This window comes from Paroedura picta, chromosome 10 (genome assembly GCF_049243985.1).
Source record: "Paroedura picta isolate Pp20150507F chromosome 10, Ppicta_v3.0, whole genome shotgun sequence".
Classification (NCBI taxonomy): Eukaryota; Metazoa; Chordata; class Lepidosauria; order Squamata; family Gekkonidae; genus Paroedura; species Paroedura picta.
This window is the reverse complement of record NC_135378.1, coordinates 13,292,462-13,364,550: the sequence shown is the minus strand read 5'-3', so window position 1 is coordinate 13,364,550 and position 72,089 is coordinate 13,292,462. Positions and strand designations below refer to the sequence as shown.

Sequence of the window (72,089 nt, the reverse complement as noted above, 5' to 3'; positions counted from 1 at the left end):
TTGGCATCCCCAAACAGTTGTTGAGTGGGGGCCACATCTCTACCAGTTTACCATTTCTAATCCCTGTCTTGCATGGATAGTCAGTTGGAAGGGCACTAGGGGGCAGCAGAGATGCCCAGGAAGAGAGCTCATGTTCACAAGGAGGGCAGCCAGTGGGTGGGCACATGGGTCATATCAAATGCCATGAAGCCAAGCCAATTGGATCTGGTCAGGAAAGGTGTAGAGAGGACGGGAGACAGAGGAGTAGCCCAACAGGGAAAAGAGAAGTTGGGAAAGCTTGAACACTCCCAATCGGAGGCCCTCATAGGGGCTGAGGGCCCAGCAGGTCTCAAGCCCCTCCTCTACCCTTGGTACCTTGAGGGTTGGTGTCATCTTAACCAGCAGCAGCCAGGTGGCTCAGCATGGCCAACCCTTACGTGGACCTTCATCTGAGGAGCTCTGAGCTGTATACATGGTTCTTTCTTCCATTTTATCCTTATAGCAACCTCGTGAGGTAAATAAGGCGAAGAGAGAATGGCTCATAATGACCCAGTGAATTACATGGCCAAACAGTTATTCTTTCCCACATTTTATCAAGAAACATGTGACAGAACAAAGTTTGAGTTCAGTGGCACCTTTAAGACCATGCATACAAAAGCTGAGACTCTGCATTAAACCCTGTCGGTCCTAACTTTGTTTTATTGCCTCAGACCAACACATCTAATCCGGCACTCCAACCACTATACCATGTCAGCTGTTGAGAAATGGAGAATTTCTTCCCTCTGCTTGAAGGCCTCACAGTTAAACTTGTTCTTTGCATATTCCTGAGTATATGTAGGGTTGGGCTCTTTGGCGCACCTCAGCCAGTTTGGTGATCGGGGAAGCCTCAGGCGGCCAGAGCTTCCGCGTGTCAAGCGTTGCAAGAACTCACAACAAGCTTCTTTAATAAAGAAAGCGTTTATTGAGAAGTTACTTCATACACCTAAGCTAAGAAAGTCAAATCTGCCCGAGACCACATTTGCCTCCCCTTTTCAATAGTGTTCTCCCGCCCAAAACTTGAAAGTTCTCAGGGAAGGGGGAGAGGGGCACCAGGTGCCATAAACCATAGTGTTACTTCTCGCACGTCCTTGGTCGTCTCCAGACAAGATAAGATGTTATGGTTACAAAAGGCAGACCCAGCCGGCAGGTTCAAAAGACAAATAATTCACAGCTCCCTGAGATAGCAGGATGCAACAAAACAGTTTCGATTTCAGGCATGCAAGCATAATATATGGGCCCTGGGTTACAAAGCGGCCTCAGGAAAAGGAAAGGCAAAAGGCAAAGCAAACCAACATGGAGAAGCCCATGTCAACTTATGGCAGGAACAGGCACTGATCCTGACACCGCGATCACCAAAGTGGCCAAGGAGCGCCCAAGCACCCAACCCTAGTGCTCATACAGCGCTCATCCCTTCTGTGCATTTAATACATCAGATGTTTCTATATTCTCGCATTTCCATTACTCAGGATAAACACTGCTATAAAATGCCAATATTTTACAGACCGGTAGCCTGGTGTACTTGCTGTGCATGTATTTTCTTTACAACTGCAGTAAATATCATGTAGTATTAAGGAGGCAAATACAAGCAGCTGCAGCTTTAATCTGAATGTTTTAAAACGTCCTCTGCTGCGTAATAAAATGTCTTGGAATCAGCCACGCTGCTATTCTCCACGGATTGCCTCCACAGCAGAACACTGAGCTGCTGCCTTATGAGATTGTTGGCAAGCAGAGGGAGTTGAACTGAAAGGACCTTTAGAGAAAATGCACCATGAGAACTGAACTGGAGTGTGTTGAGCCCAGGGCTGGTTCTGCACTTCCTTCCCCCCCCCCCCACTGTAAATCTTGCCAAATTCTGGTCGATTTGAACCCATATCTACAGCCTTCCTTTTTCCTTTTAAACACGTCAACCATCTGCATTTGTATTGTCCCAATTTTCGGTCTCCTTCCCACTTGATGGGGGGGGGGGGTGAAGCTCCAGCTGGCATTGAAGGAGCACAAGGCTGGAGAGGGCTTTATTTCTTGCAGCCAGAACAAGCCAAGGGATGGGCAAGTAGAGCAGAGCTTGCTTGTTTATCTTTCTTTTCCTGCAGGAGTGGGGTGGGGGGAGTGAGGGGAGGCAGCCTCACAGAGAACGAGGAGGGGAAAGTAAATCCAAAAAGCAAATATATGCTCATAGAAGTGTGGGCTTTTAGAGAGCAGTCACTTTAAAACAGATCCCAAAATGAGGGCAAAAATAAGTCTTGCGAGGGAATGGCAACCAGGAATCAGGCAGTCTTTGAACTGATACCCTGACGAATCAGTGACAGACTGCTTCACTATGTCAGTGTTGGAAGCTCTGGGGAGGAAGTTAATCCGGCAAAATGCAGAGATCTACACTTACTACTGGAGCTTTTGGAAGAGTTTTCTCAAATGTAGTGAGTTATATCCACTCCTGGATATCATGCGGGAAAGGTAGGGTCACCGCAGATCAATCATTGCAGAGGGAAAATGTAAAGCACTAAATATCAGAATGGACATTGAATAACATGTAGACGACTTTCTTTAATTCGGGATCACCAGGAATAAAAAGCCCAGTGCAGATTCACCCCAGGTCTCCATGGCTTGCAATCCAGCCAGATCCGGAGGGCTGAGGCATGCCAAGGCGGGGGTTTTCTACAGGGCACCCCGTAGATGAGATGGATCCCTTCTTGTGAGTACTGTACTTCTGGCTAAGGCAAAGAAGGAGGCAGGTGGACTTGGCGTGCTCTTGGTCCCATGGTGGGACAAGATGCTGTTCAGATTTGCTCATCTTCCAGTCTGAGGCCTCATGAGTACAAGAGGTCTGCCAAGAGGTCACTGCCTCCTCTAGGCTCATCAATCAGAGGGTTGCTAGTCTGCAGGTAGGACTTGAGAATCTCCTGCAGCTGCAACTCATCTCCAGACTACAGAGATCAGTTCCTCAGGAGAAAGGAAGGGGAACTGTTTGTGGCAGGAGAAACTGTTTTGGATAGGGAGGCCAACCTGCAACCAGGAAGGCTAGGGGAAGACTAAAGTTTTAGTCCGGTTGTGCCCTTAGGACCAACAAAGTTTATTCTTGAATAAAAGTTTGTTGGTCTTAAAGGTGCCACTGCACTCAAACTGTTCTGCTGCTTCAGACCAACATGCCACCCCATCTGACTCTCTCTGATACCTCCAGAGGATATTAAAAAATAATGTATAGAAGATTTCCCTCTTTGCTACAGCAGAATTTGGTGTTTCTGGCTTCACATGGCATTCAAAAGGACAGCTTGTTTAAAAATCACACATCTTCTGAAATCATCCATTAGGTGGTAGAATGTTTTGTTTGCATTAGACTGGTGTATGTGAGTCTGTTTCATTTCTTTAGAAAATTAGTTTGAAATTGTTTCATTATTATTGGTTTGTATGATGGTTAAGTTCCTTTTGTTATCGTTGTTTCATTTCCATCATTCTCCTACATTATTATTTCCGATTGGGCTCAGTGGTGTATAAAATTATGTATGGAGTGGAGACAGTTGATAGAAAAAAATTTGTCCCTCTCCCAAAAAACTACAGCTCGAGGACATTCAAAGACATTTATAGTCCCCCCACTCAGCAACTTCCTAAACTCCTGTCTCAGGGATAGATAGTAACAGTAATGGGGGAGTAGCAGTTCCTTACACGTTTTACAAACACTAGAGAGCACTGTAAGCAGCAGATAAATGTTTGAGGTGACTTATGGTACTAAGTTTTTGGCCCCTACATGGATCCCCAAGCCTGAAAAGCCCCCCTGATCTGAAAGAATGGGAGGCCCAGATTCAAGCTGACTGACTGAATATTGTTAAATCCCTGGAACTGGCTAAAGCTGATAATAAGTGGCACACAGACAAGTGCTGCAGCACAGCCCCCCCCCCCCTTTGGAAGGAAGGGACAATGGTGTATTTGTCCACAAATCATTTATGCTGCCAGCAACCCTCGAGGAAACTGAGCCCACGTTTTGTGGGTCCTTTTAAAATTGTGAAGGTAGTAAACGAGGCAATGGTGGAACTGGCTTTGTCTAAGACTTATAAGAATGTTCACCCTTTTTTCCATTCCTGCTTGTTGCGGCAGGCTCCACCCCCAGATCACTGGCACCCCACTCCCACTGACCCTATCCTGGTGTTTGTGGCTGAGAACACCCATTATGAAGCACATTGCATCCTGGACTCCAGAATGCACAGGGGGAAGCTGATTGGAAAGAGTTTCCCATGGGGGATAATACATGGATGGAAACTAAGCATGTACGGGCTCCCAAATTGGTGCACGAGTTCTATGACTCCTACCCACACAAACCAGCTCCCCTGTCCCTAGTGGGGGGTTGATTTTAGGGAAGGCCCTGAAGGGGCTTAATGTCAGAATTAGGGATGTACAGTTTGGATTCAGAGATGTCCGAATCAGCCGAATCGTGGCAGATTCAGACGTTTCCAAATCAAAAACGGTCCGAATTGGGCCCCTGCTGCTTTTTTAATGGCCGAATCGCCTTGAATCAGGCAGCCGTATACAGCCTCCTGGGTGACACCATTCCCCATAGACTTTAATGGTGGGAAAAATAATTTCAGTGGGTTAATTGCCATTTCCTGGTTAATTAACCTGCTGAAATTATTTTTTCCCCACCATTAAAGTCTATGGGGAATGGTCACCCTCTTTGGGAGCCCCTAGGATTGGACCCCTTGGTCCAATCTTTTTGAAACTTGCAAAGGGGCTCAGGAGGGTCTTCCCTGAGTCCTCTGCAAGTTTAAAGAAGATTACACCGGTGGGCCCATCCTAGGGGCTTCCAAAGACCATTCCCCATGGAAGTCTATGAGGAATCAAGTTCAAACTAGAGATTTCTGAATCTCCATTATATCCAATGGAGCCGATTGAGGTTCCCTCTTTGGGAGCCCCTAGGATTGGACCCCAATCTTCTTGAAACTTGCAGGGGAGTCAGGGAAGACCCTCCCTGAGCTCCCCAAGAAGGTTGAGGGCTGCAACTTACACCCCCTCCCCCCCAGCCCCTGGGAAAGGCAGGGGAAGGATTTCCACTGCAAGTCAATGGTGCCATTGACTTGCATTGGCTCCAAATTGGTTCCAGCCAATCCAAATTGATTCAGCCAAACCCAAATCGGCTGAATTCAAACCCAAATTAGATTCAGCACTCAAATTATTCAAAGCCAAGGCAGTGTCACAACTACTATATGGCACACAGTTGGGCCCCTTCTCAAACTTGGCTCCTTTGGAGAGGGTTCAATCTGCTCTTCAAATGCCAAAATGTGTCTCCAATGCTACTCTGAGACTTGAGACAGGTTTTATGAAGATGAAGGCTAGAGTATGGCTGACTGCTTTAAATTACTGGCTTAGACTATCCTTTTTCCCTCGTGGCCCTTGCCCCACTAACAACTGAGGATGGTTACCAATCTTCATGTCAACGAAACGTCAGAGCTAAAATTACACTCTTGGATTCTCTCCTGATTTCCTACTGAGTATGGGATATGATCAGCCCAAAGAAGTTGTTGAGCAGAGATTGACTGACATAGAACGCCAACAGGACCTAGCTAATAACCCATCTTTCATTATCAGTGAACCCAATAGATACTCATCTTTCTCTATGACATACTTGGCCAAGCTTGAAGTACCTAGTCATAGGAAGGCCTTCAATTTGGCACGCTGTGATGCCTTCCCTTTGACTGTATTAGAAGGAAGATATAGGAAAATACCCTGTACCAAAAGGAAATGTACCTGTGGCTCTGGACATATAGAAACCATGAAACATGTTCTCCTTCAATGTCGGTTTTATAATGATATTTGAATTAGTCTAATTCTTCCACTGTTAGGCAGATTCCCAGGATGTTCAGGAGAAATTTTACATTTCTCTGCTGCTTACAGATAGAAAATAATACAACTTATAGAGATGCCAAGTTCTGCGCAGCAGCGATCAAAATTCGTAATAGAATGGTCTGTTTCAAGTGAACTGCACAGCTGTGTTTATGTACCTTATTATTATTATACTATTTTGTATTGTTATGTTTTAAGATGTTTTAATTCCTGGTTTTAATGGATGTTTTTGTATCATCTTTTGCTGGTCTATGACTGTAATAAAACTAACTGAACTGAACCCGAATCGATTCGAATCGGGTTCATCCGAACCCGAATCGAACCAAATCCCCCATGTACAACCCCAGTTCTTCTATGCTGCTTTTCTCTACCCGAAGGAGTCTCAAAGCGGCTTACATTAGCCTTCCCTTTCCTCTCCCCACCACAGACGCCCTGTGAGGTAGAAGAGTTGGTTCTTATATGCCACTTTTCTCTACCCGAAGGAGTCTCAAAGCAGCTTCCATTTGCCTTCCCTTTCCTCTCCCCACAACAGACACCCTGTGAGGTAGAAGAAGAGTTGGTTCTTACATACTGTTTTTCTCTACCCAAAGGGGTCTCAAAGCAGCTTACAGGGAGGTGAGGCTGAGAGAGTCCTAATACTACTGTTTGGTCAGAACTGCTTTATCAGTACTCTTGGAAGCCCAAGGTCATCCAGCTGGCTGCATGTGGGGGAATGCAGAATCAAACCAGGCATGCCAGATTAAAAGTCTATGCTCCTAACCACTACACCAGTGGTCCTCAACCTTTTAATCACCGGGGACCGGTCAACGCTTGACAATTTTACTGCGGCCCGGGGGGGTAGTCTTTTGCCGAGGGACATCGCTGCCACCTGGGCCCGTTCCCTTCCTTTCCCGCCGACGCCCTGGAGTTCTCGCCATCTGCTGGGAGGCGCTGCCAAGGGGGAGCCCCAGCCCCAGCCATGGTGGCTGCTGGAGAGCACCAAAGTTTAGCTGGCAGCAGAGTGGCAGGGCAGCCCCCGAGGCAGTAGCCAGGGAGGAGGACAAGGAGGAGCCGCAGCCCGGTACCAACTGATCTATGGACCGGTACCGGTCCCCGGACCGGGAGTTGGAGACCACTGCACTACACCACTGGCTCTCTTTATAAAATCAACTGCATTGCAGCATTATATGAAAACTTAGTTTATCTAATTATTTGGCAGTGCCGTCTACTGGTTAAAAGGACAGGCTAGGATGTAGGAAACTTGGGATTGGATCTGCCCTCTATCTCAGAAATTCACAGGATGGCATCAGGCTAGTCATTCTTTCAATGAAACCTACCTCACAAGGTTGTTGTTGTGAGGGTCTGGGAAGGCTTCCTTGGGTCTTCTTTGAGGAGCAAAGTGGGGTATAATTATGTTGAAATTAAGGACTGGCTTGCAGTTGGTCCATCGCTTACCATGTAGGCTTCTACTCAAATCCACTGACTGCTGTTTATTTTATCTCTGTATCCTTCACCAAAATCTCCCCCAGGAGAACAAAAGGAAAGAATGATTTCAAATGTGTGACTGAATGGTGGTTTCCCCTAGCAACAGACATTGCAACCCTTTTGAAAACTTTATCTGCTTATGATCAGAAAACTTTTTTAGTATTTCTTTCAGGATCATATCTCGTTGAGAGCTGTTGTAATATTTCAACCTAAGACTCGGAAAGAACCGAGCTATTGTTGTGTTATTTATTTATATTTTCCAACACAGGGGAATTATTTAGGCATTTTTTTAAGATGCCCGTAAACGCAGTATCTTGTCATTAGTGTTTTCACATTGAATTTTCTCCATGTAAAAGGAAAGGATGAGTTGCACAGAAAGCATTTTCTAAAAGGTCGCCCGTCAAGCTTATGTACTTCTCCAAACAGCGATGGAAAGCTGTTCTATCCAAACTCAGTTGTTCCGACTGTGGTTTGATTATTGTCAGATCTGCAGCATACCAAAAGAATACAACAAGGAAAATCCAAAGTAGGTGAAGTGAACAGCAGGTACGGGCCGACTTGTTGTTGTTATGTGCGAAGTCGTGTCCGACCCATCGCGACCCCATGGACAATGATCCTCCAGGCCTTCCTGTCCTCTACCATTCCCCGGAGTCCATTTAAGTTTGCACCGACTGCTTCAGTGACTCCATCCATCCACCTCATTCTCTGTCGTCCCCTTCTTCTTTTGCCCTCGATCTCTCCCAGCATTAGGCTCTTCTCCAGGGAGTCCTTCCTTCTCATGAGGTGGCCAAAATATTTGAGTTTCATCTTCAGGATCTGGCCTTCTAAAGAGCAGTCAGGGCTGATCTCCTCTAGGACTGACTGGTTTGTTCGCCTTGCAGTCCAAGGGACTCGCAAGAGTCTTCTCCAGCACCACAGTTCAAAAGCCTCAATTCTTTGACGCTCGGCCTTCCTTATGGTCCAACTTTCGCAGCCATACATTGCAACTGGGAAGACCATAGCCTTGACTAAACGCAGTTTTGTTGGCAGGGTGATGTCTCTGCTTTTTAGGATGCTGTCTAGATTTGCCATAGCTTTCCTCCCCAGGAGCAAGCGTCTTTTAATTTCTTTGCTGCAGTCCCCATCTGCAGTGATCTTGGAGCCCAGGAAAATAAAATCTGTCACTATCTCCATTTCTTCCCCTTCTATTTGCCAGGAATTGAGAGGGCCGGATGCCATGATCTTTGTTTTCTTGATGTTGAGTTTCAAGCCAACTTTGGCACTCTCCTCCTTCACCCGCATCAACAGGCTCTTTAGTTCCTCTTCACTTTCTGCCATTAGAGTGGTATCATCTGCATATCTGAGGTTGTTGATATTTCTCCCTGCAATCTTGATCCCAATTTGTGACTCCTCTAATCCCACATTTCTCATGATGTGCTCTGCATACAAGTTAAATAGGCAAGGCGACAGTATACAGCCTTGCCGAACTCCTTTCTCAATTTTGAACCAGTCAGTGATTCCATGTTCAGTTCTCACTGTTGCTTCTTGACCTGCATATAAATTTCTCAAGAGACAAATAAGATGCTCTGGTATTCCCATCTCTTTAAGAACTTGCCACAATTTGTTGTGCTCCACACAATCAAAGGCTTTAGCATAGTCAATGAAGCAGAAGTAGACGTTCTTCTGGTACTCCCTAGCTTTCTCCATGATCCAGCGTATGTTGGCAATTTGATCTCTAGTTCCTCTGCCTCTTCGAAATCCTGCCTGTACTTCTGGAAGTTCTCGGTCCACATATTGCTGGAGCCTAGCTTGTAGGATTTTGAGCATAACTTTGCTAGCATGAGAAATTAGTGCAATGGTGCGGTAGTTTGAACATTCTTTGGCATTGCCCTTCTTTGGGATTGGAATGTAAACTGACCTTTTCCAATCCTGTGGCCATTGTTGAGTTTTCCAAATTTGCTGGCATATTGAGTGTAGCACTTTTACTGCATTGTCCTTTAAGATTTTGAATAGTTCAACTGGAATGCTGTCACTACCACTAGCTTTATTGTTGCTCAGACTTCCTAAGGCCCATTTGACTTCACATTCCAGGATGTCTGGCTCCAGGTCAGTAACTACCCCATTGTGGTCATCAGGGATGTTAAGCTCGCTCTTGCCATCCCTTTATTATCCCCAAATGTCTCTCTGCATTGAGTTCTCCTTTTCCAGACTCCTGGGTTTAACTATGAATGACAATCACACAGAGCTGGAGGAGGCCGCAGAGGGCCATCCAGCCCCCCCCCCCCCCCGTCTTCCTGGGGACTTAGAAACCACACCCTCCTGACAGGTGCTCATCCAATCTCCTAAAAACTTCCAGTGAAGCAGACCCCACCACCATTCAAGGCAGCAGATTCCATCTACAAACAGAAAATGTTCAGAAAATATTTTCTAACTAGGGGCAAAGCCCGTTGTCTCCAAGAATACAACGGGCGCTAGAGCTTGGCAGTGGGAAGAGGAAGGGGAGGAGTTGTCCAGTCTGTAAGGGCATGGGGTTGAATGTTGAGGCCTACTGCACAGGGTTGTTGTGCAGATGAAACAGGAGACAAAAAAGCCAGTTTTCTTTGCAGAATAACACTGTGCAGTGGCCTCAAACCTGCAGAGAGTTGCAAAGAAGAAAGACACATGGCTTGGCTGTGTCTAACCCCCGGCCAGAGCAGTATTTTAAGTGAGAAGGGGCTTTTCTGTGGCCTCCCTGTCAGGCAACTGTTTGGCAGAAGGGGAAAGCCCCCCCCCCCTCAAAAGAAAGGCCCTCAGGCTCCCCTGCGTTGCTCTTGGAAAGGCCTCCTTCCCTCAGTCAGGGCCTGTCAGGGGCTCCTTCGCAGCAGGCCTGAAGGGAGGGAGGGGGAGCACTCTGCAGCCTCCTGCCAGCTCTGTCAGGGTTCTGAGGCAATTTGCAGTTGGACTTGACAGGACAGCTTTGGGGCAAAAAGGGCTGGTGCATCCTGTCCAAGCCTTTGTTCTCATCCCCCTTGGCAGCCCTACTGACCTCCTCTCCCTGCGGTGGTCAGGAGCAGACTGGCAGCCAGACTGGGCTGGGTGAATGGAATTTTGGTCTGTCCTGGTGAGGGGCCAATAGGAAGGCGCTTCACGTGCCTCCCCATTGGCTGGTTGGCCCTGGATGGACACTTGGAGAGCCCAATCAGGAGCTGCTTCGCGGCTCCTGATTGGGCCCTCTGAGTTTTTATCCTGGACAGGGCCCGCCCTAACTCCTCCCCAGGTGGCCTTACTCTTTTATTTAACCGCAGGAGCGGTTAAAGATATTAAAGTGGAATCTTCTGTCCCATAATTTGAACCCATTGCTCCTAATCCTTGATTCTAAAGCTGCAGTAAACAAATTGGCCTCTTCAACGTGTCTAACTTTGACGTAGTTCAACACAGCTATCCTATCACCCCTTGCCCGCCTCTTCTCCAAGCTACACAGACCCAGCTCTCTCCATTTCTCCTCATAAGGCACCAGTTCCAACCCCTCAACTATCCTCACCTCCTTCCTCTGAACACGCCCAACTAAACTTGCAGGCAGGTCGTAGGGCAGGAAGGAAGACATTAATAGACCCAAGTCATATGTCTTAAAATATGAAGTATAACATATAAGGTAGGGTGTTGAAAACTTTGACAGTATCCTTGATAAAACCAATTAAGAAATAAGTTCACTGATGAAGTGAAAAAGAAAACGAGGTTTTATATCTAGTAAATCCTTTGATTGTTCGAATATAATTTTTGCCATCGAAAGCTTGAAAATGTCTTCTTCTTCTTGTCTATTCCTCTTTGGCTGACGGGTCGTCTCTGCTTCTGCCACCGTATGAGGCAGGAACGAGGGGTAAAAATGTAGGAGCCCCAGGAACCCCTGGAGTTCTTGCTTGGACTGTAGGGTGTGTGCTTCTAGGAAGGCTCGCAACCTGTCTTAGGTAGGATGGATTCCACCTGCATTTCTCAGGAATCACAGGAATTCCACCCTGGGGACCCCAAATACACATCTTCACCTGCAATCCTGTCTTTTCAAGCCACCCCTAAACTTCTTTCCACCTTTCCACCAGGTGCGCTTCTCTTGCCTCATCACCAGGCCATCATCCAAGAAGGGCACTGCCCCCAGGATGCCCTTCAGGAGGGTTTCCATCAGCTGCAGGGAAATGCCAGGGTCCACATGGACTCCAACCACAACCAGAACACCAAAAGTCAAGCAATTAAAACAGATGTATTAACAAACAAGAACTAAAATTCACACTAACAATATACATATTAATATTATCCTAACATTATTGAAAAACTATGTTACAATTATTTACACAAATGATTTGCAAAGAATTATGTACAATCCGGGCTTCAATATTTGGGTTGGGCATTCCTTGTAGTTGGCCTCGAAGGGTCCGGACTTCCCTATAAAGAGCTCTGATGGCTTCTCTTTCCAGCTATTCAGGCCTCCATTGCTGATACTGCAGAGGCAAAGGAAAACAGAAATGCATCAGATCTTGCTGTGCCGATCACACTGCATCCTGGAACACAGAGAGCAGCACTGGGAGCCACTTACATCGGCTCATGACCCGCTGCTCCCAGGAGTTGAGAGCAGAGATGATCTGTGCAATGGAGTATTGGTTCTCTGTCTCCTCCTCAGCAACTGCAGGGAGTACACTGACATGTGGATACTTTGGATATCTGGGTGTTTGTCATGAGAGTGCTGAGACACTCACTTACTTGTGCCTTCAGCCTGCTCCTGAGGCCCTGGGGGCTCCTCTGTGGCCGGGACTGGAATCCCTGTGGTGGTCAAAAGTGGCCAGAGTGAATTAGACCACACCCACTCCACCGCAAAGAGTTTGGAGTGAGCAGTGAAGGGGCTAAATCTACGGATGATACCAAGCTGTTCAGAGCAGTGAGAACCAAGGAGGACTGTGAGGTGCTCCAGAGTGATCCCTCACAGGTGGGTGAGTGGCATCGATAACAAATGCGGTTCAAGGTGGGCAAGTGCAAAGTGATGCATCCTTTTGGCTCTTGGGCCAGTCTCCCACCTAGAGAGCGCACCTTTACTGGCTGGTTAACAGAGGCGAATGTGCCTCAGGGTACAAGAACACTCAGACTTCCTCCTCTCCTCTCCTCTCCTCTCCTCTCCTCTCCTCTCCTCTCCTCTCCTCTCCTCTCCTCTCCTCTCCTCTCCTCTCCTCTCCTCTCCTCTCCTCTCCTCTCCTCTCCTCTCCCCTTCCCTGAAGTTACAACCGATCATAAGGTATCTGTCTGCCTGATGTGCAAGGTGTTGGTTTACATTCTGGGTTTCCTTAGGGGCTGGCTTCCAAAAGTAATGTTGGAAAAGGAAGGTGAGTTCTTTGGAGGGTGGGCAGTGGTCATCCCTTCTTCATTGGCTGCATCTCTTACCAGCATCCTGACCTGCGGAGCCTCCCAGACTCCCCTTCGGGACCAGTTGTTCCTCCTCCTTTGCAGCCCCCATGCCCTGGCCGCTGCCCTCCATGCTGGGTGGCTGCGAAGAGAAGTGAAGAGGGTGAACTTTTCAGTGTGCCAAAACTCTTAGCACTGTAAGCACAAATGGGACCCTCGAGGTGAGGCGCCTGGTGAAACAAAATCCCACATAGCTCAAAGAGACCGCAGAGGGCCATCTGGACCAGTCCCCCACATTCTTGGGTAATTAAAAATGACACAAGCCAGTCTCCCCCTAAATAGGCTGCCACCTCCGAGGCAGCCCATTCCTGAATTTAAAGAACTCATCTGCACCTTATTCAATTCCCATTTTGATATTTAGAACTTAAATGTTTCCTCTGTAACGTTTATGATTGATCCGTGGTGACCCTATCTTTTCCCTGTGATATCCAGGAAAGGATAGAACTTGCTATATTTGATTAAAGCGCTCCAAAAACTCCAGTATTTCAAGTGTAAATGTCGGTGTTTTGCCGCATTAATTTCCTTCCTCTTCTGTCTGCCTCCATCGTTGACATAACATGGTAGTCTGGCAGTGATTGGTCAGGACATATTGGTTTTAAGGCTGCAGGATTGTCTTTCCCCCTTGTTCTCTCCCCCATCGTTCTATCAGGAGAAGAAAATTAAACAAGCAGCATCGTGTTCCAGTCCCAAATCCCCCTGACCAACTTGCTTTGGCTGTAGAGGAAACAAACGACAGGAAATAAATCCCTCTCCAGCCTTGTGCTCCTTCAATGCACACTGGAGCTTCTGAACACCGCTCCCCTCCACACTCTTAGCTTCCCCAATCAAGCAGGAAGGAGAGGGCAGCCGAACTACTAAATGTAGAATGCAATATCTGTTTCAATTTGGGAAAAACAAAGGCGGATGTCCTGCATTCAGATCAATCTGATCAACAACTGGGAGAAAATGTGAGTGAAGAACCAACTCTGCTCAAATCAGAGCTAGCTAGCCTGGGCACTCCAAGCCACACTTTGACCACCCTACTTAAAGAAAACACCAAGCTGCATTGACAGTTCTTACCTATGTTCTTGGTTCGATCCTGTTGCATTCTAAGGTGTTGCTTTGACCTGTCTTGCCTTGATGTAATACAGATGCTGTGGTTTGACACCCCAAGGTCATATCCTGCTGCTATGTTTATGACTCCCTATCTTCCCTCCACATTCCTCCCCCTCCCTTGTGTTTATCCCATAGTTTGCAGACCAGTATTCCAAATGGCAAATGGTTATCTCTCTGTTTTGACTCCTTTGAACTATGTCTGGTTTGAATTCCCATGGGAGGAGGGAACAAACCCCTATATTGCTTGCTCTGTGCTTTGTATCTCAGTCCTGACTATGTCTTTGTTGTAGATATTTTCATTTTCTTAAATAAAGAAACTTTCATTTCTATGAGGTTACTTATTTAGAAATTGAAATTATCACACATGGCTGGGTCATTTAGCTGATTTACTTGTCAAGCACAGAATCCCTTGCATTGTGTCCCTTCTTTGTGCTTGCACTGTCAGCTGCATCGGTTTTTAAAGTGGTTGCAAGTACTGAATGCAAGATTAGGTAGGTTCATCGGCAGATACATTGAGACACAGAAACATCTGAGTAGTAAGTCTGAACACAGCTAACCGATTTCTCCCTTTTAGCAAGGTTCCTTATAACAATTGAATATGGTGGCAGCAGCTGTGACAATACCATCTGACAGTGTTAATAATGCATCTGAATTCATTCAGAATCCATTCAAGCTGCAAAGCAAATGAACTCTGGCAACAACTGGGTGTGAGCTGAACAAACAAATGACTGAGCACCTCAGCTCCCAAACCACTACCTAAAGTGGCAGCTTCACAATCATGCTGCTTCTCCCACAGGGGGATGTCTGGGTTTGTCAGTGAACTTGAATTTTCATAGCAGGACTCCCTCTGCCTTATTAAAGAGATGATTTCAGCCTTTCGCATCAAGTTAGAAATAGATTGTGCTCTGAAGTTGTGGGGGTCATGCTGAAACAGAAGATTCTTTACATGATTTAAGGTGGGGCACCCTGAAGCCATAGTGTTCAAGACAGGGCAGGATTAGTTCTCTAGAAATGCAAAGAAATGCAAAGAAAATACACTTCGTAGTATTTTCATTTTCTCCCCGTTATGCTCCCTCATCCATTCTCCTTAACACTGGCAATTTCTGGCATTTCCCTTACAACCTTATGTATTAAAAGCATCAGTAGGTACTATTTTTCACATCAGGTGACACTTGGAATTTCTATTCCTGAATTCCACTTCATTGCCAGTTGTCCTTCTCAAGAGTATCAGGAGGCATGGATAAAATGGATGGTTTCTGCTGAAATCGGGGGAATGAAACTCTGAAGTAATCTAATACTATAATTTTCTCTTTCAGTTCATGCAGTGTTGAATACCAAAAGAAATATATATGTTTAAACTGCAATTGGGGTGGGGGGGGGGAGAAAAACAAAAGTGAACATTTCAACACCTCCTCAATTCAACTGTTTTTTTCTCCCTCCTATTTCGTGATATAACAAATTGCATGAGCAGCAGCATCACCTGAGGCATGCCATCAGCCTCCAGGGGACAGGGTGATTCCTTTGAAAAGTGGTGGTAGGGGAGAGATTTACAGTTGGTGTTGCCTGGGCATTATCAGCTAGGCCCCCTCTCCTCCCCAATAGTGGGTATCAGTCTTGGGCAGCGGGCTTGTGTTATTTATCACTGTGTATTTTTATATTGTATCGGTATATCCTTTTAATGGGAGTTTTAATAGGATTTTTAATGAGGACCTCGTGACACGCCATGAGCCATTGTATGGGAGTAGTGGGATATAAATCATGATAGATAGATAGATAGATAGATAGATAGATAGATAGATAGATAGATAGATAGATAGATAGATAGATAGATAGATAGATAGATAGATAGATAGATAGATAGATAGATAGATAGATAGATACTATGGACCAGCAAAAAGACAAAGTGGTCAAATGACACTTGAACTCTCCCTAGAAGAATGCCCAAATTTTGGTTACCTTATGAGAAGGGTCACTGGAAAAAACAATGATGCAAGGAACATCCACTCTAAAATGGAGTCATGAACACAAGACAGAAAAGCAGGTTGTTGTTTTAGCTTTTTCTTGTTTATTATTATTTAGAATCATAGAATAATCTTAACACAGCCCGCGGCGCCGTGGGCGCCGTGGATTAAGTAAAGCCGTAAGGGCTTAGTGGGAGGAGTTAGGGCGGGCTCTGTCCGGGATGAGGAAGGGTGCCGATTGGCCCCTTCCTCCGGACAGACCATCAAGTTAGAAATAGATTGTGCCTCTCGCCGCGTGAGGCCGTCGGCCAAGGGAGCCCCCGCCAGCCGTGCTGTGCGTGACTGCCGGGGGCTCCCTTACCTAGCGCCCGCTGTATTTTTCTTACAGCAGGCTTGATTACTAGTAGAATAATAGAGCTGGAAGGGACCTCGTGGGTCATCTAGTCCAACCCCCTGCACTATTTATTTATTTGATCTCTTAACCACCACTCCTGGGTCTAGCCAGCTTGTGGTGGTTTACAATAAAAGCCCCAATAAGACAATGCAAAACAATATCACAACCCTTTGGCAGCACAAACCCCTTTCAACCTCCCTCCCAATATGACCAGACCAGAATAACCCCCCCCCCCCGTCCAACACACATCACCTACAAAGCCTCAGAGAGAGCTCATGCATCTGGCCCTTGATGTTCCAGGCCTTCACAGAAGGGAAGCTCAAGGTTCCCATGTTTCATTCCATGTGCAAGTGTCACCTATTCAGTTCAAGCAACAATATCAAAAATAATTTCTTTTTATTGAAGAAGGGAGAGAGTTCATGTCTATGACAGTGTGATCCCACATTGTGACACTTGCATTTATGAAAATAGCTATAAATCAACCTCAAAAGATACCCCCAGGGGACAACTCCGCTGGCTAAGTTTTGGGCCGCCGCCCTAAAAATCCAATGCTCTAAAGTAGCATAGTTTTAAGTTCTATTTTACGATCTGCTTTAAATTGTATTATATTAAATAACCATATTCTTTTGGTCTCTTATGTAATGGCTCCCTATAACTTGGTCTGAACGACTGTAATAAAGTTTGATTGATTGATTGACTTCAAAAGATATATTTGGGACAATGATTAGACATATTCAGCCACCAAGAAGTAATCATCCAGGCCTGCGGTCTTTGGGAAGACGGGGGCCTCGGTCTCTCCGACTTCTGCCTAGGAAGTTCTTTGGAGAAGCACCAACTAGCCACTGGGTCCTGTGTTGGGAGGTCTTAGAATCACAGAATCACAGAGTTGGAAGGGGCCATGCAGACCATCTAGTCCAACCCCCTGCTCAACGCAGGATCAGCCCTAAGCATCCTAAAGCATCCAAGAAAAGTGTGTCTCCAACCTTTGTTTGAAGACTGCCAGTGAGGGGGAGCTCACCACCTCCTTAGGCAGCCTATTCCACTGCTGAACGACTCTGACTGTGAAAAACTTTTTCCTGATATCTAGCCTATATCGTTGTACTTGAAGTTTAAACCCATTACTGCGTGTCCTCTCCTCTACAGCCAGCAGAAACAGCATCCTGCCCTCCTCCAAGTGACAACCTTTCAAATACTTAAAGAGGGCTATCATGTCCCCTCTCAACCTCCTTTTCTCCAGGCTGAACATTGGCAGCACAAACTCTTCTGTTCTTCACGAACGTCTCCAGTATCTTTGCATTCGTAACATGAAAGGCATCGCAATGCAGGCAAAGGATTCTTTCCCTGAAGTGATATTATATAGAGATTTTTTTAATACCAAGGAGTGCTTCTGAGGGGAGAGGGCTTCTCCCTGCAGCCTTCAATCCCTCTGGGGAAACTGCACATAACATTCATTTCAAATCATCCCAGCAACAATCAAAATAAACTCAATCCCCCTTCCAGTAATTAGCATAACAACTTTTTCTACCCAAAATGTTAATATATATCTTTTTATATTCAAAGGAGTGCTTCTGAGGGGAGAGGGCTTCTCCCTGCAGCCTTCAACCCCTCTGAGGAAATTGCGCCTTTTCTTCCTTATAAGGAATACCCCAACTCTTTAACTCCCTCTGGTGCACTCAGGAGAGCCTCTTGTGGCGCAGGGTGGTAAGGCAGCAGACATGCAGTCTGAAAGCTTTGCCCATGAGGCTGGGAGTTCAATCCCAGCAGCCGGCTCAAGGTTGACTCAGCCTTCCATCCTTCCGAGGTCGGTAAAATGAGTACCCAGCTTGCTGGGGGGTAAACGGTGATGACTGGGGAAGGCACTGGCAAACCACCCCGTATTGAGTCTGCCAAGAAAACGCTAGAGGGCGTCACCCCAAGGGTCAGACACGACTTGGTGCTTGCACAGGGGATACCTTTACCTTTACCTTTTAGTGCACTCAGGGTGACACAAGCAGACTTTCTTGTATGAGTTCTTAGCAAGCTATACAGGATGGCTAAAACCAAATCAGAGTTGCTTGTTTGCTTGCTTCATTTACAAATAATCTAATTTATGTGCTGCCCTTCCCCGAGTGGAGGGCAAATAGATTTATTTAGTCAAATTATGTAAAGTCTGCCTTTCTTTTCAGACTGAGCAGATTATATAGGGTGCTTCTGAAGTCGGTCCCCTGCCTTGGACATTTATTTAAGTTCCCCTGTCAGTGGGTCAGAGCCTGAGGCAGGCTCACCCTCCAGCCTCCTTTTCGATGTTGGCCTAAGATGGGTCTCAGAAGCATGAATGGAGAAAGGTTCAGCTTCTCTCTCTATAGTTGCCCTTCTCCACTCCCTGCCAGGCCCAGGAGGCTCTTCCTCCCCGTCTCACCCTTTTCCACAATTTTTTAATGGGTGGCCTGTTTCTGCCTTGCCTATCTCAGGCCTTCTCTTCCTCCTCAGCTGCCTGGAGGATTCGCCTCTCCCCACCAGTGGCTGGATTGCTTCTGTATGGCCTCACTGGCCTGCTTTGTTGCTGCTGTTCAAAGGGACCCCGACCAACAAAGCAGGCAAAACATTCTTGCAAAACATTCTTGCATTGTTATTTTTGGAAATGTACTCCTGAATAAGGTAAGGGGATTATTCCATTTGTCTATGGAACAGTTTTGACTGGATTAATGAAGCAGCTGTTATATCAAATTGCCAAAAAATATTTTATCAGCAAGCAGGGAGGAGAAGTATTTTTTAAAACACACACACACACAATCATTTTAGTGGGTGGTTACAAACATTTCTCCTTATCTAGTTATTGAGCAGTGATGCTTCCAGGTGTCCATGGCTTAAAGCAGGGGTAGTCAAACTGCGGCCCTCCAGATGTCCATGGACTACAATTCCCAGGAGCCCCTGCCAGCATTCGCTGGCAGGGGCTCCTGGGAATTGTAGTCCATGGACATCTGGAGGGCCGCAGTTTGACTACCCCTGGCTTAAAGCATGTGGCTCTTCTGAGGCCCAAAGGCACATCCCAGCCATTATTTTCAGAACCGGATGAAAACTTGGGAACACGGCAGCACATTTGAGCATAAAGAATATTGCAATTATTGTTTAAATAACCTCATTAAATGTGCTGTGGCATGAAGCTCTATTGCACAGAGTCATGAAGAATATAACGGCTGGCCAAATGAGTATTCTGCAGAATAAATGTTCCTTTGCTTACAAACATAAGTCACAAGAATAAACTCTGACAACGCATGAAGAAGCACAGTTCAGTTGGCTACAGTAAACTTTCCTTCCTAGGCAGTAAAAAGAAGTGGCCATAAATTTTTGATCGGTGAAGTTAATTCTTCATTATCCGCTAACATCAATGCAATCAAAATGTCTCTAGAGGTCCTTGGGTGATTTAAATGATTCCTCTAAATGTCATTACTCATCACAAAGACTTCCTTGATGTGATTTGGGTTTTTTTGAAAAACTGTTCTCTTGCCACTAGAGAAAGTTATTCTGAAAGTTTCCACATCGTTGAAGATTTTTCCATTCGTTTTGCTAAGGAAAATAAAAGAAACACAGTATTAAAGAGGTAATTGGCATGTGGTTTTATCCCAACATCTAGCTACAGCCCTTAAAATTACCACCCCAAGATGTCACATTAAGGGGCAGTATATAAATCAAATGAATAAATTAGGAATCGGAGAGATTCCTTAATTCTAACATCCGTATCCTTTGTCGTTTCTCTTAATATTTGTGAAACAGCATGGGGGATGGAACGAGTCGGGGTGTCCGAGTTGGAATAGGGCCAAAGCAAAGCTGGCTACACCCTGATTGGCCCTGCCCCTACAGCTCCTGCCCTCCTTCCTTGGACGCTAGCCACTTTGCTCTCAGACGCCTGAGAGAGACACAGAGAGCCCTGCCAAACCGCAAATGAGCCCTGAATACTTCCTGTGGCTCCTGCTGTGAGAGAGATCTGCGCCTGCTGGTGTCCCCTGGGTACTAGCGCCCATTGCATTCCTGGTTGCAATGGGCTTTCTTGCTCGTGTTTAAAATAATGCCGCTTCTCTGAGTCATAGTGGCAGGAATCCAGTCTGACTGGCACCCTAATTCCAGATGTAGACAGGGTTATCCAGGATGATGGTGAGGGGCACAGTGGAAGATTCCTGGTGGGCCCCCCAGGTGGGCCCCCCATGGTCAGGATGCAATCGGTCAAGTAGGGTCCTGCGGGGCTCTTGCCGGTGGCTGATGATGATGTCACATACTGACAAGCCAGGAACTGTGTGAGGCGCTGTTGCCAATCCCCCTGTGTGAGTCAAGAGAACATGTCTTTGGTCCTATGGACCATGTACTTAGCCATTTGTAGAGGGGTGGACAGGCACGAAGGTGACCTGGCAAATCAAGTGCTCATCCAGGAAATCCTTGAATTCTGCAGATGTAAATTGTGCTCAGTTATCAGAGATGATGGTGTCTGGCAGCCTGTGGCTTGCGAACAGGCACTGCCGTGTCTTGATGACCACGTTGGAGATCATCACAGTGACAGGAGCCACTGTCAGAATCCAGGGTTTCTGCCATATGGTTTGTAATTCATTTCTGTGATTGATGTCTGAGGCAGTCTGATCTGCCCCACCTGTGATGTTTTCTACTTCCTGTTCCAGTTCACATCTCAAGGCCATATTCTCTAACTTGTGTTTTATGGCTTGAGCTTCCCACAACACAGCTGTGCTGAGATACCCTCCTCCCTTTGCCTCCCTGGGCCTAGCATCTAGATTATAGAAAATGTTTGGTCTTCCTTTGAAACCCAAGGGGGGGAAGGGGATGAGCCTGTGTTTTATGTATGTGAACCCTTGCTTGTACCCTCAGTTCTGCCGATGTTCCTGCATGGTGTCTTTGCTTGAGAATCAAGAAACTTTCCAAGGGTTTTCTGGCCTACAAGTCTAGATCTCTGACAGTCACCTCTAACCACTTTGAGTAAAAGTCAACTACTAGCAAAAATGTGTGGCCTTGGAAGGGACCAGCAAAGTCTATATGGATTCTGGACCATGGATTCTTGGCTGACTCCCAGGGCTGCACAGGGGCTTGCAGTATCTCAGGCCAGTGTTCTTGGTACAAAAGGCACTGGTGGACCCAAGCTTCCATCTCCTAGTCCAGTGGTCCCCAACCTTTTTATCACCGGGGACCACTCAATGCCGACTACCACTCACCGGGGACCACTCAACGCCTTTTACTGAGGCCCGGTGGGGGGGGGGTAGTTTACTCCTCTACTCTCAACCGCTGCCCTAACGCTCTCTGATCGCTATGGTAATGTTTAAACATCCCTTCAAAATAAGATACAGACACACCACAACAATGAAGTGTGTTGTAAAGGGCTGGGGGGATGAAGTAAAGGGCCGGGGGGAGGGAAGAAGGCGTCCTTCAGGGCCCACCTCCAATTAGTCAAACGACCACATGTGGTCCGCGGCCCACAGGTTGGGGATCGCTATCCTAGTCTATGACGGGCCACCACATGTAACTGCAGGCCAGGACCTCCATGTATACTATCCTTGGATGGCTAATAACAAGCACTGGATACGAGTGCTATTGTAGCATCCTATTCAGCATGCACTTGTAGTCCACACAGACACAAATGTCCCCATTAGACTTAATGGGGTAACAACCGAGGTCTCTCAATGCTCATTGGGTACTGGCTCGAGGACACACTGTGCAAAGTTTGTTGAGTTCCACAGCGATGTGAGGCTTCAGCATGAAAGGAACTCTCCTGACTGCTCTTAGCACAGAATCAGAATGGCCTTAGCAGTATGGCATTAGCAACAAAGGAAAGGTTGTGTGTTTGTTGTCCTGTGGAAGCACCACAAAGTATTGGCAATGGGTCAGCCATGTTTTTCGCTTGCAGCAACCTGTAAAGGTAAAGGTAAAGGTATCCCCTATGCAAGCACCGAGTCATGACTGACCCTTGGGGTGATGCCCTCTAGCATTTTCTTGGCAGACTCAATACAGGGTGCTTTGCCAGTGCCTTCCCCAGTCATTACCGTTTTACCCACCAACAGGCTGGGTACTCATTTTACCAACCTCGGAAGGATGGAAGGCTGAGTCAACCTTGAGCCAGCTGCTGGGATTTAACTCCCAGCCTCATGGTCAGAGCTTCAGACAGCATGTTGGCTGCCTTACCACCCTGCGCCACAAGAGGCTCTTGCAGCAAACTGTACCCCTATCCAATTAAGATCATGGCAGTCAAAAAACAGGGATGTTGGGGAAAAATCAATAAAACACATCACTGGGGTGCCCTTCCTTTCTTGTTTCAATGATGCAAACTCTAGAGCTTAGGATTCTGATTTGAAGAACAAGTTACTGGAATCTCCAGTGATATGAATCCAAAAGTGGAAAGTATTCTCTTTTGCCCAAAATAATCCGATAAACAGATGTTGTGATGTTTCTCTGCATGTTTCATGGTTGGCAGGTGACTGAATCTTTAATATGAAGATACTTCATTTGGCACCACTTAGACAATCCCTTGGCTGGCCGCCAGAGTATGTCTCCCCCCCAAAGCGCTTCTCTGCCAGCGCGTCCTTCCTTAGTGACTTTAGGGAGGAAGGAGGGCTGGCATGGGGCTTATAGGCTTTTGCAAGTTTGTTTTTATGATTAGCAGGATTACATTAAAATGGGCAAAAACAAGCCAAGTAAAGCAATTTAAGGCTGAAATTCTCTAAGTGGTACTTACTTAATATGTTCCATGCTGTGCTGGGCAGTATTATTTGTTCCTACATGGATGAGAAGGAAGGGGTAATGATCTGTAGGGTTGATGAGTCTGTCCAGCCATTCTGTCACATCCAGGTAGGCAACAGACCTCTCGAGACAATAAGTCTGGTCTATACACTTCGGACTCAACACCTCTTAGCAAGGAATCCCCAATTACCAGTACCCGTTTCTTCGTACCCTTGGGAGTAGAACTATTTCTTGTGGGGGACTGTGAAATGTTTGTGGGGGACTGTGAAGTGTGAGAGTGTGAGACGGGATTGGGATTCTGTTGTGTGGTGCCCATACCACTGCCCGGATATCTTTCTGCCTGACCTGGTGGAAGTGGTCTCAGAAGTGACATTGCAGACTCTTGGGGGACTTCCACATATATGACTGTAAGGATCAAAGGAATTCAAGTCACAGACAGTATCAGATGTGGCTTGGCATCTGCATTCAGTTTACTTCCCCCCAAACCCCTGGCAAATCAAGTGCTCAAACCCCCCCCCCCACCAAAAATACCCTTTTCTGGTAAAGGTAAAGGTAAAGGTAAAGGTAAAGGTATCCCCTGTGCAAGCACCAAGTCATGTCTGACCCTTTGGGTGACGCCCTCCAGCGTTTTCACGGCAGACTCAATACGGGGTGGTTTGCCAGTGCCTTCCCCAGTCATTACCGTTTACCCCCCAGCAAGCTGGGTACTCATTTTACCGACCTCAGAAGGATGGAAGGCTGAGTCAACCTTGAGCCGGCTGCTGGGATTGAACTCCCAGCCTCATGGGCAAAGCTTTCAGATGGCTGCCTTACCACTCTGCGCCACAAGAGGCTCTTATGAGGCCATTATCAGAGCTAGTTTGGTGTACTGGTTAGGAGTGCAGACTTCTAATCTGGCAAGCCGGGTTTGATTCTCTGCTCCACCACATGCAGCCAGCTGGGTGACTTTAGGCTCTCCACAGCACTGAGAAAGCTGTTCTGACCGAGCAGGAATCTCAGGGCTCTCTCAGCCTCACCTCCCTCACAGGTGTCTGTTGTGAGGAGAGGAAAGGGAATGCGAATGTAAGCCACTTTGAGACGCCTGGTATAAAAAAGGGGCATATAAGAACCATCTCTTCTTCTACCATCTGATGCTGCCGTGTGGGGCTCATTGTGATCTTTGCCTGTAGACGACATCTTTGTCGTTTTTTCCCCTCAGAAACTTAAAGGCAGCAGAATGCAGTTCATCATTAATAGATTTGATTTAATAAAATCTTTCTTTATTCCTTATTTCCACTGTACCAGAAACTACTTTTTATTAAAATTTCTATTAAAACTTTTGCTTTTAATATTGGTGTCATTAATTCTGGATCTCATTAGTTTTATCTCCCTAGCCTGCCTTTCGCTGTTCCTCCAGAGACATAGAAGTTGACTTGGTATCTTTAAAATTTTAGCAGAAATTGAATCAAATGTCAGTTCAAAGGCATTACATTCAGATTGTTAAATTGTGCAAAACCTGAAAGGATTGTGTGGTTAAAGAAATTTTATGGATGCCTTTTAAAGTCAGTGTGGATATAATATTAATAATAAGATAATATTAATGTAAGAAGCGGCACCTTTTCCCCCCCTTTTTTTTTACAGTACTTGATAAAGGAAAGTGGAAGTAGACTTTCTGGATGAAGGTGGGATAACTAGATCCCATTTGTCTGTCATTCGCCTGTCATTCGCCTGCTAGCACTATAGCGAGTTGATGCCATTAACTCTTGTATTTCTAGCTGTGAGGTTTCTTCAGGTTGCTCAAAAACAAAATTCCTTGACTGGGTGAAAAAGGCTGGGTTTATTGAGAGCAGGCAGGCTATCCCAACAATACCTTGTTGGAACTAAGGCATGGCACGTTGGATACAGCATACCACAGTCCAACCACCTCCCCGTCCTTTGAGAATCTATGAGATGCAGGAGGTCTTCAAAGGGCCAGATAGCCCAAGGCTGAGGCACCATATTCCAGAGACATGAGGAGATCGATTGGGAGGGGGAGGGAAGGTAGTGAGAAAGCGAAGGAAAACTAGCCATAGGCCAGTTTGTTTGTTTGCTTATAAGCCACCCTCCCCTTGCAGCTCAGGGCAGTTTATGTACAACACAGGAAACAAGAAAGTAAGTACATGATAATTCAGAGTAATATCAAATGAACAATAGTAACAGCAGTTGCATAACAATTAATAACTGATATAACATAGCTAACATAGCAATATTAACATATTAACTATAACCCCAAGAGTTGGTCAGATCGGGATTCAGTTCAGGAAGAGGAGGGTTTCTGGGGGCCCAAGTAGATGGTTGTTGGTTCAGTCAATCTCAGCCAAATGCCTGGCAGAAGAGCTCCATTTTGTCTTGTGGGTCTTGCCTCTGGGTGGAGTCAAGTTCCCTGTTAAACCCCTGATAGGTCTCAAGACGGCTCTGGGTCTTGAACGCGTGGGGAACATTCAGAATTGGTGGCAGGACTAACAAGCAGTGCTGCCTCACTTTGGTCCAGCTGGCCATGGAGGTCATCTGTTAGGGTAACCAGTGCTGCATCTGCCCCCTAGACAGGCTGGAAGCCTGACTGGGTTGGGTCTAGGATTCAAGTTTCATCCAGGAATGCTGATGATTGGTCTGCCCCAGCCCTTTCCACCATTTTCCCCAGAAATGCTAATTGTAAGATGGGTTGATAGCTGGCAGGCTCCAGAGGATCCAGAGATGGTTTTTTCATTAGCAGGCATACCACAGCCTCCTTCAGCCCCTCCGGAAATTCTCCTGTCAAGAAGGACAGGCTGAAGACAGAAACGATACAGGATTATATTGGCAAGCTGGAAAACTGGATTAAAATGAATAAAATGCATTTCAATAGTGGTAAATGTAAAGTTCTGAATTTAGGGAGGAAAAAATGCATTGTTATAGGATGTGGGAGACTTGTCTTAGCAGTAGTATATGAAAAAAGGATCTGGGGGTCTTAGTAGACCAAACACTGAATGTGAGTCAGTAGTGTGTTTCAGTGGCTAAGAAGGCAAATTAGATTGGTGTTGTATCAAAGAAATATAGTGTCCAAATCATGCAAGGCGATGGTTCTGCTCTGGTTAGATCTCACTTGGAGTATTGTGTTTTGGGGCAGCACAACTGGAAAAGGATGTGGACAAATTGGACGATGAAGATGGTAAGGGGATTAGAGACCACGTTGTATGAGGAAAGGTTGAAGGAGCTTGGTCTGTTTAGCCTGCAGTGAAGATGATTAAGATGTAATATGATAACGATCCTCAAATACTTGAAAGGCTGTCACATGGAGGATGGAGCAGACTTGTTTTCTGTCGCCCCAGAGGGTCAGACCAGAACCAATGAGTTGAAATTAATTTTTAAAAAATTGGCTAAACATTCAGAAGTTCCTGACAGAGTCCTCAGGGGAACAGGCTTCCTCGGGAGGTGGTGGATTCTCCTTCTTTGGAAGTCCTTAAGCAGAGGCTAGATAGCCATCTGACAGAAATGTTGATTATGTTAACTTAGTCAGATTGTGAGTGGGAGGGCTGGAAGGGATTGTGTCAGTGCTTGGGTCTTGTGCCCCTTTCATGCATGCCTAGGAAAATGCCGATCGCAACTGGTGTTGGAAGGTGAATTTCCTCCAGGTCAGACTGATCAGGGATTCTGATTTTGGGGGGTATCATCTGTGCATAGAATTGAGGTCACTGAATTTACTGCATTGTGCAGGGGGTTGGACTATTATTTATTTGTTTGTTTGTTTATTTATTTATTCGTATTTATATACCGCCCTCCCTGAAGGCTCAGAGCGGTTTACATATAACTGAAACTATACATGAAACCATACATATAATAACATTAATATTATTAATTGATAAACCGGGTGACAGTATAACATGTATATCATGACATGAACAGTGGTAACTCGAACAGGTCCAGGAGTCTTAGTGGGTTTCTGGGGGGAGGAGGGGCAGGGGTCCTGCAGGTGTTGGTTGGTTGGCCTGGCCTCAGCCAAATGCCTGGTGGAAGAGCTCCCTTTTGCAGGCCCTGCAGAACTGTTTTAGTCCCGTCAGGGCCCTGATCTCCTCTGGGAGCTCGTTCCACCAGGTGGGGGCCAGGACAGAGAATGCTAGATGACCCTGGAGATACATCCCTAGGTACCATGGTTTAGGGGGGTTCAGAATGGCAGCCTGGGGGGAGCAAGCATTGGGCACCACACATGCAGGCACTGGGAAGATCCGCATTTCACATGTAATTGTGTTGTATCTGACCCAGGGTAAGCACCTAGACCAGCCTATGTATTCTATAATGTGTGAAGAGCAATCTGAAAAATACATACAGACATCCATGAAGCTAGATTATACAATCTGTGACCCACCCAGCTGAATGTGGCTCACCACGAGTAGCTTTGCTTACAAAAACATTGGATTTGTAAAGTGCCTAATGTACTGCACAAGGTCCCCAATCTTTTAGAGCTTATGGCCCATTTAGAATTTGGGAACAGGGCAATGGGCACAACCACAAAATGACCACTTGGGAGGCAGAACCAGCACAAACACAGAGTGTGAAGAACAAGGAGGACATTTGAAATGTCCATCTGTATTCTGTATTGACATACCAACAAATGACTTGATTTTGAAATTCAACTGGTGAACCTCTCACTCTAAAACCGTTAAAGGATGTTTGTGTTCCATATGAGCCTGTGGGATTTTGTGCAAAAATTCCATTAGCAGCAGAAAAGACCTGCATGACTCTTCCAACAGCTTCAAAAACCCAGTCGCCTGTTCAAGAGTCTTCAGCAATTAAGTCTCTGACAGGAGGCACTGAAGGATTGGAATGAAAGAAGATCTGGCATTATCCTGGAGACCACAAAAGGTTAACAAAGGGCTATAGGTCCCTGAAGCATAATGGAACCGTTTCTTTTTGACCTTGAGCCCTCCCAAAAGAAAACTCTTGGCACCAAACAAACCTTCTCTAGTTAAGCCTTGCATCAAAAAGTTGTCAGGCTTCCTTAAAAGTTCAGGAGGATTTTCAGGTTTTATTTTTGTGGGTAATTATTATAGGCCATTACAATTTGATCAATATCATATCAGTTGATATAAAAACAGTAAAAGAATTAGAACAATACATGCGGTAGTCCATAGATAATAAAACACAATAAGAATTCAGGTTTCTAGCTCTCTGGTGGCATACATTTGGCTCAAATTTTCCTTGTGGTAATGCAAATAGTGAAACATTAGAACTAATTAGGGGGTTGGTATCCGATAATAATGAGCCTCTTGTGGCACAGAGTGGTAAGGCAGCCGTCTGAAAGCTTTGCCCATGAGGCTGGGAGTTCGATCCCAGCAGCCGGCTCAAGGTTGACTCAGCCTTCCATCCTTCCAAGGTCGGTAAAATGAGTACCCAGCTTGCTGGGGGGTAAACGGTAATGACTGGGGAAGGCACTGGCAAACCACCCCGTATTGAGTCTGCCATGAAAACGCTAGAGGGCATCACCCCAAGGGTCAGACATGACCCGGTACTTGCACAGGGGATACCTTTACCTTTACCTTTATCCGATAATAAAAAGACTATTTTGTCCAAATTTGCAGGGAAATTCTGGCCACTCAAACATCTCTCAATATATTTGGTTCTTGGCTCCAAGTATAGTGGGCGATCCAAAACATAATGATAAAGGTCTTCAACAGCAGGTTCTCCACAAATACATAGGCGAAGGGCAAAAGATACACCGGAAAAACGGCCTGAGAGTAGGGCTGATGGCATAACTTGAAAGCGTAAATGAGCAAACGGCATTTGAAGTTTTTGTACAGAAATGGTTACTAGATAGTCTGATCTGAGATGGACTGTTTTGAATAGTTTAAACAAAGGAGAAAAGTTAGATTTTATTGTTGTTTGTCTTATTATATATATATATTGTTTGTCTTCTTATATATATACTAGATTTAAAGCCCATTGTATGGCGAAATACAATGGGCGCTAGCATCCCTCTCCTGGGGCCAGCCGCCTGGCAGCTATCCTGCCTCGCAGTCCCCCCCACACACCCCGAAGGCTGAGAAAGCTGCAGCGAGGTGGCTCCTGTGGGCCAGAGAACGCTGGCCTCGAAGGCTGAGAAAACCTTCTGTGTGGCCCGGGAGCCGGATCGCTGTGGCGAGGCAGCTCTCGTGGGTCAGAGAACGCCGGCAGCGCCCCCCCTCCCCGACGGCTGAGAAAGCCTTCTGTGGGCCCTGGGAGCCGGGTCGCTGTGGCGAGGCAGCTCTCGTGGGTCAGAGAATGCCGGCAGCGCCCCCCCTCCCCGACGGCTGAGAAAGCCTTCTGTGGGCCCCGGGAGCCGGCTTGCTGCGGTGAGGCGGCTCCCACGGGCCAGAGAACGGCGGCGCCCCCCCCACCCTCCCCGAAGCCTGAGAATGGCTTCTCTGGTGGCCGGGAGGCAGGTCGCCGCAGTGAGGCAGCTCCTGCAGCACAGAGAAGGGCAGCGGCCAGCCCCTCACCCTCCCCAAAGGGCAGGAAATGCTTCTCCGGGCCCCCAAGGTGGAGGAGCTTCCGGGGTGGAGGACTCACTGCGGCGGCCGCAACTTCAGTCAGTGCGGTGAGTCCCCAGCCGGGGCCAGCAGCCAATGGGGAGCAGCGCGCTCCTGATTGGGCCCTCCGAGTTTTTATCCCGGACAGGGCCCACCCTAACTCCTCCCAGACAGCCCTTACTCTTTTATTTAATCCGCTCCGCAGGATTACTCTGTATGTGTGTGTGTGGTCCCAGTCAATATTTCCAATAAACAGACTTTGTTATGAAAATGACTTTATTTAAAAAGTGGTGAATCAGGGCATCTCTTTGCAATGTCTATATTGCTCTTTCACCAGGCATTTGGTTGAGACCACGTACAACCAACAGCGAATGAAGGGCCCCTGCTCCCCTCCCTCTTAGAACTCCACCGGAGTGCTCTGGACCAGTTTGTACCATTTACTGTATCATTGTTTACACTGTTTATTGTTACAACTACCTGTATTAATATTATTGTGTGGTTATTCATGTGTTATAGATTGTTTTATGTATCGTTCATATGTTCCATGTAAACCACCGTGAGCCTCCGGGGAGGGCGGTATATAAATTTAAATAAATAAATAAATCTAGACATGTCCCCCATCACTCCCCCAATCCCAATTTTTGGCACAAAAACTCCAGACCTCATCCCCCCTCCTTTCATCCTGTGAGACAAACGTTAACTTCAGCGCTGCCCTCCTGCCTGGCTTCCAAGGCCACAGAGATAACCCATTCCCAAACCACCTAACAGATTTACAGCCTGCCCCTCCCAGGGGAATGGCAGAGTAGAGACGGTCCATCCAGGCAGCCCCACCTTCTGAACTCTCTGTGAACTTTAGGACCATGCAAACTAACTAAAATAGAGTTATATTGGTTTAAGCAGAAGTAAATATAAAATGAATATAAAACACGGCAAAGGCTGCACATGCATGCTTTTGAGCTCTGGCTTCAGTGGGGTTGCACACGCCCTGCATCCACCCATTCCCTTTCTCCCTCTGGGAACTCTTTCTAGTCCACTAAGTACTGCAGTTTGCCCCAGTGTACTTGAGAATCCAAGATCTTGTCCATAATGTGTGTGCTCATCAACAAACACAGGGGAAGGACCATCCAGTGCAGGCTGGCAGTGGTCCAGGGATGGGATGTGCTTGAGTAGACTGCTATGGATGACAGGATGCACATTTTTGTATGACTTGGAAAGCTTAAGTCTAACAGCCACAGTATTAATGACTTGAGTGACAGGGAAGGGTCCCACAAATTGTTTATCAAGAGAGCTTCTGATATTTGAGATCATAGAATCATAGAGTTGGAAGGGCCATACAGGCCATCTAGTCCAACCCCCTGCTCTACGCAGGATCAGCCTAAAGCATCCTAAAGCATCCAAGAAAAGTGTGTATCCAACCTTTGCTTGAAGACTGCCAGTGAGGGGGAGCTCACCACCTCCTTAGGCAGCCTATTCCACTGCTGAACTACTCTGACTGTGAACATTTTTTTCCTGATATCTAGCCTATATCGTTGTACTTGAAGTTTAAACCCATTACTGCGTGTCCTCTCCTCTGCAGCCAACAGAAACAGCATCCTGCCCTCCTCCAAGTGACAACCTTTCAAATACTTAAAGAGGGCTATCATGTCCCCTCTCAACCTCCTTTTCTCCAGGCTGAACATTTCAAAGTCCCTCAACCTATCTTCATAGGGCTTGGTCCCTTGGCCCCAGATCATCTTCGTCGCTCTCCTCTGTACCCTTTCAATTTTATCTACGTCCTTCTTGAAGTGAGGCCTCCAGAACTGCACACAGTACTCCAGGTGTGGTCTGACCAGTGCCGTACACAATGGGACTATGACATCTAGTGATTTTGATGTGATGCCTCTGTTGATACAGCCCAAAATGGCATTCGCCTTTTTTACCACTGCATCACACTGCCTGCTCATGTTTAGTTTACAATCCACAAGTACCCCAAGGTCTCGTTCACACGCAGTGTTACCTAGAAGCGTATCCCCCATCCAGTAGGCATGCTTTTCATATTTCTGACCCAGATGCAGAACTTTACACTTATCTTTATTAAATTGCATCTTGTTCTCAGTTGCCCATTTTTCCATTGTGTTCAGATCTCGTTGAACTCTATCTTCTGGAGTATTTGCCAGTCCTCCCAATTTGGTGTCATCTGCAAACTTGATGAGTAGTCCCTCCACCCCCTCATCTAGATCATTAATAAATATGTTAAAAAGTACCGGGCCAAGCACTGAGCCCTGAGGTACCCCACTACTCACCTCTCTCCAGTCTGATGAAACACCATTGACGATAACTCTTTGAGTGCGGTTCTCTAACCAATTCCCTATCCACTTAACTATCTGAAAATCCAGATTGCAGTCCTTCAACTTATCCATCAGAACATCATGGGGAACCTTGTCAAAAGCTTTACTAAAATCCAAGTAAATGACATCAACCGAATTTCCCCGATCCAGCAAACCTGTTACTTGGTCAAAAAAGGAAACCAGTTTGGTCTGGCAGGACCTGTTGGAGACAAATCCATGCTGACTTCCTTGGATCACCAAATTGTCCTCCAGATGTTTGCAGATCGCTCCCTTTAATATCTGCTCCATTATCTTCCCCACAACATGAGATGCTTAGTGGAGATATATACCTGGTCCCCCACCTGCAAGGGAAGCTAAGGAACCTGCTGGGTACTGCCACTGTCTCCAGTATGTACACAGACAAGGGTAATAGATCAAATGTCACAGCCAGGACTGAGCCTGATGATTTTACTCTTTCTGGGAGGCTCTGAAGCAATCACAAGGTTTTCAGACTTAGCAAAACAAGTCCACCAAGAGGTCTGAAGCCAGTTGTTCTGTCCAAAGTAGCAGGTTGGACCAGAGTTCTCTCAGCCTAATTAACTGAAACCCAGGCATTCTTATAGAATCCTCGGTCCTGAATCATCTCTGCATCAGAAGCTAAGGCTGACCTTAGCACTCCTCTGCCTCTCCTGAGCACTCAGGAGACCCCAGAAGTGAAAGACAAACTCATTTCTGTCCTTTTGTCCTGTGCCATAACAAACAGCCCTCATCCCCCGAGGCTTCTTTCGCTGGTTCTGATTCTAAATCCAGCTGCTCAGATTTGCATTCTACTGATTCATATCCTGATTCCTCATCTCCTCTCAGAGGACAAGGTAGCTGGTTGACTCAAAACATAAATTTTCCGGGCTATGGCATAGATGTCTTGGACACAGAAATGCTATTGGCCAACTTGAGAGACAGAACCTGACCAAAAGCATATAAGTAACCAAACGCAATACTGAATGTCTCTGCACTCAGTGCATTCAAGCTACATGGACAGGACCTAACTTCAGGAAGAGTCATAAGATAGACATGGTACCCTCCAGAGCTAATTCATAATGAGGTGTGAGAGCCAGTAAAGATAGAAACCCTAGTGGGAACAAATATAGCCTGAACTTTTATTGACGATTTCTTAAAATATACAGTTACCTACTTAGTCAAGAAGAAAAGCCAAGTACTGGAGATGCTGCAATGCCATTGCATATGTTGCAATGGTAGGCTAGAGCTTCCAGAGAAAGCCACTGGCCCTTCACAGACAAAGGAGGAGAAGGCTACTTGATTGTCTTCTCTCACATAGACTCACCCAGACAGGGAGGCCATCTTCACTGACACTCACCCACCCACCCCCAAGAGCACTATGGTTGTGGAATGGACCTGCAAGGGAAGTTTTCATTAAATCTGTGAAGACTCCTGGTACCCAACCAGACCACTGCTCTGTTTAACCGCCCCACCTTGGGGTATGCTGTCACCAGCCTTGCAGAACATCTACTACTATGATTGGCAGCAGCTCTCCGGGATCTCACACACAGAAATGTTTTTCCCACCTCCTGCTTCCCTTAACTGAAGATGACTGAGGATAACTGGGATCAAGTCCAGTGCTTGATGCATGAAAGTCAACCATCTCCTCCCTGTCAGTGCCCAGATATCTAGGGATTTCAGAACTGTGCTATAGTTTTTGCTGTGGTGGTGGTGGTTGAAATAAAAATTGAAAGAACAGGAAACACTACAATGACGGAAGATTCGTTATAAAAATCAACTGTGCGACAAAAAATTGTGTGTATTGTATTAAATGCCCATGTGAAAAAATGTATATTGGACTCACAATTAGATTTCAAGAGCACCAATCCGGAGTAAGAAATTCTATCATAGACGCTCCAATTATCAATCACTGTGCGAAAATGCAACATACAGCAGATCAACTGTTATTTTTTGGCATCAAACTAATCACGTTCCAAGGACATCAAAGAATTGACAAATAGAGGAAGTTACTTCAAAGAAAATCCTTCTATATGTACTCCTTGGATGCCCTCCAATCGTGGGGCTTGAATAAACTGTTAGAACAATCTTGTTTCTTGTAGGCTGTTATCTTTAAGAAATGCCACTATCTCAATAGGCAATTGCTTTAAACTATTCCACCTGGTGTATTTCTGTCTGAATAAATTAATCCTGGGTGTAACGATCTAGTGGGAACGCAACTTTACAGATCGGGATCTGGCTTCACCATGCCAGAATGAGCTGTGGGCCGAGTTATATTGATACCATTTAGAAGGTAAGGTATTATTATCAAAAATATTTTAAAATACAATAATTTAATACAAATGCTTGTAAATTGATAGTTTATATTATAATTGTAGGTTGTGAAATTTGCTGTTTAGACACATACACAAAGACTTGTTAAAAAACATATGAGGTACAGTGGCCTTGCTTTGTGTTTCAAAAATTGTACTTCTTAAATTTGTATAACTCTACGTGAAAAGTTGTAATTCACTGTAATAATGATTTTAATTTAATGTTCAGGACTTGCTACTGAGGGAGGATTGTCTATTGAAAATGGTATTACCTGGAAAGTGTTCTGGCAGAAGTCCTGCTGCTGAATAAAATCAAGAGAAGAGAAGAAAGGACACTCTTTATTTTTGTGAAATATTCTTCATTGTGGATTGCCGCTAGGATAGGTCTTTTTCTTCTTTTGGTGTGTGTGTATATATATATCTTGTAGTTGACTATATACAGAGAGAGAGAGAGAGAGAGAGAGAGAGAGAGAGAGAGAGAGAGAGAAATTAAACAACAAGGTTTTCTCAGATCTGCTATTAAGATCTCTTTTTTCAGTTTGTGAAAGAGAATTTCATTAACAGATGTCCAGGCCAACAATTAGTATTTTTTTGGGGGGGGGGGGCTTTCTGATTTAGCTTTCTTTGCAGGCACTTTATGTGAGGCGCAAAGGAGACACACAGCCCAGATGCGCACAAACACCAATCAATATTTCAATTTTACAGAATGATTTTTTCCTCCCTGTACAGCTCCACATAATCTCCCCAATGCCTCCTGCCTCCATCTCATCCAATCCATAACTACAGAACAAGTCAAATCAAGGAGTCCTTTCTTTCTCCTCTTAGGTGAGGCAATCTTTTTCCACGCATTGCACATCACAACTGGCTTGACTCAATATTTGGGGCAAAAGAAAAGCTCTGTGCTTTTGCGGTTTTTCTTCACAGAGACATCAGGGCTGGCTCTCTAAGGGAAACCTAAAACTTATTTATTGCTTGCTTGATTAAATTCCTTTATAGTCTGCCTTTCCCTCAACAGGGAACCAAGGTATAAGAAGAATAAGAATTGTTTTTATACCCTGCTTTTCACTGCCCAAAGAAGACTCAAAACAGCCTTCATTCTCCTTCTCTTCCTCTCCCCACAACAGACACCCTGTGAGGGAGGAGAGGCTGAGAGAGCCCTGAGATTACTGAAGAAGAAGAAGAGTTGGTTCTTAGATGTTGCTTTTCTCTACCCAAAGGAGTCTCAAAGCAGCTTACATTCTCCTTCCCTTCCTCTCCCCACAACAGACACCCTATGAGGGAGGTGAGTCTGAGAGAGCTTTTGACAGGACTACTTGGTCAGAACAGCACTATCAGGACTGTGATGAGTCCAAGGTCTCCCAGCTGGCTGCATGTAATCACCAGATTAGAAACTGCCACTCTTCACCGCCACACCATGCTGGCTGAATGAATGACTTCATTCTCCCCTCCTTCCTTTTATCCTCACAACATCATTGTGAGGTAGGTTAGGCTAAGAGAGTGACTGGACCAAGGTTACCCATAAGCTTTGGTGGCATGAGTGGGGATTCAAACCTCGGTCTCCCTCGGTCCAGCACTCTAACCACTACACCACACGTGCTCTTATACCTTGGACTGTAAGCCTGGGAATAACTCCTCAAGAGAAGCGTGCACTAAAAGAAACAGGAGAGAGAACTTGCAACTTCATTTTATATTTGCAAGAATCCCAACAAGTTTGAGGAAATAGGGAATGGTTCAATAAACCGCTGCCAGAAGTAGAAGATCACTAGATGAAGTATGCTGGCTCCTCCCCATCATCAGTGAGGGAAGAGACGTGTCTGCTGCAGTTATCAGTGAGGCTGGACAGAGGAGGAAAGAGGAAGTTTTGGCACTTCCTGCCTGAATAAGGTCAGAAGTACTGGGATGTGCCCTGAGAGATACCAGCTAAATATATTTCTCAGGAAGGAGCCCAAGAGCTTCCCTTGGCCTGGCCTCAACCAAACACCTAGCAGAAGAGCTCTCACTCACAGGCCCTGCAGATCTGTGTGAGTTCTGCCAGGGCCTTTCACTGTTCTGGGAGCTCATTCCCCCCGGCAGGGGCCAGGATCGAAAAGGCCAGGGGCATTTCACGCGGGCCAGGGATCACCAACATATTAGAACCCTCAGAGTGCAAGGCTCTACGAGGGGCAGAAGGAGCTAGGTGGTCCCTCACTGCCTCAAGGCCCGGACTGTGAATGGCCTTGAAGCTCAAAACAAAAACCTTGAGCCAAATCCAGAATTCAACCAGCAACAAATGCAGCTGCCTCAGCGCAAGCTGGATAGGGGCTTTCCAAGGTGTTCTAATGAGAACCCTAGGAGCTGCATTCTGCACTAGCTGCAATTTCTGGGCTGGGTCAGGAAAAAGGGCAAGGCAGCATAGAGTGAGTTACAGAAGTCTAGCCAGGAGATGACTGATGCGTGGATCACTGTGGTTAGGCCAGATGGGGTGCTAGAAGCCTCACCTGTCATAGATGTTAAAATGCCATTTGGTCTATTCTGGTGACCTGTGCCTCTATAGAAAGGAAGGCATCAAAGATCATGCCCAGATTCCTGGCTGAGTGTGAGGTCCAGGGAAGGCAGGTGCGTTTCCTGTTCTGGTCCTTTCCAGCACAGCCACAGAACTTCCATCTTGGAGGGGTTGAGTTTCAGGTGACTTAGCTTGAGCTAGACTGTCACTGCTTCCAAACATCTGACAAGTGTTTTCGGGGGGGGAGTGGGGAGTTGGGTGGCCGTCCATCAGGAGACAGACCTGGGTGTCATCAGCATGCAGATGGTAACCCAGCCCAAAGCTCTGGCATAAGGCTTGCCAGCTTCCTAGTACTACAACCGATCTCCAGATGATAGAGATCAGGTGCCCTGGAGAAAATGGCTATTTTGGAGGGTGGACTCTATGGCACTGAGCCCTGATCAGGTACGCACCTTCCCCAAACCTCATCCTCCTAGGCTCCTCCCTGCAAATCAGGTATTTCTCAAACCAGAACTGGTGGCAACAATGGCAAACAGCCATGCTACTTCTCTAATTTAATGTGATAATGTGATGGCACATCTTTTTCCCCTCCCGTTTCAGGAAAGGAAAGGAAGAATATTAGTGCTTCAAATGTAGAAGAACTGCAGAAGGCCAGCAGGAAGGGTTGTACAACGACCTCAACAACTGACAGGTGGGCTCACCATCAATTGTGAGTAGTGAGCAAAGGGGAGGCTAACTAGGCCCAATCTCTTCCATTTCCCTGCTATGACTAACACAAGCATAAGAAAACTTCAGCAGGTGTTAAGTCTGCAGGCAGCAGACTCCAGCAAGGAACGTAATTACTTATTAGCAACTAAAGTTTACTGTGAAAGAAAGGTCCTTTTTGTTTCTTGATCCTGAGGTATTGAATGTTCCGGTTCTGAGGCAATAGGGCTCTGCTTCCTTCTCTCCTTTGCTTTATTAACTCAAACAGACAGAACTTCTCTCACACTGTGTGGTTTTTTTACCCTTCTGATGAGGACACTCAGTGTGGTGGAGCTAATTATTTTCTTCCTGCTGTCTTCACACAAAACTCTTCCTTTTTTATTGACAGCATGCTGATGGTCCGGATCAGAGATCTAACTCTGTAATGGGTTCTGCCAAGCTCTTCACAGGTATCTCTCACTGTTTTGAGAACTCCCAGCCAAAATTATATTTTCCAAAGTGATCTAGAGACATTTAAAAATAAGCTGGGAACCACAAAGTTCTGAAGATACGAGACTTGGAAAGGCAGTCTGCTCCACTGATGTCAAAGTGATGAGGGGGGTCCTAATCTAAATTTCACCCTATGGTTTAGAATGAATAATGGGTTCTTATTCTACTAAAATTCAGATACATTGATGCCCACGGTCAGCATAACAATGAAATTTTTGCCAGAATCTCAAAACATTTCTACAGAGCCTGTAAGTTGGAGCTCTTCCACCAGGTCTATGGTTGAGGCCAGGATGAAGAGAAGATCTGTAGACCCCCCAAAGGAGGAAGGAAGAAGGGAATGCAGTTTCCCCCTAGTTCCCAGTGGGGGTTAGCTGTGGTGTTGTTCCTGGATTTATATTTCCTGAATTGTTGGGGCCATTTCGCACGGCTTCAAAGTAGCAGGATGGTTGCCAATTGGAAACGCTACTAATTTGCCATAACCCACGACGTCGTACACAATCTGCAACAGTCCTGCAACCGACCCGCAAAAAGCGCTTCGTTGTAGCGCTTCCAGGGGAATCCAGAAAAGTGGATTCACCCTCCGGATAGCGATACACTCCTGCAACCAATCTGCGACAATAGCGCCACAGACTTGTGCGTTACCATTGTTGCGGGTTCTTCAAAGTCCCTCCTCCCGAGCCTTTCCTCCTAACTTCCGGCGAACTGTCCGCCATTTTTTTTCTCCGAGCGAGCAGGGATCTACGAGGCAACGAGACAGCGACTGGCTTTCAAGCACGATCACTTTCTGAAATTCTGCCCGGACACCACAAGAGTTTTTCAAAAGCACAGTGGCACACACCGTCACGTTCCAAACATTTGCCCAAAGCTTAAAACCCTGTCTACCTTCGGCCAGTACTAGCGGAGTCAACGTACGGGGAGCATTTTAAAAAACTTTCCTCTGAGCGTGCCAACGAACGTTCGCCGCTCGCAGTCTCCTTTTAGTGGGGTTCAATAGATATGATTCAGATTAGTGGGGTTCAATAGATATGATTCGAGGTGATACCATGAGGGGCGGTTTATGTGTAGTGGGTCTTTGTGTGGTTCCGGGTGCGTGGTTGTGCTTGGGTGCGGACAACCCCTTCCATAGGCGGCTAGACCTCCGGCAAGCGGAGTCGCCGTCCGCCGTTCATTTTAAAAAACTTTCCGCTGAGCGTGCCAACGAACGTTCGCCGCTCGCAGTCTCCTGTTTAGCTTAGAGGGGTTCAATAGAAATGATTCTAGCATGAGGGGCGGTTTATGTGTAGTGGGTCTTTGTGTAGTTCCGGGTGCGTGGTTGTGCTTGGGTGCGGACAACCCCGTCCATCGGCGGCTAGACCTCCGGCAAGCGGAGTCGCCGTCCACCGTTCATTTTAAAAAACTTTCCGCTGAGTGTGCCAACGAACGTTCGCCAGTTACATGTCATTGATTTATGCTTTGGTTGGTGAATATTATTGGGGAACTGTCGAGTACCGCTGCACTTGCTCCCGGTTTTACACCGGCATGCGTTTTTGTAATGGCGGACATTTCAGTAAAATGGCTCCCGCTGCATGTTCAAACTGCTCTTCCCGCGTGTGGACGAATCAGCGCATGCGAGAAGTCAAACAAAAGGCGCTAATCTGGCCATTAGGAGCAGATCCTGTTCCCGCGCGAGGAGTTTTGAACGTGACATGTGACCTCATGTGGCCAATGTGCGTGTCCCCTACTGCCCTCCACCAATCAGGAGCCGGCTAGTCCCTTTGTCTTTGTGTGCGGGAAGGTATATGATCCGTTGCACCCTGCACCTCGCACCTCCATTTTGCTCAGCTACTAGCGAAAGCACCATGGAATCCTCTTCGCAAGCCTCGTCCGTCCCTGCAACCGGCCGTGGGCCAACTTGGAGGGACGCGGAGATCAGGGACCTGATCGCGATTTTCTCGGAAGAGAAAATCCAGGACGCCTTCCAGTCCTCGCACAGGAATAGGGAGGTCTTCGAACAAATGGCCATCAAGATGCGTGCCCTGGGCCACAACAGGACCGGCCTTGAATGCTGGTCCAAAACTAAAACAATGCGGGCGGAGTACATGCGTGCCGTGAACCATAATAAGGGTTCCGGCAACGAGAAGGTGACCTGCCCCTACTTTGAGGAGCAGCGCCCGCTGTACGGCGACGGGGAAGGAGCCGGCAGGCCGAAGCGCGTCGGGAGGAGCCTTAAGGTGGTTCGGAAGCCGGCTGCCCCGGTCGAGGAACCACCCGCTGAGGAGGATCCCGGCGAGGGCACCTCGTCCAGCTTTCGGCCTCCACCCCCCGTCCAGCAACGAGCCGCGGAATTGGTCACGGTGGACCTGATGGCCATCGCTCCTGGGGAGCCAGAGGAGGTTCCTCAGCAAACGCCCCTTGCCTCCGGTAAGTAATTTTATTTTTATTTTATATTTCATTTTGAGCAAATGTGTGTTCTGACGTTTGGGAATCGTTTTCTCGTGTGTTCGTTGCAACGCATAATATGCTAGGATGTTTGTGGATTGCTTTTGGTGGCTTTTTAAAACGGTTGTGTTTAACCAACAACCAAAACAGTTTTGCAGCATGCCTCAGCCATAGGCCTTCTGCAGTGCTTTAGCCACTACTTTGGGAGCTTGCTGTGTGGTTCAGGTTGTATGCTTGCTCATTTTTCACTATTGTATGCCTTGTGTCCGTTGCAACGCATAATATGCTAGGATGTTTGTGGATTGCTTTTGGTGGCTTTTTAAAACGGTTGTGTTTAACCAACAACCAAAACAGTTTTGCAGCATGCCTCAGCCATAGGCCTTCTGCAGTGCTTTAGCCACTACTTTGGGAGCTTGCTGTGTGGTTCAGGTTGTATGCTTGCTCCTTTTTCACTATTTTCTGCTCTTGTCCACAGAGACACAGATGCCTGGGACGGTGGTCCTCGAGTCCCCTGCAGCGGTGGCAGAGGACAGTGATTCTGGGGCGTCCACAAATGTTGGTAAGTATCAGTTGCAATAAGGGGGGGGGGGTTAACTGCTTTGTGCTTTTCTGTTTGTGCAGGGCAGCAGCACTGCCAAGAGACAGAAGAGAGTCCCTCAACGTTGCTGCTTTAGGGTTTGAAGCTTGCTTTGCCACACTTTGGTCCTAAATCATGTTCTTTTTTCCCTTTTTTCAGATTTCATACCCGGGACGCAGGAGGAGGAGGAGCGTGGGGTGGCTGGACCTCCTGCCCTGCGCAGGCGTATACAGATACAAGATGGTGAGCGTGCATGAACTGTTCCTTTCGAGCCATGGCTGCAGGACAATGTCTGTGTGCAATAACTGTGTGCTTCCTTTTCATTTTTGTGCTCCCCTGGCATTGTTCTGAGTCTTGGTTTAACAATATGTAACCAAGAAAGGCCATCATGGGCAAACAAACAATAACCATGTGCTCCCCTGGCATTGTTCTGAGTCTTGGTTTAACAATATGTAACCAAGAAAGGCCACCATGGGCAAACAAACAATAACTATGTGCTCCCCTGGCATAGTTTTGAGTCTTGGTTTAACAATATGTAACCAAGAAAGGCCACCATGTGCACCAGGGTGGGTTTTGACTGTCTCAATGTTACTAACAGTTCTGTTTCTCTTTTTTTGCCAACAGAGGTCCTTTCAGAAGACGATGAGCCAGCCGGCTCACCACCTAGAGGTGCTCTCCAAGCAGAGGAGAGGCTGGCGAGGGAACGCGGCAGGCTGCGGCGCGTCTCCGTATTAACTAGCGTGGGAGAAAGGATCCTCGAGCACTGCCAGGAGGAGTCCAGGCGTGCCGCTGCCGCAGACCAGGCGATGCTCTCCCTCGTGGCCCAGGAGGGAAAAAAATTCCGTGCCATCCTTAGGGAGTCGAACCAATCCCTACGCGAAAGCGTGGAGGAGGTTCGACTGATAAGGAGGCTGATGGAGAGGGCGGTCGCGGTTATGGAGGCGGCCACCCCTCCTCAGATTACCGTGCACATCCCCCCCCCACCCACACCTCCCCCACCACCTCCAGCACCCACCCCACCCACCCCGTCTCAGAATGCCTCGACCCAAACGAGAAGGAGGACTGTTCTCGGGAAGAGAATAGTTAAACCCGCGGACAAGTTCTCCCCCTCCTAGTTTGGGCCAGTTTGTCTAGTTATCTGTGTTTGCTGTTGTCTGTTAAATAAAGTTTATATTTTTGACTCTGTCTCTGTGTACCCTCTCTAGTGATTGTGCCTATTCTGGCACCGTTGTGTTGGTTGGAGGTTGGAGGGTGTTTTAAAGGTTAAAGGTGTTTTAGGAGTTTGGGGTGAAAGGTGTGCGAGTGTAAGGAGTCACACTGGAGTCTTTTTCAGTAAATTTACAACAACATTTTATTTTCAAAAACAGTTCAATAGGAGAAAAAAACAAGGGAATGTAACTTGGACCCCCCCACCACCACCCCCACCCTCCAAGAAAGCCAACTTTTTTTTAACAAATTCAATATATTTAACAGGGATAGAAAAATGGGCAATGTAACTAGGAACCCCCCCAACACCCCCCACCCCAAAACACAAACAGAAAACAAAACTCAGGTCCCACTGCTCCCCTCCCCAGCCCCTTCCATCTCCCTCACTCTCCTGCACAACCGTCCCATGGTCCCCCTGACTTTGCGGCGGAACAGGTCTTCGTCCTCCTTCTTCTTAACTGTGTGGGGAGGGAGAAAAAGTACACATTAGTGCCACACATATTTTCCAATTTTTTTAGTTTACATGCATACACTTTTTAGTGGCCTTAGCCACAGTGTGAGAAGAGTTGGGCAGTGGGGAACATAACCTACGTTCTTCCGCCTCCCTCTGCTGCCTTTGCTGCTCTAACTCCCCTTTCAGGTCTGCCACTTCAGCCTCTAAGGCAGTCACTCTGGCCTCCATGGCACGCAGCCTTGCCTCCATAGTTTCTGCTACAGAAATCAAACAAAGAATTTAATAGCACTTCAAATGGAAGCATCACAGCAGGCTCCCATATTGCTCCATGGGGGAACACACACATGGGTCTCCCGCACAGACATAAAACTCTCACCTGCAGCCTGTCCTGAGGTGGAAGGTCCCTCTTCCTCCCCCTCCTCAAGCTCAGGTGCTTTTGCCATCTTGGATGGTGATTGTGTGGCTGGGCAAAGAAAAAGAGCAATCATAATTAAAAGCACACAAACCAGAGATGAAACACAGCTGGTGGCCACACCACAGTTAGAGTCAAAGCGCACAACCAAAGTGGTTCTACAGTACTGGCGGGCTAAGTCAGAGGGGGTTGACAGCATCTAAATACTTTCTCGAATTTCATTGGGGACAGTAGGGGAAAGAGGCAGCTAGTCATTCCATGCATGTTTAAGGGTAAAACACAACGAGGGCAGCACTCACCCATATGCCTCCTCATTTCCAGCGGGGGCTTCCCAGCCTTCTCCCATATCTTCACCATCTGGTCGTGGAAGACCGTTCTCCCACTTGGCTGCGGGACCCCCCCCCCCCACTGTTCAAGACTGTTGAGGAAGTCCAGCTTCACCCTCTTAAATTTTGTCCGGACCTGCTCCCAGGTCCAGACGTAGCCCCTCTCCCTCAGCTTCGATGCCAACACCAGGTAATCACCCTTCGTGTGGCAGTGGGTGCTGGCCATAAGGCGGCCAACACTTTTCGATTGGAGCACAAGCTCCAGAAGTGCCTCAGCCTCGGCGCGCTGCCAGAAGGAGCCCTTCCGTGGCTTCGGCATCTTCGGAATGACGGTTAGGGAACGAACATGCATTGCTCTGATCGACCACCCCTATTTTAAATGTATCAAAGCTGCCCACCAATGAAATTATTCCTTGGAACATAAGTGGATTGATCCTCCGGTTTGACAGGGGTCGCCAATACTTCCTGGCTACCCGCCTCCCCAAACTTTCCCCGTTCAGCGCTTCCATATTGTGTTTGTCAATTTCAGCGGGGAGTTAGCATTTAGGGCTGTCAAAGTGCTTTTGGACCAGAGAATCCCCGTTTTTTGCTGGCTAAGTAGACAAACCGCACAAGACAAGGTTAAACAAAGAACATAAAACTTTATTCAACAACAGAGTAGGAAAAACAATCAAACACGCCTCCTTTTTCTGTAGATGTGGGTGGCTATGGCGTCCCGAACCTTGCACCCCTCCGCATAGATCCTTTTTCTCCTTGCTTCAGGGATGTCTTGTGTGTCCTCAAGGACTACAGGATCAGGTTCATCCACAGGGAAGGGGATGTTATGTCCCTTGTCCTCGCATATGTTGTGCAAAATGACACACGCGATGATCAGCGGAGTCACATTGTCTATATGCACATGGAGTCGTGACATCAAGCAACGGAACCGGGACTTCAAACGTCCAAAGGCACGCTCCACTACATTCCTTGCCCGGGAGTGACTGAGGTTGTAGTGGCTCTGCACGTCTGTCCTTGGCCGCTTATAGGGAGTCATGAGCCAGCGGCGTAATGGGTAGGCTCCGTCCCCGAGCACCAACGCCGGCACACGCACGCCCTCAATGGTGGCGGTGGGGTTTCCTGGAACAAAGACCCCTTCGTCCATGGCTTTCCTGAGGTTCGATTCCCTGAAAACAAGGGCATCATGCCTCCTGCCACTCCACCCCACCTCGGCATCGATAAACCGTCCGGAGAAGTCCACAGTTCCTTGCAGGAGAACAGAACAAAAGTCCTTCCTGTTCCCGTACTCCTTTATGCTTCCCCCGGGGGCACGGATAGGGATGTAGCTTCCATCGACGGCCGCAAAACAATGCGGGAATCCAAGCCTGGCAAACCCGTCCATACTCTGGAATAAGGGAAAGAAAAGAATATAAGCCATGGCATGTCAGCGTGGGGTGCATCGCGTCTTCGTTGCTGACCTGTCAAACAAGAAAAAAAATTTAAAGGGCAAAGGGGATAGAATGACACTCACCGCTCCAAGCCGGTCTCCGAGGCACACGACTTTGCTGAACAATTCCGCCTCCATGGCGAGGCAGAACTCCTTAAGGATATCGCCAACCGTAGTGACTCCGAGTCCGAATTGCTGGGCTACTGTCCGGAAGTACTGAGGGGTGGCCAAGTACCACAATGCAGCCGCCACCCTTTTTTCCACTGGCACGGGGCGCCGCATGCCAGTGACTTGCCTCTCCATGCGTCCACGTAGAGCCTCCACGAGTTCAAAAAATGTTCCCCTAGACATTCTAAAGTTGGCAATCCAGTGGTCATCATCCCAGCGAGTCCACACAAAATTTTCCCACCAGTCAGAGGATCTTTCGTCCGCCCAGAACCGGGGGGGGAACCGGACCTCTGCCAGAGCTTGCCAGTGCCTCTTTGCCGCCATGGTTGCCCGTTGAGAACGTCTTGTACTGCTGGTCATCGCTCTGGCAATACGTTCTCGGTATTCCTCTGAAGCAGCCCTCCTACGCCGCACGGTGGTGTGGATACGCTGGACCACCGCAAGCATCTGAGACAACAATTGAAAAATAATCCTCTCCATTGCAACGTTAACCTGTGCTGCGGGCAGTAGGCTACGCAAACAAAGAGTGAGGCCGACCGCGTGTCTGCCCAGGTGCATATAAGCAGGTAACCTGTGGGCGTGTACTGTGGGCGGGGATTAACCAATCAAACATATCAATGCATCAACCTCTGGTTCATAGAAAACAATAGAAAACACGTTCCAAGGGCGCCAATGATTTGACGATAACGCGTTGCTACGGGGTTTCCTGGTTTTTTTTTAAAAAAAGGGAACCCCGACAAGTCCGGCTTTAGGGTCGAGGTCAAAGGTGTGCCTGCAGTTTGATTGACGGGCACGGGAGGCCAGAAGCGCTAAAAAGGGACCTCCTTTGTAGCGAAAAGACGGAGAACCGGAAGCCTGTGGGTTACGAAAGTGACGAGAAGTGAAAGTGCTAAATTCCGCAAAAACCGCAGCTGTGCGTTACGGGCACAGCTAGTTACATTTCGCTAGTTGAAGTAGCGATTTCGCTAACAGCAACCAAATAGCAACTTTGAGCTCTGTGCGAAATGGCCCTTGTATTTTAGTGGGGGGGGGGGTTTAAGGGGACTTGTATTTTACTTAGATGAGTCACAAATTGGGATCAAGATTGCAGGGAAAAATTTCAGCAACCTCAGATATGCAGATGATACCACTCTAATGGCAGAAAGTGAAGAGGAACTAAAGAGCCTGTTGAATCGGGTGAAGGAGGAGAGTGCAAAAGTTGGATTGAAACTCAGCATCAAGAAAACAAAGATCATGGTATCCGGCCCTCTCAATTCCTGGCAAATAGATGGGGAAGAAATGGAGATAGTGACAGATTTTATTTTTCTGGGCTCCAAGATCACTGCAGATGGGGATTGCAGCAAATAAATTAAAAGATGCTTGCTCCTGGGGAGGAAAGCTATGGCAAATCTAGACAGCATCCTAAAAAGCAGAGACATCACCCTGCCAACAAAAGTGTGTCCAGTCAAGGCTATGGATTTCCCAGTTGCAATGTATGGCTGTGAAAGTTGGACTGTAAGGAAGGTCGAGCGTCAAAGAATTGAGGCTTTTGAACTCTGGTGCTGGAGAAGACTCTTGCGAGTCCCTTGGACTGCAAGGCGAACAAACCGGTCAGTCCTAGAGGAGATCAGCCCTGACTGCTCCTTAGAAGGCCAGATCCTGAAGATGAAACTCAAATACTTTGGCCACCTCATGAGAAGGAAGGACTCCCTGGAGAAGAGCCTAATGCTGGGAGCGATCGAGGGCAAAAGAAGAAGGGGACGACAGAGGATGTGGTGGCTGGATGGAGTCACTGAAGCAATCGGTGCAAACTTAAATGGACTCCGGGGAATGGTAGAGGACAGGAAGGCCTGGAGGATCATTGTCCATGGGGTCGCGATGGGTCGGACACAACTTCGCACCTAACAACAATCTTGTAACCCACCACTCAGTGTTGGTGCTAGGTCCAATACAGGTCTTAAATCAACCTAAACTGTATCTAAAACATCACTAATGCACCTAAACTCAAGTTATTCTGGTGGAGAATTTTAAACAATCTGTCAATCTTTCTTTATTTTGCATCAATTTCCTCTGTATCCCTTGCCTCATGCTAGGTTTCTCTTTCCATCTTCCTAGTAGCCCCTACATCCTCATCTTTCCCCCTTCTCTCCTTCCCAACCAACAACCATCCAACTTTTAATCTCCTCCCCATCTTCAGTTGTCTTTATTCCCTCCCTTTATTCCTGTGAGGATTGCAACCTATAGACACCAACAAGACTCACGATTGCAAAATCTGACTTCTTTATCAGGTAGCCTTGAAGCAGCAATGTGGATGGGTCCTCAGTTCAGATCCTATATTGCTTTTGGAGTATCACCCACCCTCCCCCCACTGCATCAGTAAATAAAAATATACAGAAAATCTTGCAAGCAGCAATAAAAAACAAAAACATCAGTATAAGAACACACAAAAACCATAACAAAGCAAACAGTTTTTAGGGAATCACAGGAAAGCCAAGATGGAAGTGGCCAAAGACACCCCTAACTTCTGGGCTGCAGCCAAGGACTTGTGCCTGCTAATCTCCAGATGGGTTTTGGAGCTAGAATTCGTTACAGTACAATCCACTATTCAGTTTCATTATTCCAAACAAAAAATGAAATGAAATGAAGAGGGCCTGTGGCCCTTCTGGGGGATTGTTAAGAATGCAGATATAAGGGCTGAATGAGATTATCGTATATGGTGAGATAAGAAACCAATATGTTGAGTCCTGGGGATCCCCTTGTTTTGAGTGTTGTAATAACTTATAACTCAGCAATTTCCCTTTCCATTCTGTTCTTGAAGTTCCTTTGTAATAAAACAGCAACTTTGAGGTCCCCCACTGAATGTCCTGGAAGGCTGAAGCATTTTCCCACAGGTTTCTCAGTCTTGTGATTCCTGATGTTAAATTTATGCCCATTTATCCCTTGGCAGATGGTTTCCCTGATGTAGAAAATAGGATATTGTCACCATTTAATGGCATATGCAATGTTTGAAGATGAACAAGTGAATGAGCCTGAGATGGTGCAGTGCAGTTGAAGTTGTTAGGTCCGATGATTGTGTGTGTGTTTGCGTATATGTGACAGCAAAATTGGCATCTGGGTTTATTGCAAGCTCTGGTACCAGTCTAAAGAAGTGTGTGTACACATAAAAACTCACAACTTGACTAAAACTTTGTTGGTCTTAAAGGTACCCCTGGACTCAACTTGGTTCTGCTGCTTCAAACCAATATGAATCAATGGTTCAAAAGCAATGTAGCAATTCAAGCTTGGATATTGTCAGGGGAAGTCATGGCTGAAAAACTAATTCAGGAAATGCAGCCTTGAATTGCACAAGCAATGGAAGAATGACAAGATGCTGGGTTTGCCTGCAATAAAGAGCTGACAGTGACAATATGGGAGTAGAGCTCATGGACACTGCAAAGGTAAAACCAATCTCAGAAAAGTTTATCTGTTGCAATATATGTCAAGAAAAGGAACCCAAACTCCCAGTGCACAAGAAATTACACCAGTAGTTGGTTTCAGGAAGGCAAGATTGGAAGATATTGTTATAGGCCATGCAAGGGAAATTTTACAAGACCACAACAAACAGGCAGCTTCAAAGCAAAAAGGTTTTATTCAGGATACATGGTTTGCAAAGCATGGAGAGAAAGCACCTAAAGGGAAGGGTGCCGTCTCTGGAGTCTTGGATACAATACAGTTAATTTTATAACCCCCGACGCGTCATCCCTATCTGTCCCTCTAACCAGTCAGGTTACGCGGAGGGCTCCCAGTCTAACCTATCACCGACGAATATATCTTATTTCATTTTAATTCTTTGTTTCAGTGACTACATAGAGCAGTTATTTCTGTAGATATGTTACAGAAGCTACATTTTACAGACTCAAGGTTACCTGGAGAAACAAAGAGATAACTCTATATACATGTGATGTTACAGTAGCCAGCAATACACTCTGTCTGACCTAAAAATAAACCATGAACAGACTGTGGCTAAAGTGTGTGTATGACTAAATTGTGTTCCACAAACTATACAATCCATATCAATTCCCCCCTTTTGATTTTTAACTCTTCTTTGTGGAGCACATTAACATTTTCTCTCTATCTCTACTGTCATAGTCTCTTCTTCACTTAAATCTGTATTTGGGAGTGGTTTATACTCCCCCAGGGCTAATATTTTAGCTTCTGTTTGTCTGGAAATTATGTTTTCTATAGCCCTTTTTAAATTATTTATTATCATAGGAATAAGACATGGCAACAAGAGACAGAGACCTAGGATTAAAATAATTCCTCCTACCATAGTTTTAATACCTCCAATTCCCAAAAACAAGTTTCCAAACCAATCATTGACATTTAATCCATTCCAAGTTTGTACCGGGACATGGGCAAGACCTGTCATTTTCTGTGTAATTTCTTGAATAACATTCTGATCATCATCTATTTCAAGACAACAATTTGAGAGATTAAACTTTCCACACACACCGCCCTCAGCAGTAAGTAAATAATCCAAAGCAAGTCGATTTTGATAGATTGCACTTCTAAATTTAGTTTGCTTCTGTGCTATTAGGTTCAAAGCTCTAGCAGTTTCATTAGTAATTAGCTCTACTACTGCTTGTAATCTAATAATGCGATTTAACATATAAATTGGGGTCCTATATCCATAAGACCCATCCTCAGCCCAAGTAGCTGGTCCATAGTACTGTACAATTCTTTCAGGTGGCCACTCATTGTCTTTCCACTCCCCTATAGTTAAAGCACGTTTCTCTCTTGGTTGATAAACTCTTTCCCCAAGAGATTGCCCTTGGGCTCGTGGGATGAGGAAGAATGATGGTCTGAGCGTCCCTAATGTACAAGTTCCATACCATCCTTCGGGTAGGTGTGTATAAGCAGTTGTCCCACAAATCCAATATAGGCCTGGTGGGGCCACCCAGGGATAAGAGGCATTTCCAAATTTCCAAATCTGAGCACAAGTATCTGTTAAATTTTCCCATGGGTTAAGCAGAGTAATATTTGACTTTGTCCACCAAATAGGAGTGGTACCATTGAAAATATGAATTCCTTTACAGTTTAAGTGACCCATAAATTGTCTTTTAGACATTGGATCACTCCTTTTGGGCATTTGAATACAATATTGTCCCACCAGAGAGGTGTATAGGGGCCACTGATTTTGGCCCTTATGGGGCTCAACTAAACCATTATCATATGGAATTGTAGTATTCCACTTCCACTCTTGGGTTTCCCAGGGCCATTGGTCTCCTATATTTGTGCCACCACAAACATAACAATTAGAAACATTTAGACTTACTGCAATTTGCTGAGCCAATTCTAAAAATAAATTAATAGGCTTTTCAGGAACAACATCAGGAATTTTGGCTTCTTCCCAGTATTTATGAAACACTTGATGTTTTTGCATGGCTATTTGTTCAGACACTATAGCAATGAACAGGAGAACTGCTGGATCTGAACCAGTACCATCAATTAAAAGACTAAAGCTGTTCCCATAAACACCAAAAAATTCTCTTGGTTGTGGAATTACAAAGGTAACAGGGTTACAATGACCTATTGAACATTTTGGAACAGCTTTGCCCTTTTTCAATGATGGCTTAGTCTTTACAGAAGGCAGCCAGGTGGCCCACCTAACACAATCCCAAGAGGGTACAAAATAAGTGCTTTTATATGTGAACCTCCTTGTACATCTTGTCAAACCTATTGCAGCTCCCATATACTTATCATTGTGCGCATATGCCAATTCCCATGCCAATCCTCCACATGTCCCCCTTTTTCCATTCAAGTTTATGGCCATGCAGGCATCGAATGTGATAGAAGCAGGAACATCTAGGTCTTTGACTACAACTTTATTAATAAGCACTCCCCATTGATGAGTTTTACGTACTTCTAACCAATATCTTTGGGGTTCAGTGTCTGGGTTATAACAGAAAATCTGGGAATTTTCCTGACATCTAAAATACAGTGTTCCATTATGTCTACATTTTTCCCTAAGAGGAAAAACACATTCATAGTGTGTTCTATATAAAAGAGTTTGCAAGACCTGGGGGCCTTGACGTGTGGTCTGAATGCAGGGTTCGCAAGGATCTGGTTGTCTTGTTTGTGAACCTACTAGAAACAATATCAGATACCACCCAGAGTAAAACAGATTTCTAATTGATTTGTTTGTTTTCATCATCCTGAGTCTACTTTTCTTTTCACTAAAATCCTAAATCGCTGGAGTGTTCAGATGGTTCAGAGTCTGAGGAGGAAGAATCCTCAGAGTCTGCGTGAAGGGGATTATTAGGATTTGTGCACCTTACACAATATTCCTGGTGCCAGAAACAAATTGACTTATAAAGATGGGCTGGGTGTGTTATAGATTTACTCAGGTGACTCCCAGTTTTTTCCCACACTCTAATAACCTCCGATCCTGGCCTCTTTTGAAAATAAAACCTTACCTTCCACTTCTGGTGGAGATTACTGTCTGAATGTTGAAAAGCTACTCTTCCCCAATAGGAGTAGTTATCGGGGTTTTCCTCCACCCCTGTTTCGTCTCTCCAAATTCTCCCAAAATAAAAAGGACAAAAGGTACCTTCCCAAATTAAATATGGCCCATAAGGAAATAGTAAACAATTTTCAAAGGCTCCTGCAAAAATAAAATATCGAGTCTCCGGGTTCCAGGTAGGATCGTCTTCTTGATAACAACCAAGGCTCATGAGTTCTTCTGTGTCACTCGCTTGAAAGTCAGTTTTAGAGGGTCTGGAGATGGGTTTACCGTCCACTGGTCCTCAGTTGGGGGTTCTGGAACTGCCTTCACACGAGTGTGATGTGTCCAGCCTCCTTCTGATGTTCGGACTGCGGATTCTGTTATCAGCAATACCTGGAAGGGACCTTCCCAAGATGGTGACAAGGGTTCTGATTTCCACTTCCGGATTAAAACCCAATCTCCTGGCAAGTACGGATGGACAGTCACTTCCAAAGGTGGAGTCTGATGTAGTAGGCCTCTTTTTCTGTGACGAGATAAAATAGAGAACAGGGACAGCACATACTTCTTGATAAAAACATCTTTGAGCTCATGGATGCCATCTACTGGCGTCTCAGAGGTAAGGTCCCAAATTGAATATCCATATAACATTTCAAAAGGAGACAATTTGATACCTGTTCTTGGTTTAATTCGAATATTAAACAGGGCCAAGGGAAGTACCTTAGTCCAGGGGAGGTGACTCTGCATAACTAGCTTCTTAAGCATATTCTTGAGAGTCTGATTCATTCTTTCAGTGGCTCCTGAACTTTGGGGATGCCACGGGGTATGGAGGTTCCATTTTACCCCAAGTAGATGCATAATGCCCTGCAACACCTTCCCAGAGAAATGAGTTCCTCTGTCAGAGTCAATCCTTTCAGGAAATGAAAATCTGGGCCCAACTTGTTCCAGGATTAATTTTGTAACCACATTGGCAGTTGCCCTTACAGTAGGAAAGGCTTCCACCCATCCAGTAAGTTGGTCTGTGATCACCAAACAATGCTTATACCTGGCCACCAAGGGTAGATCAATGAAATCAACCTGAATGCTTTGAAAGGGTCTGACAGCTAAAGGCCGACCACCTGGCTGAGTTTCATGCCCCCCCTTCTTATTAATCTTTTGACAGATTATACAAGTTTGGGTTATTTGTTTGGCGATGGTCCATACACGGCTTCCCATAAACTTTTGAAGGAAGGCATCAACTAGGGCACTGGCCCCCCAGTGACCTCCCTCATGTAAAGCTTTAAGAACTTCTCTGGTGACTCCTTCTGGGAGCCATGCACGACCATCGGGAAGGGTTAACTGACCATCTTTTTCTTGTGCTCCTTGAGCCTCAGCCTTTTCTCTCTCCTTCTGAGAATATACAAAAGGGGGTTTGGGGCCTATTCCCTGAGGAATTAACGGTGCTAGGAGAGCGGAGGAAATTAGCTTCCCCATGGCAGCTTGTTTTGCCTTTTCATCCGCCCACCTATTCCCCAAGGCCTCAGGAGATCCACCCTTTTGATGTCCTTTGATGTGAATAACAGCTATTTGAGAGGGTCCTTGTAGTGCTTTTAAAACCTCTTGAACTATTTTAATATGGGCGACCGATTTTCCCCGTGAGCTTAAAAGTCCTCGTTCATTCCAAATTTTTCCAAACACATGGACCACTCCACAAGCGTACTTTGAGTCTGAATATATGTTTATGCTTCTGTCCTTCCCTAGTTCCAGGGCTCTTTTGAGGGCAAACAGTTCTGCCGTCTGAGCTGACATAGATGGAGGGAGGGCTCCAGATTCAACCTCTAAGCCCCCTTCCTCCACAATGGCATACCCACTGTGTCTTTTGCCATTAATAACTCTAGATGACCCATCTATAAAGAGATTAATGGCTCCTTCTATGGGGGAGTCTTCTAAATCCTCCCGTACCTTAGTTTGCAATTCAGTAATTTCTATACAAGGATGATAAACAGTCAGAGCATTTCTCATAGCAGGGGAAAGACCCAATACAGGGTTTGATCCCTCCCTTGACTGGAGAATTAGGTCTGGCCTTTCTAGAAGGATGGCCTCCAGCTGAAGAAGTCTCGAGTCTGTCATCCACTGCCTTGCTGTGTGGGTCAAAATTGATCTAATCTGATGTGGGGAATGCAATAGCAAGGTTCCTCCCCACACAAATTTTCTTGCCATTTTCACAGCCAAACCTGCAGCTGCACAGGCCTGAAGGCAGTGGGGCCATCCTCGAACCACGGGGTCCAACATTCTAGAAAAATAGGCTATTGGTTGTTCCATCCCACCTTTTTCTTGGGTTAGAGCCGCAACCATAAATCCCTTCTGAGCCAAAACATACAAGTGAAAGGGCTTTTTTAAATTTGGCAGTCCCAGAGCTGGAGCAGAGAGAAGGGCTGCCTTAAGGGCCCGAAAAGCTTTGACCTCCTCCGTGGTCCACTCAAATCTGTCAGGTTGTTCATCCCTCAGTTTAGAAGTTAAGGGTGCTGATAGGGAAGCAAAATTCTCAATCCACATCCTACAGAAATTGACTGTTCCCAGAAATCCTCTAAGTTGTTTCTTTGTCTGTGGTAAGGGTAAGTCTTGGATTCCTTGAACTCGTTCGGGATCCAAGATTTTACTCCCCTTCTCTAAAATGTGTCCAATATATTTCACACGCTCTTGACAGAATTGCATTTTCTTTTTAGAAACTCGCAACCCCCTGTCAGCCAAAAAATTCAACAAGCTGATAGATCCTTCTCGAACCTCACTATCACCTTCCCCACTGAGCATCAAATCATCTACATACTGAGTCAGAGTGACCCCTGCTGGTGGAATCCACTCACTAAGAACTTGCTTCAAAATTTCACTAAAAATAGTAGGAGATTCTATGTACCCCTGGGGCAGCACTTTCCACTGAAAACGGGTTATCAACCCAGTAGTGGGGTGTGGCCACTGGAAGGCAAAAAGTTGCCGTGCCTGCTCAGCAAGGGGGACACAGAAGAAGGCCGATTTCAGATCAATTACCGTGTAAATCCCATGCTCAGGGGGGACGCTGTTCAAAGTGACATAAGGATCTGGAACAATAGGGGCCCTAGGGATGACAATTTTATTTATTTCTCGGAGATCTTGTACCATCCTATAGGTTCCATCTGGCTTTTTAACAGGGAGGATTGGAGTGTTGTATGGAGAAACAGAGCTCTCCAACAAGCCATCAGCCAGCAATTCGGCAATAACTGGCTGAAGTCCTTTCTTAGCCTCCTCTGTAACCGGGTACTGTTTAATATAAACTGGGTTGGCATGCTTGAAAGAGACCGTAATCGGTTCAACATTCAAGAGGCCGGGGTTTCCAGGAACTGCCCACACAATGGGAGTAATTTTTGTTTCATCTTCTGCTCTTAGTGCCCCCTGAAAAACAGTACAATTTCCTTCTCCCAATTTTATGCTTATTCCCAATTTTACCATGAGGTCTCTTCCTAACAAATTCAGTCCACTCTGAGGCATCCAAAGGAAATCATGTAGGAGTTCCCCTTCTTTCTGTCCCTGCGGTTTAATCGCAAGGGGAGCCAGAATTGGAACCTCCGTGGGGATGCCACTTACCCCCATGACACGCATTTTTCCCTTAGTTTCTTTCATTCCAATTATGCGGGAAGATAGAGTAGACCTGGCTGCTCCAGTATCCACCAAAAAATCAACACATTGTTTGTTGGGTCCAACCTCCAAGGTTAACATGGGCTCCGTGGAGGATGGACCACTATAAAGGAAACCCTGAACCCCCTATTCTTCATCTTCATACTGGAGGGCTTGGAGGTAGGTATTCCGTTCATCCCTCCCCCTTCTATTAGGGCACTCCTTCTTCCAGTGCCCAGTCTGTTTGCAAAATGCGCAAACATTTCGGGGCAGAGGAGCTGGTGGCTGGGAAGATTCCTGTTTCCACTGAGGGGGTTGATTCCCTTTCTTCTCCCGGTACCCCATTCCTGGTCTAAGAACTCCCCGTCCTTTCCCTCCTTTTTCTTTTCCCTTCCACTGTGTTTTATTAATCTCCTGCACTGTCTGTACCATCAATTGCACCTTTCGTCTCTCCTTTTCTACTTCTCTCCTTACCATTACCTTCTGTGCTTCATTTACTAGATCAGATAAGGGTTTATCCACCAATCCCTCAATCTTTTGCAATTTTTTCCTAATGTCAAAATAAGAGCCAGAAATGAACTGGAGTTTCAGGGTTGAGGCATTTTCTTCAGCATCTGGATCTAACCCCGTAAACCGTCTCATGCTTGATTTCAGTCTATCCAAATACTCCTGTGGAGTCTCATCTTTTTTCTGGGGTTGTCCAAATGCCTTTTCTAAGTTCACAGTCTTAGGGACTGTTCTGCTCAATCCCTTCAGAAATAATTCACGGAATTCTGTACAAAATTTCCGGCCAGCCTCACCCTGAACATCCAGATCCTCTGGGGTCCCACTTGGAACTATCTTCTTAGCATCTTCCATAGTCCTTGGCTGTGCTGCTCCTCCTCTCTTAATCCAAATTTTCCTAGCCTGTTCTATACCACTATTAATAACCTCATTGTTGGTTAATTGTCTGCTAATATGCAGGATTTCAGTAGGTGTAAAAAAAGAAGGTCCCAAAAGTCCATCTAATTGTTTAACAAATCCTTCTGGGTCTTCTTGAATTTTGGGGAGATGCCCCCTCATTCCCCGGATGTCAGCAGAAGTAAGGGGCACCTCAACATAGCCAATCTGGTTATTTCCCTGGGGAACCTGGCGAAGAGGGAACACGGTGGCCACATTAGATTTCGGGGCTGAAGCTTCCACATTAATGGCTGGCTGTCCTGAGGCTGCCTGCATTGTTCTATCTCCCCAATATTCAGTTCGGTCATACAGATCTTTAAGCTCTGCTGGCCTAATAATGCGTGCAGAGGAAGGCTTACTTCCCTCTGCAGGCCCCAGAGCAGGGAGATGACCAGGATCAGCTGCACCTTCTATTCCCTCCTCCTCATGCACAGAACCATCAGGGCTAGGGGGGTGATAAGGAGGGGGAGGAAGACAAGTGAGCGGATCCCAAGTTTCATTATTCTGTTTGGAAGGAGCAGAGGGTTTTACTATTTTGTCTCTTACTGCCATGCAAGGGATGGCCATTTTAAATTTTCCTCCCTGCACTACTTCAATCCATTGCAGAATATAAGGGATTCCCTCTCTCGCCTCTGGTGACCCTTCTCGTTCAAACAAATAAACATACAAAAAATGACAAAGATCTGATCTACACGAGCCCAAAGGGGGCCACTTGTAATTATTTTTCAGAACATATTTTGGCCAAACTTTCATGCATAAACGTATCATAGTAGGTTTAAATCCATCTTTTTTATATTCCTTATCCCATATTTCACACATGTGTCCCAATGGACAATCTTTAGGAATTACTATCTGACTGTTCGCAGAAAGCCTGGGACCTTGCGCAGGCTGACTGCCAGCAGACGGGGCGTCCCCCGGATTCCTATTTTTAGAAGTCTTACTTCCCATTGTACAGCGTTTTCTTCCAGAGCCTGTCGTCTGAGTCTTTCGGGATTACAGTCCCACGGCTGGCAGCCTAATGCTTTTTAGTTGCCAGTCAGACGCCCGTTGATAACACACAGCAATATATTTTTCCAGAGCCTGTCGTCTGAGTCTTTCGGGACTACAGTCCCACGGCTGGCAGCCTAATGCTTTTTAGTTGCCAGTCAGACGCCCGTTGATAACGCACAGCAATATATTTTTCCAGAGCCTGTCGTCTGAGTCTTTCGGGACTACAGTCCCACGGCTGGCAGCCTAATGCTTTTTAGTTGCCAGTCAGACGCCCGTTGATAACGCACAGCAATATATTTTTCCAGAGCCTGTCGTCTGAGTCTTTCGGGACTACAGTCCCACGGCTGGCAGCCTAATGCTTTTTAGTTGCCAGTCAGACGCCCGTTGATAACGCACAGCAATATATTTTTCCAGAGCCTGTCGTCTGAGTCTTTCGGGACTACAGTCCCACGGCTGGCAGCCTAATGCTTTTTAGTTGCCAGTCAGACGCCCGTTGATAACACACAGCAATATATTTTTGGAGCAGTGTTCTTAGATAACACATATATTATTGGAGCAGTGTTCTTATTTAACCAATCTACTCACCAAGAATTTCAGTGATTTCCCAGGTGTCACCAATGAACCTTATTGCCGCTGCCAAATGAGGGTTCTTGACTCACCGACTGCGAAGCAATGGGGCTCCTTCAGGGCTAGTAAAAAAAAACTAGGGCGCCTCCCCGAATGAAAGACCAAGAGGTTCTTCAGTCGGTGAGTCAAAATGATCCAAAAGCGGATCCCACTTCTGACACCATTTGTTATAGGCCATGCAAGGGAAATTTTACAAGACCACAACAAACAGGCAGCTTCAAAGCAAAAAGGTTTTATTCAGGATACATGGTTTGCAAAGCATGGAGAGAAAGCACCTAAAGGGAAGGGTGCCGTCTCTGGAGTCTTGGATACAATACAGTTAATTTTATAACCCCCGACGCGTCATCCCTATCTGTCCCTCTAACCAGTCAGGTTACGCGGAGGGCTCCCAGTCTAACCTATCACCGACGAATATATCTTATTTCATTTTAATTCTTTGTTTCAGTGACTACATAGAGCAGTTATTTCTGTAGATATGTTACAGAAGCTACATTTTACAGACTCAAGGTTACCTGGAGAAACAAAGAGATAACTCTATATACATGTGATGTTACAGTAGCCAGCAATACACTCTGTCTGACCTAAAAATAAACCATGAACAGACTGTGGCTAAAGTGTGTGTATGACTAAATTGTGTTCCACAAACTATACAATCCATATCAATATTTTGAGCTGAATTATTTATTTGTGGTTCTTTTTGTTTGACTGCTGGCCTTGAAAGACTTAGAAATTCTTTCTGGTGAAACCATTTTTCAGTAGCCGGGTTTCAGAGATGAACAACTCAGGAGAACTGAGGAGATTAAGAACAGTGGGGAATATTGACTCAGAATGCTGAGAAACACACAGAGACACATGTTGAGATCACCAGGGGATCCTCCTTCACATTTTGATCTCTCAGAGGCAGTGCTGTTGTCAAGTGTCCAGAAACTCCCTCCCACTGGATATGCATGCAGGCACAGATGTGGAATTGATCTGCTGCATGGCTCTGGACTAGTTTTCCACACATTTCTTCTAATATCTTATGGAAAACAGAGCTTCAGCTGTTTTAAAAGGAAAATTAAAATGCACTGGAAATCATCCCTACTATTTGTTATGATAAACTAGGGGCAAAGCCCGTTGCACCCAGGAATGCCTGACCTGTGGCTTACTGGGTGCTGGGTACATGGCAAAAGCATAAATCATGGTTTTGACATCCTCCTCCCACAGCTTCCCACTCAATCTTGAGGTCCAATGTGATGTAGTTAAGCAGGCTTTCTCAAACAGAGCTTCATGAAACTCTGGGATTTCTTGATAGCCCTGGAAAGATTTCCTGAATGGGTGGGCCTGGATGGAGTGGGAAGGAAAGGGGCTATGTTTCCTGTGCAATCACGCCATTTCTGGGTCTTCTCGAAGCCTGAAGACTTTTTCAGGGGCTTCCTTCTTTCCTTCCTTCCTTCCTTCCTTCCTTCCTTCCTTCCTTCCTTCCTTCCTTCCTTCCTTCCTTCCTTCCTTCCTTCCTTCCTTCCTTCCTTCCTTCCTTCCAGAACAGTTCTCCTTCTTCCTTGGAGATCAGTTGTTATTCCTGAACATCTCCAGGCCCCCACCTGGAAGTTGGTAACCTGGCTGGCTGCATATGGAGGAGGAGTCAGGAATCAAGCCCAGCTCTTGAGATTAGAGTCTGCTCCTCTTTAACCACTTCACCACATTGATCTCAAGGTCGAATGGAGGGGGGGGCAAGAATCCAGGTAGTATGTGCTAGCACCCATTGTATTCCTGTGTGCAACAGGCTTTGCCTCTAGTTTTACTAATAACTTTAGGTGTCAAATACCATCTATAGCAGGGGTAGTCAATCTGTGGTTCTCCAGATGTTCATGAACTACAATTCCCATGAGCCCCTGCCAGCAAATGCTGGCAGGGGCTCATGGGAATTGTAGTTCATGAACATCTGGAGGACCACAGGTTGACTACCCCTGATCTATAGAACATCTTATACCAATTTACACATAATGATTGACACTTTGTCATTTTCACATTTTTACACCCTAAGTATTCTCATTCCTCCATTGTAATAGTCATGCCAAGAGTTTTGAGAAAACAAACTGAATTTGAAAAGTCGATAATGCAGGATAAACCACATCGTCTGGGTAGAATTTATAATGTCTTGCTTAAATATGAAGAAGATGAATTCTTATATGACACTTTTCTCTACCCAAAGGAATCTCAAAGCGGCTTCCAATTGCCTTCCCTTTCCTCTCCCCACAACAGACACCCTGTGAGGGAGGGGAGGCTGAGAGAGCCCTGAGATTATTGCTTGGTTCATCAGTGCTGTGGCGAGCCCAAGGTCACCCAGCTGGCTACATGTGGAGGAGCGGGAATCAAACCCGGCTCGCCAGATTAGAAGTCTGCACTCCTAACCACTACACCAAGCTGGGTCTCTGAGACAGAGCAAGTGAAATCTTGTATGATGAAGTGGGGTGGGTGGGGAAAAGGAGTTCAATTATTTAATTCAGTCTTTATTCAATTCAGTCTTTTATATGCCTTAGTCCTTTGTATTAGTATAAACTATATATTTTTAAATAACTATGGAGATTTGACTTTGAAAGATGGCAAAACCTTTGGCCAGGGTTGGCCTTCTCTAGTGGCAGAGGGACATGTATTGAGTTTAAGAAATGCTTCTATTTTATGTTAATACTCTTTAAGCTACGTTAAGCAATGTGTCTTCACCTTTATGCGCTTCTAAAGGTTTGGTGAGTGCTAGTTAAGTTTTAGAACAATTTGGTGTTTGCATTCTTACTGACTTCCACTACTTAACTGACCATTTGAGAATAATCTTCATTTCATTGCTGGAGATTTCTGGAGATATCTGAATGTCATGTCAAATGCAATTGCCTTTGGTTAGAGATTTTGAAACCACGCTCCTAAAGCTTTTTAAAGTTACTTTCCGTTGTTAATGTTTGCACTTTGATAACATTGTTTGTGCATAAGCCCAGCTGCCATGATAGCTTGAGAACACAGGTGTTTGTTTATTTTTCTCTAAGCAAGTCACCTGTATTATATCTTGTTTGGGAACAGAGTTCCGCACACATAGGATAATGCACTTTCAATGTGTTTTGGCAGCTGGATTTACCTGTGCAGAACAGGAAAATCTACTTCTAAAGTGCTTTGTACATGCATTATCTATTGTGTGCAGAATAGGATGGTTCAAGGATGTTAAGGTTACCTGTCAAAAAGGTTTTAGAACTGCATATTTAGTGATCTACCTGTGAGGTACCTCTGATGTATGCATTGGTCAAATGATGCTTTGCATGGGTGTGGTTAGTAATCTATATCAATATATGTTTGTTTACAGTTAATGGTTTTCAACAGCATAAGCCAGGAATAAACCTGATTTTCAGGCTATATCTTCAATAAACTCTTCTGAATGCCTTTCTCAACGAGGGTTTGGCGAAACCCTGAGGTACCTTTTTTGCCCTGGAAGGGTTTTCGGAATGGGTGGGAGTTAATTAATTTTTTCATATATCTTTAAAATTTGTTAAACATTTATTGGGTGACTAGTAGGAAAGCCCATTTGTAAAAATGGGCTGTTCCAGGGCCAGTGAGAAGGCTTGGCGCCCCCCCCCCCCACTAATGGGCGGCCACGCCATGGGCCGGGAGAAGGCCGCAGCTGCACAGGCGGCCCCCTCCCTCCCCAGGGATGGTGGCTGCCTCAGCGGCAGCAAAAGAAGCTGCACGGTCCTTTGGTGCTCCCCCTCATCCCCGGGCCATGTGCGTGGCTGGCCGGAGGGAAAGGAGCAGGGCCGCTGCGTCTTCATTGGCTACTTGGCCCTACTCCTTTCCCACTGGCGAAGCGTCTTCCCCCGGGCAGCGACTTACCGGAGTGGGCGCACAGAGGCGAGGATGGCCGACTCACCAGGGTGCACAGCCAAGGACGGGCCAAGTAGCCAATTGGGAGCCGCACTGCGCACGGCTCCCCATTGGCCACTTGGCCCCAAAGTGACACTCGGAGGGGCCAATCAGGAGCTGCAAAGCAGCTCCTGATTGGCCCCTCCGAGTTTTTATCACGGACTCGGCTCGCCCCTTTCTCCTCCCCATTAGCCCTTACTCTTTTATTTATACCGCTCCACAGGAGCGGTTTAAAGATATGACTATATGGTCATGTCGTCTTGCCCCCCATGGCCAATTATGGGCCTGGAGGGGGTGTGAAGGGGAGGGGCCCCAGGTGAGCATGTCCACACCTCTGTTTCCCAATCACATTCTGCATGATTGTGCCTGAAGAATGTTTCGGGGGGTTCTCAACAGTAAAAAGTTGAGAAAGGCTGGCCTATGGAGTAGCAGGGGCTGTTGCTGGGCTACATTAGCTGACAAATGGGAGCTTTCTTATTTGCAGCCAACGCTACCTGTGGAGCTTTGGACAGCAACTGTTCATGTTTCCTGAGGGCTGCAGAAGTCCATCCCACCCCCTCCCCTTGCCCCCCAGTTGCTTTGATGATCAATTGATCAGCACTGGCATGTGGATACTCTCCAACACACCATCCTGCGACTGTGACTAGAGAGGGGAGGTCTATAAATCTAATCTATAACCATGAGCATCAAAATAAAAAGGGTAAGGGGTCATGGGAGGAGTTTGGTGTTAAGGGTTATGGGCCAGTCAGGTCCATCATTGGCATCTGTACATCTCTGATTGGGTGTCCACCCAGTGGCTGTCCAATCAGATTAGAACTCCGGCCCCTAACAATCTTCCCACAATTCTGCTGCTTCTTCACAGTCTCTGGCTCCTCAGACACCGTTCTTGAAGTGAGTGAGCTGCCGGGGGTGCCTGGGGGCTCTTTGGCTTTGCCCTCCTGAGGCAATGGCTCCTGCCTACAGAGTTTAGGGAAGCCAGCCTGTGTCTTCTCTGAGGGGGGAGTGCCCACCATCTTCCCCCTCTTACAGACCCTGGGGCACGCCAGCACATGCCAAACTGGGTATTCTGAAGGATGAACTCTCTGGTACTCACTCAGGAGGCTCACGTGGACTGGAGGGGAACTGATCTCTGCCATCTGGAGATCATTTGTAATAGCAGGAGTTCTCCAGGTGCCACCTGGGGCCTGGCAACCCTAGTGGCTAAACCAACAGTTGAAACAGAAGCAGGGGCAGCTGAATGTTGTGGACAAGAAGAGCTCCACTCATTTGAGGCTTGACAACAAACCAGCCACTGCGTTGACACTGTTGTGTGGGCCAACCATCCAGATATGTTTTTCCCACTCTTCTGCTGAAAATTCCTTCCACAGTGTGAGGGAGCAAACGTCTCACATAGCTTTTCGGATCAGTAGGGAGTTCAGTGTCCTGATGGGCGGAGGCTCAGCTTCCAGGTGGGACCTGGGCATCCCCCAGCATTACAGCTCATCTTCAGATGAGAAATCAATTCCCCTGGAGAAAAGGGATGTACTGAAGGCCATTGTATCCCATTGAGGTCCCTACCATGCCTGGCCAGTGGCCAGCTGTGACCTAGCCACCCTGCAGATAAACAGCATGCAAATGTGCTATAAGAAGAAGAAGAGTTGGGATTTTTATACCTTGCTTCTCACTACTTGAAGGAGTCTCAAAGCAGTTTGCAACTGCCTTCCCTTTCTCTCCCCACCACAGGCACCCTGTGAGGTAGGTGCGAATGAGAGCTCTGACAGAACTGCTCGGTCAGAACAGCTCTCTATGGTCATTGCTCTGCTTTTCACACATGATGGGGCGTTTGCAGCCCAGGAAAGGACTGGCTCAGCTTCCCTAAGTAGTCATGCATTCAATTACCATTTAAATAATTTATGAAATTGCTCAGGATCTGCCTCCTGACATTTCTGCCAGGCTTCATCAGCACATGGCAGTGAAATTGGATTTAATAGTTATTACAGCTGAGGAAAGGAGGAGAAAGGAGGCAACAAGGGAGGAGAGACGACTCATTTCTCAGCCAAAATACTGGGCTTCAGGTCCCAATTGAAATAGCAGAGGCACCCACACCCCAGAGGAGCCAGTGGGGTACAGCGGTGGTTTTAGGCATGCCAGCCTCCAAGTGGGGCCTGAATGACCCCCACTTTTACAAGTGCTTTCCAGATCACAAAGATCCATTTCCTTGGAGAAAGTGGTTGCTGGGAGGTGGGGATGAACTCTTTGGCATTTGTACCCCTCCACAATCTCCGCCTTTTGAGGCACCACTCTCAAAATTTCCAAGTATTTCTCAGCCCACAGCCGGCAGCCCAAGTTAGGCAGGCCCAGATGCTGGCAAGCTGTACCCCCAGAGTCTACAAGGATGGCCGTGTAGCTTCTCACAGCACAGAGCTGCCTGGGGTGGAGGGGTGTGGCTGGTGGCATGGGACCGTATCTCCATGGGCACCTGATTTCTAGGAAGGACTGCTAAATCTGAGCTAGGACATTCCTGGGGCTTTGGGGACAGAGCCTGAGAAGAGCGGCTAGAACTTAGGCACAGTTCAGCCACCTCGACAATCCCCGAAGCCTGAGGTGGCGCATAGGAGGGGTGGCAGTGGCACGCCTCCTCTGTGTGCCACAGCGCTGGCTGCCTCAGGCTTTGGTGATCGCCGAGGTGGCCAAACTGCACCGAAGTGCACAATCCTAGTTGGAACTATGGAGATCAGAGCCCCTGGAGAAAATGGATGCTCTGGAGCAGGGGTAGTCAAACTGCGGCCCTCCAGATGTCCATGGACTACAATTCCCAGGAGCCCCCTGCCAGCATTCGCTGGCAGGGGGCTCCTGGGAATTGTAGTCCATGGACATCTGGAGGGCCGCAGTTTGACTATCCCTGCTCTGGAGGGTGGACTCTGTGGCTTTGGACTCCACTGACACCTCTGTCCTCCCCAGGCTCCATCCCCAAATCTCCATGAATTCCCCAACTGGGATCTGGGAAGCCTACCTGGACAGGGGACTTGGTAGCCCTAGAGTAGAGTTGGGGGGGGGACTCAGCAGGGGTAGAGCGTCCGAGAGCCCACCCTCCAATACTGTCATTTCCTACAAGGGAGCTGATCCCTGCAGCCTGGAAGTCACTGGTATGAAAGAGCACCAGGCCCTATCTGGAGGTTGGCAAGAGTATTTCCAGGATCAGGAAGGTACTGGACGGTAGAGCCAAGGCAGAATAGATGTGAGCATGGCAAATGCATGACTCTAAATTCTTTCTTACTGAGAACACACGTGTGGGGCACAACCAGATGTGGAAGGGAAGGGCAATTAGCCCCTCAATGGATTGTCCTCTCAAGGGCAAAGGACAAAAGGAGTCCCACTGGTGGTCCACCTGTATTACTGCATTAAAAAGGTAAAGGTAAAGGTATCCCCTGTGCAAGCACCAAGTCATGTCTGACCCTTGGGGTGACGCCCTCTGGCGTTTTCATGGCAGACTCAATACGGGGTGGTTTGCCAGTGCCTTCCCCAGTCATTACCGTTTACCTCTCAGAAAGCAAGCTGGGTACTCATTTTACCGACTTCGGAAGGGTGGAAGGCTGAGTGGACCTTGAGCCGGCTGCTGGGATTGAACTCCCGGCCTCATGAGCAGAGCTTCAGACTGCATGTCTGCTGCCTTACCACTCTACGCCACAAGAGGCTCCACTGCGTTACCAGGAAGTTATCCACTAACTGGGAATTACCACAGACAGAATGTGTGGGACTTATGGATCCAGCTGGATCCCTGAATGCTCTGTGCATCCCGATACCTCCTGGTGATTCACTAGAGGGGCTGGTTGACAGCTGGTACAGGCAGATGTCAGCCCCCATCTAAGTGATTGCTCCCCGACAGCCTCCCCCTCCCCCACCTTAAATGAGCCCCCTGGGATACGTAGGAGCTTTGTGAGAGAAAACGGGGGCTGAGGCACCTAGGGAGAGTTTGGAGGAAAACTCATGATGAAGCTTTGAGAACAAGGGAGGGTGGTATAAAACAGGGGTAGTCAAACTGCGGCCCTCCAGATGTCCATGGACTACAATTCCCAGGAGCCCCGGCCAGCGAATGCTGGCAGGGGCTCCTGGGAATTGTAGTCCATGGACATCTGGAGGGCCGCAGTTTGACGCCCCCTGGTATAAAATGTAATAAATAAACTCCCTCTGTACAGGGGAGTTCCCAAGGACCCAGGAGGCTGTGGCCCGCCCTCTACTGGTGTGATGAAATCCTTTTGCTATCTCAAAAAGGCACCATTTTTCCCCACAGTGCTGCAGTGAGATTCTCCCCTGCTCAGCCCCCCTCCAAATGCGAATTGGCCTGGTCAGGATGCTGGTACCTGAAAGGGGAGTGGAAACTTCTTCTTCCCAGAATTCCTGGGGGAGGAGACAGAAAGGTATATCGGATGCAAAGCAGAGGAGGAGATGTTCTCACCTGCTGACCATCAAGGGAGGAGCCTGCTCTTGGGAGAAGAGGTGAGCAGCCATCTTGGACACGTGGATAATGCCATGAAACTCTGGGAACACCTTAAATAAAGGCACCTGCCCCGTACTTAACTTCTGTTTTAGCAGAATGGCAGATCTTTTATAAGTTTGAAGCTGGCTCTGACTTTCTGATCCATTTAGTGCTCCCCTGTCTCAGAAATGCTAGGAAAGAGAAGATCCAGGGTCAGGGGAGGGAGCTTGGCAAGCACCTCTGGAGGGGTAACTTGTCCACATGGTGCTCAGGTGCAGGGGCTATGGGTGACCAGAGGTGAGGCCTCAGGAGTGCAAGGGGCAGGAGGGCAAGTCCTGGTTCTCCCAGCTGTGGCCCTGTATTACAGCCATGTGGTGCCAGTGTGCGTCACCCAGAGAGGGCCCTTTTGCCGGCCGCCTGGAGTTGGCAAGCAGCCAGAACAAGGGATGGGAAAGGCGGAACTGGGACTGCAAGGCGAAAGTGAGCTCATTCCATCACAACTGAAAACATGGGACCTGGCCAGCTACGATCCCATTTCGCATTTGGTGTTTCTGGGGAAGTGGACCAGCTATTAGCATTCCTTTAAGACTAACTAAGTTTTATTCAAAGCATGAGCTTTCAGATGTGTGCGCGCACATTAAACTCAAATTGGCTTCACTGGACTCCGAATTTGTTCTCCTCCTTCAGACCAACAAGGCTACCCACCTGAATTTATGCTGATTATATATTGCTTCCGAGATGTCAGTGCCAATCATGGGATATGTCCAAACATTTTCACAAAAGCAGAAAATGCGACCGAGTTCTTCTTGGAATGGCTTGGAGGAGATACTCCATGTGAATATTAATAATGATGTCTCTTGAGATCTGTTTCAGGCCTCATCGATTGCTGCAGGAGCCTGTCTATATTTGTCTCTGCTCACCAGTGGCAATTGCCAACTGCGGAGTCACATACTGAAAAGCTCTGGTGGGTTTTTAAGACACCTTTCTAAGCAGTGTCGGGCATTTGGTGGTCTCCCATTTTCTGCACTGGAGCATCTGATGGCTTTTGTTTCCCACAACATTCTTCTTTCAGACACATCAGCATGGGCTTCGTTCGATGTCCTCCCTGTCTCTTCCAAGTCATCCAGTGATGGAACCATCTGCACCCCTCCAGCAGGACAGCCAAGAGGCTCCTTCTCCATCAATCAGAGAGGAGGCTGAAGTCGGCAAAGATGGCCGCTGTGCCTAATGATAAGCAATTAGAGGGAGCTGAATGAAGACAGGCCTTTTGTGGGTCCTGTGAAATTGGTTAGGCAAAAGGAAGGAGTGCCACATTCCCCCATTCATCTGGCTGCTCATTTTCAGGCTGAAGCATCCTCTGCTAACTGAAGCAATTAATATGAAAATGAGGGAATGGTTGTTTAATGAGACGAGGGAGAAGAGAAGGGACATTAATGTGGCCATCACTGAGAAAAGAAAAGACACAGCGATGGGGATTTGCATAGGTCAATGGTAACGGGAATCCATTTCGCCCCTGTTCTAGGCTTTCTCTGCTGAGTAATACATTAAATCATAATTATGCCGACTTCTGTACAACAGAATTCCATTTTTCCGGTGCTTAATGATCAAAAAGCTAATTAGGCTAAGCTGAACACCTTTCCTGCGGGGTGCAGAAAGGAAATGCCAGACGGCCATGCAAATGGCCTTCCCGATCAGGGAAAAACTTCATCCCTGCTTAATTCAATCTCTCATTAAGCACAGCCCAATCGGAAGTTTGGCTTTCTGGTAGAATTGTGATTTATCATATTGCTGCTGGCAATAAATACTCTTCTGATGATGCAGTCACAGTTTAATGCTGTGGGTAGTCTTTAGGACCCATTTGCTTTGCTAATGCCAAGGTTGGTTTTTTGGATTGTTCCGTAGCTAAAAGGACCCACTTAAGTGGATGCCTGCTGGAATCTTCTCTTAAACTGTGGACACAATCTATTCCTGAGCCTGCGGCAGATAGATTCAGGGGGGTCCCCGTGTTGATTGGAAGCCACAGGACAAGGTTGGAGTCCGATGGTGCCATGAAACAAAGTTTATTTCGGGGTATAAGCTATCATGTGAATGCACAAAATAAACGTTGCTGGTCTGAAAGGTGCCACTGGACTCAAACTTCAAGCCTGCAGCAGTCAGATGTCTTGGAGTGAATGGCTTATAACTAGGGCACAATAAGGAGAGATCACAGGGCAGAGCTGCTGACCTTCCACAATGTCCCCTTAATGCACATAACATTTCTGGTGGTGGGTCTGGAGTAATTCTCTAGAAAACGAGTGAATGCAGTCGCCTGTGGTATAAGTGATTTTATTCACTGAAGTTGTAATGAATTAGGATTTAGTATTGGGAGGAACACACCAAAGTAAAACAAAATGTAATCATTTATTGGCAGACAAACACAATATTTTCCTACCTTTTCTCAATGTTCTCTAAATCCTTCTGCCTGTAGTTCCTCCCCCCTAGAATCAGGGATCCTCTGGATATAGGGTTACATATTTTAAAAAAAATTTGGCTTGGAAACACAAAAGCTTTTTCACAATATCTGCAATCCTCCGACCATTTCTACATGGAGGGGCAAAATGCGAGTGGCTTCCTGCTTGCAAAAATGGGATGGTAAGCCTCGCGTTTGCAGCCCTCCACATGGGAGACCCTCCTGCATTTTCCTCTGCCCCATTGCAACTATTTGCCTCCAGACGGGGATGCAAGAGAAAACAAGCTGAACATCTCCCCCCACTACTTGGCTTGTCAATCACAGCAAGCCACCAATCACAGCGCAGCAGTTCTCTTGTAGACTGAAACTTTCTTCCATCCAAGCCCCGAAAAACATTTTTAAAGGCACTTCTGTGTTACTAGAAGAAGAAGAAGAAGAAGAAGAAGAAGAAGAAGAAGAAGAAGAAGAGTTGGTTCTTATATGCCACTTTTCCCTACCCGAAGGAGGCTGAAAGCGGCTTACGTTCTCCTTCTGAGGGGAGGACATCTTGGATGGGTTTTCCCACCATTCTCTCTGGGAGGCAGGATAAAAACTTCTTAACTTCCTGGCTCCAATCGGGGGATAGCCCCTGACAACCAGTTCTCTTCCTGCCTTTGATGGGAGCGCACCTTTTCCAGGCTTGCTCTGACTAAACTGTATTTCTCCTTCTACTCAGATCCTCCCTTCTACCTTTATTCCACTTTTTCTTCTATTTTTTTCCTGGTCTAGGAAACTCTGTCCCTTTTCTGTCTCTTCCTTCCTCGGCCAGAGAGCCATTTAGACCAGTGTGTGTGTGCGTGGCCTAGCCAAAAACCTCAGGCGCGCTTTTCAGCCGCCGCTCCCCCCCCCCTTCTTCCATCGAGATGGCATCGCGACGGGACAGCTTTCTCTCCGACGGAGACTCTCCCTCTCCCATGTTCCTCGACTGTGAGGAACCGACGGTCCCGGCCGGCACGTTCCCTTTAAGAGCTGCATCGGCTGAGGCGGGGGGCAACGAACTACAAGCTGCTGGCAGCAGAGATGCCGGAGGCGCACTTCAAGGCGAGCAGCGCACTTCAAGGCGCAGGGACACGTGAGTGGATTGAATCCCCCAACCTCCCCTGCTGACTGGGCGGATTTTATCCGCAGCACTGTGAGAGACCAGTTTGCCTCGATGGCTCGGGAGGGTTTCTTAACTCCAGCCCCTCAGCTCCCTTTAGCGGCTGCTTACGCTCCTATTGCACCTGGGTCTTCCTTCACCCAACAAGCGCAGGGTATGTCCTGGCCGACCAAAGCAGCTCAAAAAAGACCCAGGGCCGAGTCTGAGGATTCTGATTCGGTTGTCAGCTTACCTGACTCTCAAGAAGGACAGGGATTTTTATCGGATGAGGAAATTGAGGAAGACTTTAAAGTACCCGAGCCTTCTAAACGCTTCTTTAAGCCTGAGGACTATCAGACCTTACTGTCTAAGGCCTTAGCTGCTGCCAACCTTAAGCAGCCGGCTCCCCAGGCCCCTAGAGAAGAGGATGCCAATGTCAACAGGCTGGGCGACCCTGAATTTTTCCCCACGATAGAATCATAGAATCATAGAATCATAGAGTTGGAAGGGGCCATACAGGACATCTAGTCCAACCCCCTGCTCAACGCAGGATCAGCCCTAAGCATCCTAAAGCATCAAAGAAAAGTGTGTATCCAACCTTTGCTTGAAGACTTCCAGTGAGGGGGCGCTCACCACCTCCTTAGGTAGCGTATTCCACTGCTGAACTACTCTGACTGTGAAAAACTTTTTCCTGATATCTAGCCTATATCGTTGTACTTGAAGTTTACACCCATTACTGCGTGTCCTCTCCTCTGCAGCCAGCAGAAACAGCATCCTGCCCTCCTCCAAGTGACAACCTTTCAAATACTTAAAGAGGGCTATCATGTCCCCTCTCAACCTCCTTTTCTCCAGGCTGAACATTCCCAAGTCCCTCAACCTATCTTCATAGGGCTTGGTCCCTTGGCCCCAAATCATCCTCGTTGCTCTCCTCTGTACCCTTTCAATTTTATCGATGTCCTTCTTGAAGTGAGGCCTCCAGAACTGCACACAGTACTCCAGGTGTGGTCTGACCAGTGCCGTATACAATGGGACTATGACATCTTGTGATTTTGATGTGATGCCTCTATTGATACAGCCCAAAATGTTATTTGCCTTTTTTACCGCTGCATCACACTGCCTGCTCATGTTTAGTTTACAATCCACAAGTACCCCAAGGTCTCGTTCACACACAGTGCTACCTAGAAGCGTATCCCCCATCCAGTAGGCATGCTTTTCATTTTTCTGACCCAGATGCAGAACTTTACACTTATCTTTATTAAATTGCATCTTGTTCTCATTTGCCCATTTTTCCATTGTGTTCAGATCTCATTGAACTCTGTCTCTATCTTCCGGAATATTTGCCAGTCCTCCCAATTTGGTGTCCTGCAAACTTGATGAGTAGTCCCTCCACCCCCTCATCTAGATCATTAATAGATATGTTAAAAAGTACCGGGCCAAGCACCGAGCCCTGAGGTACCCCGCTACTCACCTCTCTCCAGTCTGATGAAACACCATTGACAACAACTCTTTGAGTGCGGTTCTCTAACCAATTCTCTATCCACCTGACTATCTGAAAATCCAGATTGCAGTCCTTCAATTTATCCATCAGAACATCATGGGGAACCTTGTCAAAAGCTTTACTAAAATCCAAGTAAATGACATCAAACGAATTTCCCCGATCCAGCAAACCTGTTACTTGGTCAAAAAAGGAAACTAGGTTGGTCTGGCAGGACCTGTTGGAGACAAATCCATGCTGACTTCCTTGGATCACCAAATTGTCCACCAGATGTTTGCAGATCGCAAACAGGGAGGATATCACAAAGCGCTCACCTGAGTTCCCCCGGAGAGGAGGGGATGTCGGTTACAAGCAGGGGGGATATCACAAAGCGCTCACCTGAGTTCCCCCGGAGAGGAGGGGATGTCTGTTACAAGCAGGGGGGATATCACAAAGCGCTCACCTGAGTTCCCCTGGAGAGGAGGGGATGTCTGTTACAAGCAGGGGGGATATTACAAAGCGCTCACCTGTGTTCCCCTGGAGAGGAGGAGATGTCTGTTACAAGCAGGGGGATATCAGAACACACCAGGAGTCACAGAGGAAGCCAACCTCCACCTTGAAACAGGTGACCAACTGAAAAGACATCACAAAGCGCGCACCAGAGTTCCCCTGGAGAGGAGGGGATGTCTGTTACAAGCAGGGGGGATATCACAACACACCAGGAGTCACAGAGGAAGCCAACCTCCACCTTGAAACAGGTGACCTAATGAAATGACATCACAAAGCGCTCACCTGAGTTCCCATAGAGAGGACGAGATGTCTGTTACAAGCAGGGGGGATACCACAACACACCAGGAGTCTCAGGGGAAGCCAACCTCCACTTGAAACAGGTGACCATCTGAAATGACATCACAAAGCGCTCACTTGAGTTCACCTGGAGAGCTAGAGGTGGGCTTCCTGTTACCCAAATTGCTGAACACGTGTCCTAAAACACGTATCTTTGAGCTTGTGGGGAATATTAGCCCAAATGCTTATGGATCGAAATGCCTATACATACCAGGGTTGATTACACCCATAGGAACTCAAGGCAAACACAGATGTAAATGGTAAAATAGTAATATAAGCTTTTATTGAAAGGAAAATAACAAAAAGACACACGAATATCTAACACACCTACAAGCAGTCATATAGAGAAGGGGGAGGAAGAGTGGAAGGCTTGATAGTTACCTGTCCGAAGCGTGGTGGGTCAGGGGAAGAAGCACAAACCAGCGTGGGATGTCCCGGGTTGGAAGACACTGCAAGTGGCAGTCTCGGGCCATTATTTTTATGGGGTCCCAAAGGGGAGGGGATCTAGGACTGGGGCGTGGGCGGTGTAGGTGATTGTACAGGAGGGGTGCACGTGGGTC

General features: G+C 46.8%; 1 protein-coding gene across 1 annotated transcript; it reads left to right on the top strand.

Moving 5' to 3' along the window:
* Positions 1-26,026: 26,026 nt before the first annotated feature.
* Positions 26,027-62,129, top strand: LOC143819692 (uncharacterized). Its single transcript, XM_077301597.1, has 6 exons — positions 26,027-26,035; positions 39,781-40,078; positions 40,572-40,655; positions 40,833-40,916; positions 41,298-41,516; positions 62,050-62,129. The coding sequence occupies exons 1-6, from the start codon at positions 26,027-26,029 to the stop codon at positions 62,127-62,129; spliced, it is 774 nt and encodes a 257-aa protein (XP_077157712.1).
* The last annotated feature ends 9,960 nt before the right edge of the window (positions 62,130-72,089 follow it).

Excerpts from the sequence above, each read along its gene's own strand:
- LOC143819692 (XM_077301597.1), top strand. Across the intron at positions 40,917-41,297 it reads GCGTATACAGATACAAGATG|AGGTCCTTTCAGAAGACGAT; the intron begins GTGAGCGTGCAT and ends TTTTGCCAACAG. Across the intron at positions 41,517-62,049 it reads CCAGGAGGGAAAAAAATTCC|TCTCTGGCTCCTCAGACACC; the intron begins GTGCCATCCTTA and ends GCTTCTTCACAG.